The sequence below is a fragment of the Leptonotus elevatus genome, chromosome 6 (genome assembly GCF_054856555.1).
Source record: "Leptonotus elevatus isolate MCC_2025b chromosome 6, RoL_Lele_1.0, whole genome shotgun sequence".
Classification (NCBI taxonomy): domain Eukaryota; kingdom Metazoa; phylum Chordata; class Actinopteri; order Syngnathiformes; family Syngnathidae; genus Leptonotus; species Leptonotus elevatus.
The window spans coordinates 6753377-6825465 of NC_141244.1; the positions used below are offsets into that span (position 1 = coordinate 6753377).

The 72089-nt window shown below is 39.0% G+C and overlaps 3 protein-coding genes across 8 annotated transcripts in view; 1 reads left to right on the forward strand and 2 right to left on the reverse strand.

Moving 5' to 3' along the window:
• Positions 1-38048: 38048 nt before the first annotated feature.
• gdf6a (growth differentiation factor 6a) lies at positions 38049-47140 on the reverse strand. Its single transcript, XM_086078315.1, has 2 exons — positions 43539-47140; positions 38049-40009 (listed from the first exon to the last, which is right to left on the reverse strand). Exons 1-2 carry the CDS (start codon positions 43897-43899, stop codon positions 39057-39059), a joined length of 1314 nt encoding a protein of 437 aa, XP_085934441.1. The 5' UTR covers positions 43900-47140; the 3' UTR covers positions 38049-39056.
• A 5358-nt stretch (positions 47141-52498) lies between these two features.
• On the forward strand, positions 52499-65821 carry sybu (syntabulin (syntaxin-interacting)). 4 transcript variants are annotated; one of them, XM_086079195.1, is made up of 8 exons: positions 52499-53150; positions 57338-57385; positions 57465-57651; positions 59412-59612; positions 61155-61251; positions 61376-61510; positions 62716-62871; positions 64192-65821. In XM_086079195.1, the coding sequence occupies exons 2-8, from the start codon at positions 57362-57364 to the stop codon at positions 65273-65275; spliced, it is 1884 nt and encodes a 627-aa protein (XP_085935321.1). In that variant the 5' UTR covers positions 52499-53150; positions 57338-57361; the 3' UTR covers positions 65276-65821. The 4 variants fall into 4 exon arrangements, with proteins under 4 accessions (XP_085935321.1, XP_085935320.1, XP_085935323.1 ...); XM_086079194.1 differs by having other exon boundaries at positions 52500-53150; positions 61358-61510; XM_086079197.1 differs by having other exon boundaries at positions 52500-53150; positions 59466-59612.
• Positions 65822-67941: 2120 nt separating this feature from the next.
• ebag9 (estrogen receptor binding site associated antigen 9) overlaps positions 67942-72089 on the reverse strand; it is an 8377-nt gene continuing 4229 nt past the window's right edge. For all 3 annotated transcript variants that reach the window (XM_086079514.1, XM_086079515.1, XM_086079517.1), the window contains 2 exons: positions 71464-71555; positions 67942-71266 (listed from right to left, as the gene is read on the reverse strand). In XM_086079514.1, coding sequence (XP_085935640.1) covers positions 71149-71266; positions 71464-71555 — 210 coding nt within the window. In that variant the 3' untranslated portion in view covers positions 67942-71148. The remainder of the gene's footprint in view (positions 71267-71463; positions 71556-72089) is intronic.

The following is a 72089-nucleotide window of genomic DNA, read 5'->3' on the forward strand; positions in this document are numbered from 1 at the left end:
TTAACTAGTGAAGTCATGCGATTAATTATGATTTAAATAAAAATAAAAATAAATAAATAAATAAAAACAATTATGATTTAAAATAATAATTGCCTGACACCCCTAATTTTTACTAATCTTTTCTTTTAAAAAGATGAAAAGAAAAAAGAAAAGAAAAGATTATTTCAAATAAATAAATAAATTTACTTTTTTTTAAAAAAGAGAAAAGATTATTAAAAATTAGGGGCATCAGGCGATTAAAATTTTTCATAATGAATCGCATGATTTCACTATTTAACTCACAATTTCTCACACATGTTATATCTGTTCTAAATGTACAATCATTTTTTTCTGGGTTTTCATACTTTTGTTAATAAAAGTGGAAAAAAGTTAAACTAATAGAAATAGTTAGTTAGTTAGTTAGTTAGTTAGTTAGTTAGTTAGTTAGTTAGTTAGTTGAACTAATAGAAATAGTTCAAATAAATTTTTGACCTCTATAGCTGTCAATGGCAATGTAGATCAAAAGCGAAGCGCGTTTGCCGCTGGCCGTACCCAATGCTTCAAACATCATATGGTAATTTCTCCTAAAGCAATTACTATCTCCTTATTTGAAAACCGACCAAAAAGTTTTGCCACAAACATCCGGGTAGTACGCTATGTGTATTTCTTGTAAATTTCTGAGTTATATTCTGGCAAATAAGCCACTTGATAAACTCACAAGGTTGCAAGTTTTTTTCTCGCAAATTTGCCACATTTGAGACGTTATAAAATGGCAAATGTTTTAGTTTATTTTCAGAATATTAACCCCCCCTCTGAAAAAAAAATATGCATGGCCCTAATACACCGTCGTACTTCTTATACAATCATACTAAAAAAATAAAAATAAAGAATATATACATAATCTTCGAGCATGACTGTTCAATCACAGTTTCTAATGTGCAATATTTGCGGCCAGACAGGGCAGCATAGCTGGAGGGGCTCATCATGCCCCAAAATATATTAAATTGCCACATTAAATGGTTTTGTGCTAATGACAAAGAGCGATTCCACAACACATTTTGAGGACTGGTCTTAGAATTGCCTTCACTCTTCCTGTCACTGTGACTCAAGCAAAGAGGACTTTTTCAATGCTCAAAGTTAATAAAAAACTACTTGAGGTTAAAACTGTGCCAGGAACGTTTAATTAGACTCAGCATCATACACATCAGCATACAGTAGGGGGCACATATCATACAAGGACAACACGCACAACTAAGACTAGAAAGAAACACTTGTGAAAAATGTTAACATAAAGTATATGTTTTTTTGCAGATTATGGCTCAGTTACAAGTGTTTTAGCAGCTCTTTTTGTATTGTAATGAAAGCTGCTTCTGTCCCATTGATCACATAATAATAATATTGACTTCTAAAAACATTAATGAAGTTCATCAATTAATTTTTTTAAAAGCAAAGTAGATGTCTGGTACTATATGAGATGGATATATTTAAATTAGGGGTGTCAGGCGATGAAAATGTGTAATCGTAATTAATCGCATGACTTCAATAGTTAACTCACAATTAATCGCAAATTAGATATCTGTTCTAAATGTACAATAAAATGTACAGGAATTTTTTTTTTTCTAAGTTTCATATTCTTGTTAACATAAAAGTGGAAAAAAATGTAAACTGATAGAAATATAATAATTCATAACATTTAGTTAAAAAGATGTACTGCACTGTAAAAAAATAGTGTGATATAGATTTGTGTTGAGGACATTTTCTTCCACTAGATGGCATATTTGCATTTGTAAGACTTTGCAAGTGCATTTTTCTTTTCCTTATTAAGAGCTATCTAATCTTTAACATGAACTTGTGAAATTCTGCAAATTTTTTAAATTATAAAATACAACTTGACCCTAGTCTCCACAAATATAATCACTATTATTAAATTTATTACTGGTAAATTTTGACGTGGACGTGTCTGCTGCGTTGCGATTGGAATTCCCCCAGTACAGGCTTTCCAAGTAAGAGGTGGTCATTAATTGCGTGTTAAAAATAAATTGGTGGTGTTGAAGAAACTTTAAATTAACTCAAAATGAACGCATGAGCTTTATTTTCCCTCACAATTTCAAGCAGTCAAAAGGTGTCTTTAAAAAATAGGCCTCTGACCATCTTTGGTCAAAACACACAAATGATCAAGAATTACAGTACACTTAACATCCACTTGTAACACTGGATGAAATTACTTTGTTTGGGGAGTCACCTCTGTCTCCCAATGGTGAGTACGGTTTTGTTAGGGCATTGCAAGGGTGTAAAGAAAACGGCAAAAGCCCTTAAAGACGTGAAAAAGCTCACAGAAGATTTACTTGGTTGTTTCGCACTTGGTGGGCGGTCAGTCACTCCAGGGACCCAAATATTTGTAAGCACTTAGTTCAAAACTCAATTTTCAATAATATGTCTTCTTTAAACAAGTGTGGCTGGTTCTAATATGAAAACGAAGCACTAAGATTTTTTTTAATAAACTCCTGAGCCTGTGTACTTCTCACATGAAGAAATGTAAGAGCACATTTTGCAGTTGGCGAGTGTACACGGTGACGGGACAAGCCGGGCAGAAACGTTTCAGTGTATGTTTACACAATCTAATGCACAAGTTCAAAGGTGAAGGGGAAAGGGGATTTTAATGTTTCCGGGTTTATTTATTCAGCCTAGTATATGGCTCAGGACTAATTCCCAACTCCCCCACCTCTCGCTACCCTCACCCCAGCCAACCCAACTTCTTTCTCTCCTGTAGGGGTTCCCACCTCAAATGACATTGGCCAGGATGTGATTGTTGAGGAACACAATGTGGGCTGTGTACAAAAAAAAAAAAGGAGAAAGGAGCTGTAACTTCTATCCACATGTTTTCTGGGACAAGTTAAGTACACACAGTAGTATATAGGGTAATAAATCAGCCAACGGCCTGCCACTAATTTTTGTGCAGAGGAAAAGCATGTTCTGTTATTGATTTCAAATAGCTCATGTAGCATTCTTAGATTACAAAGTTTAATGATAACTTATTTCATTTTGAAATCAATTTAAAAAGGAAGTATGTGCGGCTGCGTTACATATGGTGCCGTATGTTCAAAAATGTATGCTGGTCTCATTCTGAGCAGATGTTCAATACGATTGAATGTACACAAACACACAGACACGCCATAAAATTGCTTTGGGTTGGCAGACACAGCATGCCAAACTTTAATTGTTGTTCCTATGAGGCCAGTGAATCATAAATAGTTGAGCCATTTTATTTGGCCAACTCGCTGTTAGTGGATAGTGTTGGCACTCTGGCCAGAGGCTCATAAAATTGACGTCTGTAAATTCATGAATTTATTGACACAGACGAATGGAGGCAATGCCCCACTCTGCTATTTCCTTCTGAACTGCTCTCTCAACAAGCCAGCTGAACATTTTTCGTACAGGCTTCAGATTCGAAAGGATGTGATGTTATATTTTAAGAGGCAAATTTCAAAATGTCTTTGTGGAATGTTGCATCCAGACTAAACAGAAAGGTCTCCAACGCAGATGCACTGAAGTTGAGTTTGAGTCCAAGGTATGAAGCCAAAATGTCATGACAGTCTGTATATAATGGCTATCAAGGGCCTGCCTCTCTTCTTCAGACAGGAACAAACCATTGCTTCATGCATGAGAGATGATACTATATTTGAAGAGGCCAAGTGAAAGTGAGTGCGGGTACGTTTTATGTGAAGTCTGCAGGTGTTTTGTGTGCTGGACTTGGAACCACTGGGTGCATGCCACTGGAAATTCCCATGTGGTTTATCTGTGTTATTCACCAACAAATGCCAATTACACAAAATTGACAAGTAGTGGCCTGAAATTGGAAATCTTTCTCGCATAAACTTTACATAATCTGGCAAGCCATAAAACACATTTCATATATAAATTACGAATTTGGTGCGCTCAATAGTCGACTTGTGGCTGTTGTGATGGCATGTCGTGGGATTTTATTATTGTAAAAACTTCATTCTATGTCGAGCAAAAAAGTAAAGTGGTCAGATGAATATGTGTGATATGAATAGAATTCCCACGTATAACGGATTGTATGGTGTACAACGGGGTTCAATTCTGGGGCCTCTGCTGTTTTTAATGTATCTATACTGCCCCTGAGTTCCACCTTAAAGCTACCATATTGTTTAACTTTTCCACATGCTAAAATAGTTCTCAAATGTGTAAAAGACATGTCTGTGACATGCATTCGTCAAAACTAACTTTGGATCTTATATTTTTGCTGTCCCTAAATCAACAGAAAAACGCCTTGTTCAAAACAGCCTGTTTTAGGTGCATATCCCTTTTATGTAAATAGCTGCACCAGGCCACGCCTAGGTTATACCATTCTCCCGAGAAGGGGCTGTGATTTGGGCTCCGGTAGCCAATGTGCTAGTCTTGTGAATGGAAACGACTCAGAAGCAGAAGTAGTGTGGTACAACCATGGCAATTTGAGCCAGACAGACATGTTTTTTTTTACACATTTGAGAACTATTTTAATATGTGGAAAAGTGGCATAATCTTTTACCGTAAGAAAAAGTAGCATAACGTTACTACAGACACTATGTTGTAACGTTAGTTTGCGTGACTACTTTGCATAACCGGCAACTCTCCCGCGAGCGTTATTTTGCTGTGAATGTCTCTGATTTGCAGTGAATGCTTGTAGACGTTTACAGGTTGTTATGAATAACACAAATGTGCACATTTAGGCTACTGCGTGGTCGCAACGTATAAGCTGTCTCATCGAGACCACTTAGCAGTCGGTTACCATCACAAAGTCACGTCAACTAGATGGCAAGTTGCCAGTCACGGCAAAATAACCACTGCGTATTGTATCTTGGCAAAACAATACCGAATAATAATAACAAAAGGGGAAGATCTTTGAGATTTCCGCCCCCCGTATCTCCTACCAGAGACATAAACACATCACCGGACTCGGTCCGACGAGAGCTTTCCAACGGTGTCGGTGCTGCCACGACTTTTCGTTCAGGAGGTAGAGGGCCGATAAATGCCCAGATTTTACCCAAGGTACGCTCCAGCGACCATGGGATGCTCGGCCGGTGCTTTATTATCTAACCACCTTCTGTTTTATCATATCTGACCTCTTGTAACCAAACAACCTCCACACGAAAAATGTAGCTCCCATTTTAGACACTAACTATATTCCAAATAAAATGTTAAACTTACATCTTTCACGTTTGCAGTAGTGTTACACACCGCCCGCTGGGACCAATCCATTTTGTTTGCAAATCCAGCTTTGAAAAGGCTTTTCATTAACAAAACAGTCCTTCGGGAAATGCTGCCGTTACATAAAATTAATCCACTGTGTTCTCAAAGACTCGGACGGACCACTTGTTCCTGATAGTTGTTTCTCTATTGCTCTCAGGGCCGGCCCTGGGCATAGGCGAACTAGGCGGTCGCCTAGGGCGCCATCTAGTGGAGTGGGTGTCAAATTGCAGGGCAAAAAAATATATATATTTTTCCCCCTCAGGTTTTCAAAAATAAAATATGTTATAAAGCATATACATTTTATATGATAATTTGTTTTTGGGATTGTTTTGGTGTGGTTTATTGAACATATGAATGCAATACAAAATAAAAGTGAAAGAAAGAAAATAAAAGTTATAAAGGAAAAGGATTATTAGTAAAATCAGAATTTTCATGTTCAAAGGGAGTAGGAAGAAGTACAATAACTAATTTAATCATACCCTCACTAACTTATATAATGTGCAATAAGTTATTATATTTAATAATAAATTATTAAAATAGAAAAGAAAGCAAATGAAGAAGAAGAAAAAACGAATAATGGAAAATAAACAGAACATGCACTTTTCTTAAATGCACAGATATTAGTGTAAGTTATAAACCCTTAACCATTGCTTACACTAAAACAAGTAAAAGATTAAATCAAGCCCTGCATATACAATTAATCTAATCACAATATGATACATTTCCAAAAAATAATTGTTGTACATACATGGGCACATACAATATAACTTTTAGTTCAAATAAATGACTATGAGATCATGACCTGGCATCCTGAACCTGACCCGCTGCTGCTGTTTAGGTGCTGCATTAAGAAAGCGGCGAAAGGAAGAGGAGGGAAAAACAGGCCCAGGGTAGTATGGAGGACCAAAAGAGGCATGTATCATCATTGTCTATAAAAACGGACAGACTTTTTTCACACCTGGTTGGATTGTAAACAGTCCGGGGATGCATATTATTGATAGAAAACCCAAGTGCATTTTCATAACATGGGACCTTTACAGAAAACAGCTGTGTGTGTTTTTTAAAGTGTTCTACAAATATAGAGATGAGTTTAGTGATGGGAGTCAGCGTCCTAACTGCATGATTTGCAATGCCAAGTTGAGCAATTCTAGCCCAGCACAACTAGCTATCTAGCAAAACTAAAGGAACACTTCCTTACGATGTATGGAGATGGGGAATACAAGAACACAACACTTGATGAATTTAAGGTGAAGAGAGCCAATACAAGAACACAACACTTGATGAATTTAAGGTGAAGAGAGCCAGCTTCAATGAAAAGGCTACTCTCCCTATTCATGTTTTTCACCAGTAAACCCTATACCTTTGTCTTGAATTTGTAAAAAAAAAAAAGAAAAAAGAAGAAGTTTTATTTCCCAATAAAGAAGGGTTCGGTAAATGTGCATAGGAAACCGGTAGACTTCAGTACCTCCAACAAGGTTAAAAGCTACTGCCTTAATCAATAGTCAAATATTTTTCTACTGTTTATGCTGATGAAGCCTAACCTAACTTTGGACAAGAGGCGGACTACTCACTGGACTGGTTGCCAGTCAGTTGTGGGCTCTATTCTGTATGCTGCCCTCACAGTCAATTTCAATTTATAAGTAGAAAACACGACTTACTTTACTTTAATAATAGTTCAATAACATTTTTGACAAAAACATAATCGAAGGTAGCAGTAGAATGAAAATGGTATTAAAATACATACCCCAGGAAAAAAATAAGAGACCGCTGTACAATTATCAGTTTGTGCCAAAAAATGTCATTCCATCTTAGTTTTCCTTAAGATGCAAGGAAATAAACTGAAATGTTTTCTGTAGATGTTTATATGAGTGCAACACAAGCACAGCAAACAGTGGCTATTTGCCCCAAAGTCAACATAATTAGTAATCACCATAATGCAATTTGTGTGGGTTTATACTTTTTTTTTGTCACCTCTAATATGTGTCTTTTCCTTATTAACTTTAGATATTCAGAAAGTAAAAGTACTTTGAAGTCATTTGAATCATTAAAAAAGTCAACTGGACTAATACCCAATGACATAATGTACCGACTAAATCTGTAATGAATGTTTGGTTTCAAAAGTCCTTCACTTCTTTTTAAAATTCTGGAAAGTGAAGTGGGAAATATGCTTCACATTTTTCTTTCTGAGTTATGACTGGTTTGTCACTTTGCTTATTATATAGACGGGAAAAGTGAATGTTAGCCGCTTGTGTCCTGATTTCAAATAAAACACGTTGGCTGAGGGCTTGGAAACAAAGTAACTGCTTCCACAATCTCATTTTCTCAATTTCACCCTCACTTGTCTCCCTTTTCCCATTGAAGGAGAAGTGCCAGTCACAGGACACCCTGCTGGCAGCACAGAGCGTTGCCTTGCTTTGACAAATGAAGAACAGGCTTTTGGCTATTTCTTCCTCCCCCTCCCTCCTGCCCTGATGGCTCATGCCAAACTTGATCTATGAAACGGTATATGGCTTACCAATTTAAGAAACAGTTATACAATTTCAGACAGGTAATTGCTATTTCAAATTTGAACTACCTTTACTATCGAATTCAGCAACTTTAAGAGGTGAAGATGTGAACCATAGGAGAGGATGCCATTTAGACGTGGAAAAAGACATACTTACATATGTTATATGTATGTCAGACACATACAGTATGTTACTGTGCTTCAAAACATGACTCACACCCAAAATGTATTTTCCTTATTTGTATCTACATTCTTAACCCTTAATGAACAAGTTTCAAATCAACTCGAATAGGTGACTCATCGAACTTCTGCCAAAAAACATATCATAGTCCTACAAATTCAAAATACAATTTTGTCAAGATGGTAGAATGAGTGCTCAATTACGACGGCGTATTAGGGCCACGTATAAACATAGATTTTTTAGAGGGCGGGGGCAATATTCCGAGACAAAAACTCAGAAACTTACGAGAAATACACGTAGCGTACTACTCTGATGTTTGTGACAATACTTTTCGGTCAAGTTTTAAAATAAGGAGATAGTAATGGCTTTAGCAGAGATTAACCATATCATGGTAAGCATTCGCACTTTGAAGCGTTGGGTACTGCCAGCGACAAAGATGGCTTGCTTTGAGAATCAAGCATTAAAGTTAATTTGTTAAAATAAATATTTACTACGTCCGAAAACTGTGACTGATTGTCACCAAAATGTATGTGCACATCTCTAACCATGCCCAAATCATACATACATACAAAGTTGCAGTACTTTTGATTTTATGGACAATTTTTAGAGTTGTAAATGTACTTTGTGTGCATCGTTGATTTTTGCTATTAGTAGGCTGCCCGTGTCCCTATCACCTGCAAATAGCAGGGGCAGGCACATTGTAGGCTATATAATATATATTGTGGTGAAATTTATTTTTATTTTGTCTTCATGAGCATACTCGGTATTGGATTAATCCAAAAGTAATCCAAAGTAATCAAGTTACATTACTTTAATGTTTGGTACTTGGATTACATTACTAACTAAATTTTTTAGCAGGTAACTTGTAACTGTAACAAAATACATTTTAAAAGTAATACTCCCAACACTGCCCACTAGTCTAAATATGGTATTCTGGTTAATATTGCATTAGTGGAATATGAGTTAAGCAAAATCCAGCCGTATTTATCCATCTCAGCCATTTTGCCACTTGCTGTCAACTGAAGATGACATGAATGTTGCTCCGGTTTTAGGTAACAACCAATCACAGTGCAGCTTCAGAAAACAGGTAAGCCCTGATTGGTTGTTGCCTGAGCCCTGAGCAAAATTCATGTCATCTGGATTTTGCTTCATAACTCATATTCCAATATATATATATATATATATATATATATATATATATATATATATATATATATATATATATATATATATATATATATTATATAAGCTTTTTTTTTTTGCCCTTTTAGAAAAGTTTCACATCAACATTAAAACAATAGCAGTTACCACAGACCTGCAAATATACTGATAGCACAGTAGTATTTGAAGCTAAAGTTTATAAATTGATATTTATTGATGTATTTATATATTTATTTATTTATTTATTTATTATGGCACACAAAATACAATCAGAAGAACTAAATCATACACGACACAAATTTTAACTCTTGATGGGAATGGATGGGAAACAGACGAGAAAATTCATAATTATAGCATTAACACTTTGCATAGTGTTAGCACATTTTTTTATGATATTTGAGTATATATGCTATATCCTAACTGTATATATATTTTATACTATTGTGTAATATAATGACACCATCAAAGGGCTACAAATTCCTTGTGTTTCTGTTTGATGACGCTTTATTGGTTTAATGTGTGGGTTTGGAATTTGTCATTTGTGAGTATTGCAACCCCTTTGGACTAATCATCTGTCTTGTAAATGTACACTTTGCTGGATACCCAAAAATGCCACAACAGCTTGTGTTTGTTGTTTGGATTGTGACATGCAGTACATATTAGTGCACGCCTGAATTGAGCAATTAATATCCATGCGCGTCTTTATTCACAAAGGATGTATGTCATTAAAGACATAAGACCCATAAGACAGCAAATAATTTCCTAGGAAGTGCGATTTGATTTCAGAGAGGAAATGTGGCGGTAAATGTACCTGCTCTGTCCAGCTGGGCTCTGATCGGATGTGATGGTGATGAGCTACATTTCACATGTTTAATAGTTCACAGCAGCTCTGCAGCATCTGTTCAATATCTGTCTAAGGGTGGGAGTACGTTTTCAGGGCCAATATGTGCAGAAGCAATAGGAGCGGAAGCAATACGTTGCCCGAGATTAATCAGATTCAGGGCTATAACCTTGCAATCTTGGATGTCTGAAGAAATTTGGATTCAGAGTTGCACTTCAAACCACCCTGAGGTTGAAAAAAAGAAAGTCATTTGTGAACGCATCTGGATTCATTGGCAAAGTGGTCTAAGTGGTGGAGTCTGTTCCATCAGCAGGCCTTTGCCAAGCCCCTCCGCCCAGACCCTTTTCCTCTTCAACCTCAACCATCGTCTATTTATCATCGGATCTCCAACGCATATTCAGACATCAAAGGATGAGCGCCTGCAAGAGGCTTTTTAGATTTTGTGGAAAAGTGACATTTCTGGAAACATTTAGCCCGTCGTAGCTGCTGCTGCTCTTTAAAGAACGCCAAGAGGAATGGATTAATGTTACTTCTTTAACAAACATTCTTCCGGTATGTCCTCTCTTCCTTCCAAACATGGTGGCTCCCTAAATCTCCTGTGATCACACACAAAGATCACTCACTATAGCACCGCATTAAGTCAGTTAATCAGTTTAAGATGTGTATGAATGTGTATGTATCAACAACATATTCCCCAAAATTGCAGTTTGATAAGTATCAGTGTATGATTAGTTTTTCGATTTTCATTTTTTTTCATTTTAGTGTTTCAGTAAAACTAATTGTACATAAAAACAATGTATAATGATTTTCAGCCTGATTCTCTCCTTTGTCAAATTCCTGACATATCTTGACATATTATCCTGTGATTTATGTTTAATAAGTAAAGGATTCTACTTTCCGCTGGGAATTTTTAACCCCGACTGTCACGACAAGTTTGCTCTATATTATTTATTTTGTTGTTACTAACATAACTATAAGATTATTTTTTTTTAATCATTCCCAGTTTAATACTTGGTAGAAACTTTATTTGGATGTATGCCACCATTGTTATTTACGTCACAACGCATTCAGTGCGTAGCTACGTAGAATGGCGGCTGGTTCTCTGCCGAGCAATGTGAAACGCCTATAAAGAAAGCAAGGTAAGTCTCCGTAGTGTTCCTATAGAAACAACATGCGATCAGGAGAGTCACCGTGAATGACGAGACCACGGCGTGGGGGAGGGTGACTCTCTTGATCGCATGTTGTTTCTTTAGGAACGACTATGAGGCTTACCTTGCTTTCTTTATAGGCGTTTCACATTGCTCGGCAGAGAACCAGCCGCCATTCTACGTCACTACGCACTAAATGCGTTGTGACGTAAATAACAATGGTGGCGTACATCCAAATAAAGTTTCTACAAAATGTATTAAACTGGAAATGATTTTTAAAAAATGAATCTCATAGTTATGTTAGTTGCAACCAAATAAATAATATACAGCAAACTTGTCATGACAGTCGGAATTCCTTTTGATCAAAATCCTGTTGACTGGGATAACATCCAAGCCACAGGCCTGATTGCCACATGAAACAAAACTCTTGCTAACATGAAAAAAACAATAAAGGCAAGTAGCAACTTCGCAAGGCTCAACGTGAGATAAATTTCACAGACAGAACCAACTTACTGAGCTGTGGTTTATGTATCCGACAAGCAAGAAGAGCTGACAAGAAGTTCTCATCACAGTACATTTAGAAAAGAAACTCAAATCTAGTGTAGCTTCTTCTTTTTTGTCAGTGTGGATCATAGACATCAAATATACTGTATAAACACCCCAGATTTTGGTCATTGATTTTTGTTGTTGGAATGGCCTTTTACTAGCCCAGGATAGCCTTTGCATCTGAAATACGGGGACAGATGGAAACCAGAAAAAGTGAGATCTTCACTTTTAAAGGGAAAGTCAAACATTTTCTTTTCTTTACAATAATATGTTGTATGTGCCCCAACTAGCCTAAACACAACATTTTTTTTATCAATAAAGTGTTTGTGGAATATGAATTAAAAAGCCAAATCTACCTGTTTTTATCTATATTAGGGGGTGGCCATTTTGTCACTTGTTGTTGAATGAAAATGTTTCATGCAGTCAGTACATATGACTTTGTGTTACCTAAAGTTACACATTTTTTAGTAACTAAATTAATGTTATACTACACAAAGAGACAACTGTGTTTATTGCCGTGAAAATTATGTTTTGCCATTCATGGTCTGTGTCTATATGGGGATCGCCATTGTCGAGTGAAATGAGATTGCAGTCAGTCAGTGAACTCGGATCTCCGAGTTCAAAGTGGCATTCCCGTGCACACTTCCTCGTGAAGTCAGAAAAGTCTGACTTCCCGCTTTGCAAAAATGCAGCATAAGTACTCCACCAGTGAAAACTAACTAAATAAGGATGCGATCTTTATCAGCTAACACAGACTAACTGGCAAATAAATATAATGTATTAATTCAAATGATTACTGTATATTTATTCAAGTACGTACAGTGACGGGGAACAGACCCTCACCTGAATTTGAAGAGTACAACAACAAAAAATGATTACATCAAACAAATAATGATTATCTAAAAAATTATTTTCAACTTTAGTAAACATGATCTGTGCATTTTATTGATTTTCTATTTTTTTTATCTAACAATGTCCATGATTTCACCATTAAAATGACTGACTTTACATATTTTCGGCTCAAATAAGATTGTGAGCTGCCAGCCTCACCTCAGATCTCACTTTAAGTGAAGAGAGCACATAACAGCACCATCTTTTGGGAAAACGATGGCACTATAACAAAGGAATATATTGGCCGCCTCTCTTTAAGTCTTCAATATAATGTTTTTAGACACTCGTATTGAGCATTCAGATTTTACATTTATAGTTAGGCTAATGTATTTAATTAATATTCTAGTGTAAAATAAGTAGTTTTGCTCATCACATAAAATGAAAGTTACGACTGTAACTGCGGTTCTATTTCGTCCCTCCCGACAGCCAAATGGCGGTGCTTCAAGCACTGAATATTTCCTTCGCGCATGCGCAGTTCGAGTGATGCATACCAAATTAGTCACCTGTGACCCCTGAGTGACCATAAAAGGTTATAAGTTCCGGTGTCACCCGAGGTTCGTTTCCTACGGAATCTTCTCGCGTGAACAGGAGGATTCCGAGTGACAGGACGCACTGGTAGTCGTCCAGGATTCATAGGACCGCAGTTACAGTCGTAACCTTCGTTCTATTTCGTCCCTCCCGACTGCCAGATGGCGGTGCTTCAAGCACTGAATGACTAATACCGGCATAGTCACGAGGAATGCCAGACATAATCTCACTGAGAAGCCCCAGCAGGACCGAAGACCACGCCCAGCGGATGGGGAGAGGCGACATCCACGCTATAAAACCTGGAGAAAGTACTTGGCGCCATCCACGAGGCAGCAGCACAGATGCCCTCCAGAGGAACACCTCTCAGGGCAGCCCAAGAGGTGGCAACGCTCCTGGTGGAGTGACAGCGCACCCCTGGCAGGAAGGGGTGGCCCGACACTAGGTAGGAATGACGAACGGCATCCACGACACAGGGAGACAAGTGCTGCTCAAAAAGCTGAGCAGACGTCCAAATGCCCGCCGTAGCGTCTATGTAGTACTGCAAGTACCTTAAGGAGGTATATTCTGTGCAAGCCGTAGAGGCTGGTTAGAACGAGAGCCAGACAACACCTTGGGAACGAAAGCAGTCGCCACAGAGTGACGCGGGCGCCATCCGGGTGCCATCACAGGCATGCAGAGCTAACCGACAATGCGTGCAGCTCGCCGACACGCTTTGCGGAGGCAATGGCGAGCAAGAGCGCAGTCTTGCGTGACACCCACAGGAGGTCTGCCTCCGCCAGGGGCTCAAAGGGAAGCCTGCATAGGCCGTCCAACACCAAATGCAGATCCCACACCAGAACCCGAGCTGTAGTGCGGGGATGAAGACGCAGAGCCCCTTTAAGGAACAACGACACCAGCTCATGGCTACCCATCGTGCAGCCGTCGACTCTACTGTGATGCAGAAATCGCTGCTACATACATCTTCAGCGTAGATGGAGACCGGCCCTTATCCAGGAGAGACTGCAGGAAATCCAGGGTGGTGGGAACCGAACACGAAACGAGGTCCGCCCCGCGGTCTCCATACCACGCCACAAACAACTTTTACCTGTTGGCATACTGCAGACGAGTGGATCATAATTGTGGTGTCCAAGGTCACCTCAATAAAGTCGTCATCTGAGAGGGGATCAGAGAGGACTTGGACAGATTGACCCTGATGCCCAATCGGGCCACATGCGTCAGGAGATCAGAGGTATCTTGGATCACCTGAGCTTGCAACAGCGCGCAGAGGAGCCAGTCGTCGAGGTATGGCAGCACCTTCATGCCCGTAGACTGTAGGGGCGCAAGAGCAGCCTTCACAAATCGAGTGAAAACCCGTGGGGCGAGGGACAGCCCGAAAGGGAGCATGCGGAGAAACCGACGGTGCCGAGGTGCGATGGGGATGTGGAAGTAGGCGTCCTTCAGGTCTACGGATGTGAACCACTCCCCTTAGGCGACCGTCTGTAAGACGTCGTTCTTTGTCAACATGTGGAATGGCAATACCTTGAGATGTCGGTTGAGCCCCCTCAGGTCCAGTATGGGCCGGTATCCGCCTGTCTTTTTCGGGACAAGAAAGTACGTTGAGTAGATGTCCCCGGGTTGCGCCAGAGGATCCAAGGCCTCGATCGCAACCCTGGCCAGGAGGGTGGAAAGCTCCTGGTCCAGTGCCAAGGCCTTTGCCGAGTCGGCAATGGTGGTCACCCTGACCCAACAGGAAATAGGGGGCCGGCGTCGGAACTGCAGCTTGTACCCGTGGGTCAAGATGGAGACCACCCATGGGTCAGAAGCGTGAGCAGCCCAGTAACTGAGCTGCTGGTGGGAAAAGTGACAGACGGCCGGCCCCAAGGCCTCAGTCCCTGGCCCTACGGCCCCTAGGGGCCCGAGAGGGTTGGTGGGAGGGGCCTGCAGCCCGGGGCTGCCTGGAAGGTAAGTAGGCGGAGAAGCGAAAGTCCACGGCAGGCCTCTGAGATGACCACGGGTAACTCCCGGTAGGCTGAGGCTGTGACAAGGGGCGAAAGCGAGCTAATGTAGGGGGTCTCCCTGTGTCTATTCGGGGAGGGGCAGGCTTCTGCCACCTGCACAGAAGACGCGAGGAGCGGGACACGCACAAAAAGAAGCCAACCAGATAGTCCCAAACGAAAGAGGCATGCTGCAATGGCGTCAAACAAAAATCCAAACAAACACAGCCTTCAGAGGGCAAACCACGCAACTGCGACCAACACGGTCAAAAGGCTACCAGCGGCGAGGTCGAACAGAATACAGTACCTTCAATCTTCAAATTTGTGTTGAATGCAAACGTCACATGAGAAGAAAAGAGGAAACAAACCTCGGGTGACACCGGAACTTATACCCTACTAGGGTCACCCAGAGGGGTCACAGGTGACTAATTTGGTATGCATTACTCGAAATGCGCATGCGCGAAGGAAACATTCAGTGCTTGAAGCACCGCCATTTGGCGGTCGGGAGGGACGAAATAGAACCGCACATAACACATGAGGTGAGGCAAGTAGTATTCTGCCTTCTGACTGTGGCAAATAGCCTCTTTCAGTCCGGTTGTGGCACACAACAGCACACAGGTTCACATGGGTGCTATTCTTCATCTGTGCAGACACCTGGCTAGGTTAAAGTTAAAGTATCACTAATTGTCACACCCACCTATGTGGGGCGAAATTCGTTCTCTGCATTTGACCCATCCCCTGAGGGAGCGGTAAGAAACAGCAGGATAATCATTTGGTGATTCAACCCCCCTCCCGCCAATTCCAACTCTTAATGCTGAGTGTCAAGCAGGGAGGCAAATGGGTCCCATTTTTATAGTCTTTGGTATGACCCGGCTGGGGATTGAACCCACAACCTCCCAGTCTCAGGGCGGACGCCCTACTACTAGGTCACTGAGCTGGTTCTTTGACTTTGCAAGACTAAAGGCTGATCTCATTGGACTGTTTATCTCACAAAGCGGGGAATTAATGAAAAACTACTCGACAGCTATCTTTTTGTCCAGAACAAATTTTATACCAACTGTACCGGAGGTGACAAAGTTATTGAAGCTTGTGCTTAGTGTTTGTGCGGAAAGATCTTTCACTGCATTAACCCTATATCACCAAACGTATCATATTAAATACAAGACATTTTGAACCCTCTATTTCATGAGTATAATATTTGTTTCCCATTAAAACCCTGACGTATATGATCTGACACATGCATTGCACGGATAATCCATTAGAGGGCAGTATCGCCTCGCTGATGGCTTTTCCAGCGACCTTTTAAGATCGCCACATTTGAGAAAGGAGAGACAACATTCATTCAGAATAGATACATTCATTCAAGGATAAGTTGCAATAATCTTTATTGAAAAGGAGGACTTTTACAGGAACATAATACAGATTGTTGTGAGGGAGAGGTGCATGGACTTCATCTGCAAGTGAACTACTTTTGCTGCTAAATGTTCTTGTTTGACAGTTCAACAGCTGTAAACAAACAATACACTAACCAGATAAGGCATCTTTCTCACCCCCTATTCTCAGCCTGCTCCATTTTGGCTCAGTCCTGACCACTCTTGGAAGCTGGCTGTGTTGTTTCCCACCTGGTTCAACAGACCTCAATTATATGAATGCTGCCAATAGTCAATCACCCCTTTTACTGCATTTGTGCATTTCGGCAACAGAGACTCAACGCCTTACATACGTAATTAAATTAATTTGGATAGATTAATGTGTATTCTGTACATTATTGTGAAGCTGTACTATCTTACTTCTCTGCACCACTGGAGTACCACAAGGAACTATCCTGGCTCCATTCCTGTTCAGCCTGTACACAGCGGACTTAAGAAACAGCACCCGAACCTGTGACCTTCAGAGGTTCTCGGACGACTTTGGTCTAATCACTGATGGAGATGACACAGGTCTTGGTGGAATGGTGCCAGAAAAATCGCCTCCATATCAACATTAGAAAAAAAAACAGGAGCTAGTAATGGATTTTAGCAGGCACCGTTACTCTCCACTTGCACTCCTGAACATCCAGGGAACGGAGGTTGAGCGAGTCCTAATTTATAAAGTAAGTACCTGGGCGTCCACATAAACAACAAACTGGACTGGAGCAACAACACGTATGTGCTTTCCAGGAAAGGTCACAAAAGGCCCTCCCTGTTTAGGAGGGTGCGAGTTTTTGGTGTTCAGTGGAAACTGAGGACTGTTATGTCTCTGTGGTCACGCCGGCCTTTTTTTCTGCCATTGTCTGCTCGGCAGGCAAAATATCTACTAGGAACAGGAAGATGATGTCTAATCTGTCAACAATGATGGACAAACCGACTCAACCCCTTTTACACCGTCTTCCTGTTTGCAGCTATAAGAATTTAAGACAAGTATTTTTGATAGTTGGATCGTTTGGAATGGATAGATTGGATTTTTATGTATAGACAATACATTAGGTTTCTATTTTGTGCAATGTGTTTCTCGTTTGAATGTTGTTGTTGTTTTATTTCCTGTATACACTATACTACCTTTATTGCTGCTGAAACTATGCACATTACCCATTGTGGTACTAATAAAGGTTATCGCAATTTATCATAAAGGGTGCCGTAAGTTTCCATACATAGGAAAATTAATAATAAAAACTAACTCACACACACAAACTCACACACACGCACATATGCACACACACACACACACGCACGCAATTACTCACGCACACAAAATCTAAAAATAAAAAAGAGAGAGCAATGATGATGACAAGTTGAATCGGTAAGATTATCGAATAAAAAATACTGAGCTTCCTTTCTCTCCCCAAAAAAAAAAAAGGGAAAATTAATAATGTATTATTTTGTAAATGACGTAGCTGTCATACCATGCCTCATAGCATCGATGTCGATATTCAGACCTTTGATCATTAATTGTGCCGTTGGGTGTTTTATTGTTCACCTCGAGCTGTCTGTAGTAGGAAGATCAATTAAAATAACACAATTACAGTTCTTAATGACAACTGTTAATTAATTGGTTAATTGGTTAGTCAATCAATTGTCAAAGTATTGTAGTCAGTACAAAATAACAGGCAACATTTTTTTTATGACTTTGATGGCTAAAAAGCAGTTCCGATTAAAGCAATGTAAACAGTTGTAAAAAAATATATAATTGCCACACTCAAGCATCCCTTGAGTGTGTCACTAAACAAATAGAAAATTAGTTGTGACATGTCATAAAATGTGGACTGGAAAAAAATGAAGTTTCAGTTCAAACTACAATGTAATAGATTCATTGTTGCAAACATTTCAACATTTACAAACCACACTCTGCAAATTACCAGATGGCTTGAAAGTTGGAAACTGTTCTCCTTCAACTGATTTATTTGGAAACAACCATCTGAACAACAGCTGAATCGCACAACTTTTCCATCACTCGGTCCACAAAAATTCCTTAATGTGATGAGTAAAATAGGCATTGACAGACGTTTTAATAATATTCTCATGTATTTTAAATTTGCTTTTACTACAGTCACTTAAAGCACATTCCACAATAAATGCAACATGTGCGTGAAGAATGAGAGAGACGTGGGACAAACTGAGTGAGGTTTGAATTTAATAGACGCGCTCTTGCATTGTGTTTATTTGGTCCTCTTCACATGTCCATAAAACATGTCATTGTTTTTGTAATTGTCGCACATTTGAGTGTGTTTGCAGCTTGCTGTCACAAGCATTTGGATATGGTAAATGCTATAAAATGAACTTGAATCTGTGTCTAGGTACAATATCTATTCTTAATACTTTATGTATATATGTGTGTATACACATACTGTATGCATTAAATTTAAAGATGATTGAAAATGATCCTATATTGTCACAGTAAAGTGAGGCTAGATTCAACTCTACATGCCTTTTACCTTCATACTTTTATTTACCTTAATACTGGCCTAAGAAAGTGACGGTGCACAGACAGATTTTTCTTTGCACAGTAGAATCTTGAGTTAGAACCAAATTTTCATAGCAAAATTACCACCATTCAAGGACTACTTTCAGTATACGAACGGTCTTGGCGTGGACGAGTTGATGGATCTGTATTGTGCCTCTTGCGCTGCTTAACCATCATTGGCAGCACAAGTAATGCATTGCTGTAGTACAAACTGAAGACTAGTTGTATCCCTCCACGGCGTAAGGTAGAAATCCGCTGCATATGTCATTTGAAGTTCAGCCTCCGCATCATCTGATCACAAATGATGACGTGGTAGCCTATAGAAGTCCAAAATGTATTTTACTTTCGTAAGAAGATACAGTCAGTATATTATTTATTGAATTATAGAGTCTCTTTCATTAAGCAACATTTAATGGCGGTATAAGCACATCAAACTAGCCGCCCATGCATGTTGTCATAAGTTCCACCTATGTACAATGCAGTCACCCAATCGCAGACGCCTGAAGCAGCTGCATCCACTCAATAGAAGTACTGCTTTAAAGTGTTGGTGACAGCGTGAGCAAGACAATCAAAACATTATGACTGAAATGACTGAAAGAAATGTGTGGAAAATTCATCTTTAAATGACAACGTGACATCACATGGTAATACATTTTTGGGGGAGAGAGAAAAAAAAAACACAACTTTCCCTGGACCAATATTCCAAAATCAACCAATGAATTTTAAAAGAAACACTTGAATCAAGTGTTTTATTTCTTTATAATAGTGTGTTTTCACTTTCCTATATTGCATTATATTTACTTTAAACTGCAAAAAAAAAAAAGTATTGTGTATAACTTTGCTTTGGGGCTGGAACAGATTAATTGCATGTCCATTCATTTCAATCGTAAACATTTCCTTGACTACAAACGGGACCATGGAACTAATTAAGTTCATAGCTTCTACTGTAATACTGTATATATTTAATATCTAATTTAGAACAATGGTTGGATTGCCTTTCTAATAGCTGTATGTATTTTAAAACTACAAAGTAATCAATACCAGTGGTCCAAACGTAATGATTTGTCTAATAATCCTTACAAATCTGTCATTGAAGTGAGTCTGCCTGGCAAACATGCCACCTTTCTGTCCGGCATCATGGCGCTATCAGCCCTAACTTTGCCGTTCTAAAAGCGAAGTGAGTATGATTGGCATATGCATATTTTTATTTGACCTATGGACCAGTAACGACCGATGTCTAGCCAGAAGCGACGGTGCAAGCCTGCGACTAAAGCAATTCTGTTGATCTAGATTAGAACAATCATTTTGTAGGCATATTCATGCCCCTTTGCATTTCACCATTCACCGAAGTAAATACTGCAAGCAGACACTCAAGCAGTTGCAACCATACAGAATATTTTGTGTAGGAGGATGTATTTGATGTGCACAGACCCGATGAAGTGCTTTCTCCTCTATAGGCAGATAGTCTGGTAAAGACTGAAACAGGAGACAGAGGGTCAGACAGAGAAAACGGAATGCTGTTTACTCATTGCACTCATCCATAAGAGGCTTCCATCTCAACAGTGAGTCAGCCCAATGTTGAGCCCAACATCCAGCAAAACTCCCCTTTTCTTCTGCCCCAAACCCCCGACCCTTAACCGCCACCACTTACTAACCACAAAAAGATGCGGCATGGCACTTTCCTTTTCACCCTAGCATGCAATCCCCCCCCCACCATCCACCCTACCCAATCTTCACAACACGATTTACCCCCCCCCCCCCCAACCCTTTCCCACCTTTGTATCAGTAGAAAGGCATATGGTTACTGCCATCCAATTCTCCCCCAGCTGAAAGTGCCTTTCACTTTACCGCAGTTCACAAAGAGGTCAAACTACAGCAAACAGAAAAATTGTGTGCAAGCTCAGCTTCTTCTTTTTTTTTTTACAAGATGCGACAAGACAGCTGAAGAGTAAGAAAGTACATGATAAAGTTTCAGCTAGTCAAAAAGCACGTGCATTCATATGTTGTAATGAATGGAGGATCATCAAAGTTAATCGACACAAAATAAAATGATCAAGGATACAGCCATCATTCAGTTAAGGTTGAATTTTGTTGGTGGTGGCAGATTCAATAAAGAGTTGACTATCACAATGAGAAAATCAATCAGATTTGGGCAGGTCAAGATGTGATGTGCAAGGTGTTGGAAGTGTCACAGTGGCCGGTTTGTGTAACATGATTCAAAGCACAAACACAAGGGCCAGCTAGTTTATCTCCTGCTTTCTTTGTGTGGCTGGAATAAATGATTAATAATATGTGTTCCTCAGCTTACCTTGTTTGTAAAAGACTTGTACATGACAAATATACTTTTCCACCAAGGAGCATAGTTTTACAGAATCAATTCAACCATCAATTCAGTTCAGTCTTTTGAAGTGTTGACAAAAGTTGTGCGGAAATGTTGTCCTGTAACTGTTCTGCCAATGTAGGCACCAATTTAAGAATGAAAAAGCTGCCATTTACGACTTGTCCGTATTTTGCTATGGAAATCACTAAATGCTACCTCATTACGCATTACAGTAACTCTGATTGTTCCAAATATCTATTTAAAACAAGGGTCATGTCTCACATTGCTCAAACAGGTTAAAACGAGCAAAAATACTAGGTAGATAATCACGGTGTGTCTTCTTCTGTCAGTGGCTTAGTAAAGTAGGGCATAACTCACTTCTGCGCAGTGGAAGCTAGCAGATGAGTCCAATGTTAGCCGAATGCTAACAACATGAGGCTAACCCCAATTGCTTGTTAATGCTAATAGATTCATGATGCAGCGAGGAACAAGGGCAGTGGTACCAAGTGAAGCTTGTTGCCAGATTGTTCTGGGAAATTATGCGCAGACATCAACTGTGTGCTAACAACAACTTTATTCATCATAGTATGACAAACTCCATGACACAGCACTGTGCCTTTATTGTTATCATACTTGTTGGAGTACACCAAATGGCCACGGATTGTTGAACAGATTGTTCAGTTTACCAGAACTTGTGATAGAAAGTGTCCGCTTTCCCAGTCCTGCTTGTATGTGAAGAGAATGATTTAAAAAATAATAAACATTATAACAGCTATCTCAGTTCGACTACCAGCAACATAGCATCATGACTAATGTGAGATGACTGATTATTTAGAGAGATATAAGCTATAACCAATACAGAAAGGTTAAGAATAAACAGCAATAATTACCCTGGTGTTGGCGTTGATTGTAGAAGGGGCGGCTTTGTATTTTCCGGAGAGGAGTGTGGACGGAAATTGTCACACCCCCATCCATACTGACCAATGAAAGTCACAGCATATTCTAAGATGACCAATGAAAAGGCTTCCAAAATTTGTTCAGCGGAGGACCCGCCCAGAAGACTGGAAAATGATTTGCAACCGCAAAATAGATTCACAACCATAAGTCAGGAGTTACACACAAAACTTTAAAACTTGGAAGCAAAATTTCAGAACTTACAACCAAAACACAAATCTATTGTTTTAGTTTGCAAATATTTTATTATCATTATTATTATTATTATTATTATTATTATTATTATTATTATTAGTAGTAGTAGTAGTAGTAGTAGTAGTAGTAGTAGTATTATTATTATTATTATAAATCCAATGTTTTTATTTCAAATCCCTTTTTTGTTTGATTGAAAATAAAACACAAATTTCACTCCATAGAAACATAGCTAATGTTGATTTATTGTTTACAGTGATATTTTATGTACTGTGTGCATACAACCCTATATATGCATAAAACAGTCTGTCACTGTAATCTTCCTGACATAATTTTTAAAATATGAAACTTCAGATAAATTATTTGGAAGTGAATTTCTATAGGTTGGCAGCTCTGTAATCAATCATTCTTGGCATTGAATCCAATAAACCAATGGTATGATTCCCAAATGCTGCTTGCTCTGTTTCTTATATGGTTACTTTTAGTAGGGTAACATTTGCTGAGAAAGGGTCAGAGTCTGATTATTTTATGCTTGTTTCTACTCCACAGACCAGAGACGTCTTGATGCGGTCTTCCACTAACATGCTTCATATTCCCACATGCAGTGCGCACTGTGGACCGACATGGACCACTGGCTAATTTATTGACCATGAATTAAAACGATAGGCACCAGATCCCACTCACAGTTATGTGCATAATTAAATGAAACATTTAGTGTGTCTGTTTGTGTGTGTGTGCGTGCGCGCAAGCGGGAGTGTGTGTTTGGGTGAGTGTGTCAACACAGCAAAAGTGTTTGTGTATTAGGGAATGCAATACTCCCTGAATGGAGGACTGCCTTGTGCCATAAATTGTCCCTCATTGGGAAGACAAAATGAAAATGGCCCCATCATAAAACATCTGTAATGGCTTCATCTGCCACCAACGTATAATGGGGCAATTACCGAGAAGGGGGTTGTGAGAGCGTGAAGCCTTTACCTCACTCTGGCACTACATTCAATGTGTTCATACAGTTTTGTATTTTATATGCACATGTGCCTGGCATACGTGCCAGTTTGTGTTTTGTTTCATACAATGTTCAACTATAGCAATTTTATTAATTCACTGTGGTTTCTTAAAATCCAGTCCATGGACATGAGCCGTGAAAGAGTGAGAATTCAATTGCTTTATAAATCAATGCGGTTTTACAATATTTCTTGCAAGGCTGCCTATAAAGTGTCTCATCACTTTGGTTGGGATTTGTGATAACCAGCATACTGTATTGGTTTGTGCAGGAAATCTGAAGTATATTTTCAGCACTTTTCAGCATTTTCAAGTTTGGTCTGTGACTGAAAATGCTTTCTGGATCACCAGTAACCGCCCAGCACCAAACACACAACCTGAAAACATGGAAACTGAGTGTTGTTTTGGTTGTTTACGCAAGAGGTGTCCAGAATCCAGCCCATGGGCTACTTCCAGGCTGACATCCGGTTTTTAGCGTCCTCCTATGGAGGTAAATTTGGTGCAAAACTAACTTGTGCAAAAAATTTGTACCTGTAGAAAAAAATCTAAATTTGTATCTGTAAAAGTCGTGATTTGTATCTGTAAAAAAAAATGTGTGCCTGTAAAAAAACAAAATTGTGTCTGTAAAAGAAATTTGTACCTGTAAAAAAAAAATGTGTATGTGTAAAACAAATTTGTATCTGTAAAAACAAATTTGTACCTGTAAAAGTCATGATTTGTATCTGTACAAAAAAAAATTTGTACCTGTACAAAAACTAAATTTGTATCTGTAAAAGTAGTGATTTGTACCTGTAGAAATGACAACTTGTAGTCAAAGAAGTCGCCACTAGGAGTCACAAGTGGGTTTTCTGCTGCTGTTCAGTGACGTGAGTTTTGCCCCATTTGTCGCGCTACAAATGGAGCAAAACTAATTTGTACTTGTAGAGCGCCGTGATTTGTACTCGTAGAAGAAGAGGGCGGGCTCTGGAGGATTTGGGCGGGCTAAAGCTCAACCTCATTGGTTGAGCGAACGACCGTGGGTTGAACTCAAATGACGCCCATAAATCCGCAATTCCAAACAGAGTAGCCACACTAGTTTACGCGTCATTTTGGAAGAAGAGGACGTCCCAGGCGTGAAAATGTGAACATGGTTCAATATACGAACACCGTGTGGAACAGCTTAAACGTTGGTTGACATGCAGAGCACTCCAAGTGGGCAGAAAGAAAGAAGTTTTAGTATGAAGGTAAGATTTATTGTACGAACATAGCTCGTAATCCGGTGCTAGCTACGTAGCTCATCTCATGTTGTTGTCACGAAAACTGAACACATTGAAGTCACGATTTGTATTTCAAGATTTGAAGCCTACCAGTGTAAACATACGATCAATAGCTTGTACCTGTAAAAAAAAAAAGTGGACAGTACTCAGCTACTTGTATTTGACTAACATTATATTCAAGCATCTGTACTCTTACTATCATAATAAAATGAAAACAAAACGTTTTTACTGTGAGTGGATCTTTAAGCCGCTCCAGGTATTTCAACCTCAACCCTTTATCCTCTGTATTTAATCATTTTATTTCAAATATTATAATTTATTGATAAATGTCAGTATTTTGCTCTTACACTCTTAGTTTACTCATCACTCACAGTACTCAAATATTTGTGCAAGTATTTTTTCTGTGCTTTTAATTTCTACTTGAGTTACATTTTCCAATGTAACATTACTCTTATTTAAATATTGGCTATTCTGCTTTTGAAATGCCAGTCTATCTGTATTACTAAGATGTGAGCAGTGTCACTGTCACGCAGCTACTTTAACAAAAGTAACTAGGTCAAATGTTAGTTTATTTATTTTTAATTAAATGAGAATCTCATATATTTCAAAATATTGCTCAAAAGGTGGAGACAACTGCTGGAGACACTGCTGAAGCATCAGTGAAAAGGATGACCACTCCATCAGAAAGCAGCCAAGAGACAGGAGATGACACCTGGGGGTATTCCATCAAACTGGATTATGGAAAATTATTTTGCAGATCTACCTGTGGCAGTGGTCAGTCTTTTTTTCTGGTGGCTACAATAATGGGCAACACCTATTTAGTCTTATTTTTTATATATATATTGTTATAGGCTACTTGCCGACTTGCTGCCATGATCGCTTTTGGCTACTGTTGAGATGTAACAGTGAAGAATGAATATGTAGGTCAATTCGAGGTGCTTTACATTAAATCAATAATTAATAACACGATTAATGTGAAATACACATCTAACATGAAACAATTATAACTTATATATTTAGTCGTTCTGCTTTTTTCTTTCTTTTTTTGCCAATCATATTTCCCTCGTCTTAGTGATAGCAGCAGTATTGCCTTTTTTGGTGAGTCTTGAATTCCTCATACAGCTCCATCAATAACTTTTGTTCTGTTTGTGAGAAGAATACTGTTCTCGTCTTGGATGGATGCAGAAACGGCTCTTCTGGACATCAAATAAAACATTTCAAATGATGCACAATCTTGTTTATTGAATGACACATGTTGTTATTTGATCTGACTATTTCAAATAACTCTCAATATGGATTAAATTGTACTCCTGCAACATTTCAAACTCAAAATTGGAAGACATTTAGAAAGCATAATTTCTTCACTTTCCCAAAGGTGTTTGCAGTGAAATTATCTCAGAACAGTAACCAGTGTATCAAGGATTCTCATTTGTTGGACTTCACAGCCACTTTGAAGCAGGTTTGATGTCACACCATGTGCCACCGTCTAGCGATTGATCAAGAAGTAGCTTTGATTGACTGCATGCTGGCTGGCATCTGTGCGAATAGAATGATTGGGTCAGCATATTCATACAATAAAAAATAATCATAGCTTCCTAGCTGTGTCATCAAAACACAGCCACTGACATTATACGTAATCAGTTAAATGTTTAGCTTTATCTTGTTAGCCAGAAAAAAAACAAAGATTTTGTCACATCTTAATATCAGAAATAGTGGTAATACTGATAGACAAACATTGTTTATAAACATTCCCATTTGCATTATTTTTATTTGGCTTCAGTGTTGAAAGCAAATGTGTATGTTTAAAAGTGTAAGAGCCTTTTATTTTAACTGTTTGCAAAGCATACATTTTCAAAAATACTGACATTTATCAATAAATTATAATATTTGAAATAAAATGATTAAATACAGAGGATAAAGGGTTGAGGTTGAAATACCTGGAGCGGCTTAAAGATCCACTCGCAGTAAAAACGTTTTGTTTTCATTTTATTATGATAGTAAGAGTACAGATGCTTGAATATAATGTTAGTCAAATACAAGTAGCTGAGTACTGTCCACTTTTTTTTTTACAGGTACAAGCTATTGATCGTATGTTTACACTGGTAGGCTTCAAATCTTGAAATACAAATCGTGACTTCAATGTGTTCAGTTTTCGTGACAACAACATGAGATGAGCTACGTAGCTAGCACCGGATTACGAGCTATGTTCGTACAATAAATCTTACCTTCATACTAAAACTTCTTTCTTTCTGCCCACTTGGAGTGCTCTGCATGTCAACCAACGTTTAAGCTGTTCCACACGGTGTTCGTATATTGAACCATGTTCACATTTTCACGCCTGGGACGTCCTCTTCTTCCAAAATGACGCGTAAACTAGTGTGGCTACTCTGTTTGGAATTGCGGATTTATGGGCGTCATTTGAGTTCAACCCACGGTCGTTCGCTCAACCAATGAGGTTGAGCTTTAGCCCGCCCAAATCCTCCAGAGCCCGCCCTCTTCTTCTACGAGTACAAATCACGGCGCTCTACAAGTACAAATTAGTTTTGCTCCATTTGTAGCGCGACAAATGGGGCAAAACTCACGTCACTGAACAGCAGCAGAAAACCCACTTGTGACTCCTAGTGGCGACTTCTTTGACTACAAGTTGTCATTTCTACAGGTACAAATCACTACTTTTACAGATACAAATTTATAGTTTTTGTACAGGTACAAAAAAAATTTTGTACAGATACAAATCATGACTTTTACAGGTACAAATTTGTTTTTACAGATACAAATTTGTTTTACACATACACTTTTTTTTTTTACAGGTACAAATTTATTTTACACACACAATTTTTTTTTTTACAGGCACACATTTTTTTTACAGATACAAATCACGACTTTTACAGATACAAATTTAGACTTTTTTCTACAGGTACAAATTTTTTGCACAAGTTAGTTTTGCACCAAATTTACCTCCATATCCTCCAGCATGCTAAAATTAACAGTTTGCTTTAAAAGATGCCTTAAAAAGTTTGACACTTTTTCAGCTTTGTTGGCCATGTATGTAAAACACACAAGAAATAACAATGACCAACAGAGGGAGACGGAACCAACATGTTTATGCTCACACAAAAATGTCAGTAATGACATTTCCCATAGGAAAACCTTTCTCTGAAAATGACTTTTGTATCTATTATTTTTGTACTCACATCTAATGTTACGTAACAATAGATGGCATGAGCACTACACAGCCTAGCCTCATTTGTGCTACACATGTACACACTGAACACTCCTGTTTTAGGCGCTCCACCAATCACGCATCACTCGCACCAATCAGTGTCATGCCGAGTGTGCCATCACTGACCTTCGAGATTTAGAAACACCAACAGGAACAACAACATCATTAACGGGCCAACATTCTCTGACCCGTGACTGTCACTGCTAATCTTTTGCATTGTGCAGGAGTTGCATGAGCTGAGGGTGTACTTTGTATAAATGACAACAACAAATACAATGTTTTTTAGTTAGAGTATGGTTGTAAATTAATCCAAAATCATAATACTATATACTAGTTAATATGAGTAGTATAAGTAGTAGTAGTAGTAGTAGTAGTGGTAGTAGTAGTAGCAGTAGTGGTAATATGAATGCATTGGTTTTATATTTGAAATGTGAAATAAAAGAGGAAAAATTTGCTTAATAAATTCAAAACAATTGGATGGAAACCCCTCCATAGAGTCATACGATGAAATTCCCATTAAAAGGGAATTTAAAGGATCTTTTGTCGCTGCATCTTCCGGGTGGATCATCTTTATGATTGGTTCTTGATCCCGTCAATCAATCTGCCGTAACGACATCGTGCATGCTCGTTCCTAGCTGCACATGCGCACTTTGAGTCTTTGTAGCACGTAGCCGTTGAGCTTCGGATTCAGCCATTCATCATTGTAGCTCCACCGATCTCACAGCATACTTTGAAAATGGCTGAGAGCCGCAAGAGGACATCCGTCTATGAAGTGAGGCCGGCTGCAGAGACTGATGAAGATGAGCTCACAAGTACTTGAAAAAATCTAGTAAAGTTTTCCTCCTTGTAAAACTTACTTAGAATTTCTGAGTGCATCAACCTTTACTAGGCTTTTTCAAGTAAATATCACTCTCCCTTTTTCAGAATGTAGGCGTTTCCCCTAGACGAGCAGGAGAGCTCGTAGGATAGTCTTCTGCATATACATTTTTCAAAAACTTCTACTTTTCGAGAAGATCCTTGAATACACCTTTAACTGTTAAATTCCTTCCTATTTCCATCCAAATTCACGTTTCCATTCTAATTCACATCTGCATCTCATTGGTAGCTGGCAATAGGCATGGAGTAGATGCCACGGACTTCCGACTTCCGGATTTCACACATCAGTGTCGTTTCCGGCCACTGATGGCACCCTCACCTCTGCGCCCCCCAAACCGGGCAGGGCGTCCAAACTCTCTGAAATGCTTTGGACATCTGAGACAGACACACTACATTCTCGCACCCGTCGACGGGAACGCACAACAGAGGGGCACAAAGCGGAAGCGCAAGTACTGGGACGCGGCCCACATGTCGCAAACAGGAAACGGGGGAAAAAAAGCTGATGTGTGAAAACCAGGAAGTCGGAAGCCCTGCCTCCTCCTTGGCATATACCCCATTGACCGGAACTAGAACTACTTCCTCCTACTTTCCATGGGAAATGTAGTCTTACTATCCACTGCAATTGCCACTCGCCGGTCAGAGAAGAATACGATAGTTCCAATGTTACAATGTGTGACCAGCTCGAGCTAAACGGCACAGCCAAGCTTCCAATAGCTGTCGGGACAGAGTAAAACAGGTTGGCTAATGGTGAGTGCATTCTTGTTTAGCGGAGTTGAACTGTCAACTAATATCGCATTTAACATTTAGCGTTAGAAATTACACCACCCACACGTTGACACGTCGGCCATCTATCGCTCCCTTGACGGAGATTGACTAGCGTTTAATGTTGGTGAAATTTATTGTAGCGTCCCCTTTTTTAATTTTGAAAATCTGGTCACCCCAAACATATCACATGATGCATTTTAAGTAAACATTTCTTCAGAGGAGCTTGGTGCATTTTGCTTTTATTTTGGTTCTGTATGTGGTGGCTCAACGCAGGGCCGGATCTGTCCTAGTGGAATCCTGAGACACTGTGGCTACTTCAACATCCCTTTATATTTGGAACTCTTTGCCATATCAGAAACGACAGATATGAACATTATTTATTCATGTTTAGGCAATTAATAATTAATCAATGATTCCTTAATTATTGCATTTATTTTCAAGATGACGCTTCCCTGGGTGGGCAGCGGTCTTCAAGAGCTCTGCAGTTTTTGTCGTTGTTGTATTTGTCTGTTTTTGTCATGTGGTGTTTGTGGTCTCTCATGTGTTTGGCCTTGACATTCAATGAAGGAGGACATATTGAGGACTGTGTTTTTTTGTTGTGCCTAAATGGGCAGGATTTTCGACACCACATTTACGTGCAGTGGAGATTTTGGTTTTAGACAGTAGCAAAGGACGATGAGTGAGGAGCATCGTCAACATGGAAATATGTGTGAGATGTAGAGAGGAAAGAGATTGGGCAATTGGAAATGAAGGGGATGGAAATGGGACTGGAGAAATAAACCATTCATTCTCTATGCACTGCATGTTTGTTAGTTGCCAACGAACACACGCTGTGATCATGACATCTCTGATCCACTGGTGGAAGGAGACTTCAAAGCTCTCCTCAACCACTTCAAACAAGATTTGGAGAAGATTTGGTTGTTTATTTATGACTGAATTATAGTTTTTTTCTTTATGTCGTATTTTTTAGACTTTTTGTCCTTGAGAATAAAATTTCAACCATCTGTTTTGTACATATTGTGGATTGACAATAAAAGTGCATCATAGTATTACTTTTACCAACACAAACAGATATGTATAGTATGAGTAATGTCTGAGGCTCCTAGTTTATACGTATCTCTTCTTTTATCAAAAGTAACTACATTTTCATCTGTCATTGAAAAACAAGAATTTGTTGTTGTTCTTGATTGTTGTGTAAACATTTCTTGTGTTTTACAGACAGCATTGAAAACAAGAGAAGACTGATCCCTCAATGTGTTTTTGTGGTTTCATCTGTCAGCAGCCTGTACATATTCATGTTTCTTTCAAACTCATGTACACAAATGTATTCAGATGCTTGGTCCTGGATATTTAACACTAAGAAAATATCCAAGTGGTAAGTGCTAGCCAAAACATTACTCTTTCAATTTTGTACAGACACCCACATCCAATCTGAAATTGCATTATTAATGTCCAGTCGTTTGCCTGGCTCAGACCCTTTATCTTCCACACCTCCTAATCAGCCATAATTAAGGTTAACTGTACACAACAGCTGAAACACGAGACAGGTAAACCACAGCCTCTCATGATTAATGTAGTGTGTTAGTGTTCTGGGCTCTGACCTTTTGAGATAGGCCAGGCACCATTTTTAAGTGAAAGCTCTGCCTCTGCTGAGTTGTGGAGTTGTCCATCAAGTCCTCGTGCACCCCTCCACCATCCACCTTCCACCCCGTAGTCATCCGCCTTTCAAGCGCAGATCCTTGTCTTGCTGCCCCTGACCTGTTTGCATGAGTGTCTTACGTTACAAAGAAATAAAACGTTGTTTTTTTAAATCAGCCACGTACTTAGGGATGAAGTATGCACTTAATAGAAAAAGAAGAATAGAAGAGCATCATTATTAAAGAGGTGTACACTCTAAAAACTGTTGGATTAAAAATAACCCAAAATTGGGTCATAGAGAGACCAACTCAACTTTTTGGGTTATTCAAAGTTGGTTCAAATGAATAACCCACCAAACAATCCAAAAATGTGATTTCTATGTGGGTTATTAATAGAATTTTAACCAACTTTTTGCGTCAATCAATTAAAAAAGTTCGGTCGGTTTACGATATACGATACGATATATATATTTTTCACCCTATTCAATTGGGTTATTCAGTTTACCCCAAAAATTGGGTAAAATTAATAATCCACAAAACTACCCAATAAAATTGGTTGTTATGCGGTTTATTATTTAATTTCACCCAACGTTTTGAAATAAATAACTCAAAAAGTTGGGTCGGTTTATTTTTGACCAAATTCAGTTGGCTTATTCAATTAACCCCAAAAATTGGGTTTAACGAATAACCCACAAAACAAGGCAAAAAAAAAGGTTGCTTTGTGAATTATTAAAGGTAGGGTCTTAAGTTTTCACTCAGAAATAAACACTGGATTATACACATTAAATCATTCTCGATCAACACCTCTGTGTGGTGGTGATTTTGTCATCAACCACCACCCCCCAACCTGTATTTTGCCATTTTGTTGTGTTATACCATAAGAGGGACGTTTCTGGGCGGAAAGTCAATGTTTACCCCTCCAGCCAATCACAGGTGGGGGGGTCGCTGAAGGCAGGCGCAATGTTGACGAGAAGAGTGGGGGTTGAGCCATGGGTTGAGCAATGGGAGGAATTTTGAATTGTTTGTTTACCAACACTAACGGTCCAAACTTAAGACCCCACCTTTAGTTTAATTTGTTTAATAACTCAAAAGTTGGGTCGGTCCATTTTTGACCCAGTTTGGGTTATTTTTTACCTAACTGTTTTTTAGGTTGAGCCTCCTCCGTGAGTCATCACCTTATTGTGGTGGAGGGGTTTGGGTGTCCCAATGAGCCTAGGAGCTATGTTGTCTGGGGCTTCATGCCCCTGGTAAGGTCACCCATGGCAAACAGGTCCAAGTTGAGGAACCAAACAAAGCATAGCTTAAAAAGACCTCTATGATGAACAACAATTTTGGATCGCGGTTTCCCTTGCCCGGACGCGTCTGGTGGCCGGGCCTATACCCATGGAGCCCGGCCGAGCACAGCCCAAAAAGGCAACCTGGGTCCCCCTTCCCATGGGCTCACAACCTGTGGTGGGCGGCAGCCAAAGGCGGGGACCTTGGCGATCCGACCCCCGGCTACTGAAGCTAGCTCTGGGGACAAGGAATGTCACCTCTCTGGCAGGGAAGGAACCCAAGCCGGACTTGCCTCCACACACAGCTTGGGTTCTGGTACCAATCCACTCTGGAGTTGCCCACAGTGAGAAGTGCAGAGCAGGTGTGGGCATACTTATTGCCCCCCGGCTAGGCGCCTTTACTTTGGGGTTCATCCCGGTGGACGAGAGGGTAGCCTCCCTCCGCTTTCGGGTGGGGGGGACGGGTCCTGGCTGTTGTTTGTGCTTACACACTGAACAGCAGCTCAGAGTACCCACTCTTTCTGGAGTCCTTGGAGGGTGTGCTGGAGAGCGCTACCTCTGGGGACTCCTTTGTTCAGCTGGGGGACTTCAACGCTCACGAGGGCAATGACAGTGAGACCTGGAGGGGCCGTGAGTGGGAGAACCCCGGATAAGCGGTAGATGGATGGATGTTTTTTGAGTGTAACATTCTAAAACTAAAATTGGCTCAAAAAGGAACTCTAATGAATAACCGGGTTGCTTTTTGGATTATTAATTTATTTTGACCCTATGTTTTGGGTCAAATAACCCAAAAGGTTGGGGCAGTTAATTTTTGACCCCCGGCAATTTAATTGGATTTTTGGGGGGTTTAAAATCCTCAAAAAGTTGTGTCAATCCATTTTCTACCCTTTTTTTTTTTTTTTTTTTTTTTTTAAATAGTGAATGAAAACATGCTGTATTGTGTAGCCGTTTTAATTTATTTGCGCACGTTTCACTCACATTTTAAGTCAATGTAGCACAAAGAAGGCTTTATTTGCCCTCCTACGGGCAGTGTCTGGACCTGAAAATACGGTACCATTGTTGGTTAATGACCTTCCCTCACTGTCCACTCAAGTTGTGGATGTGAATTGGCACTGAGGTCATGTCCTTGCCTTGCTCCCAAACATCAGTATTGTCACACTTAGCAGAGTAAATTTACCTTTGGCTCAAGCTCATTCAGAACCACACACAAGCTCACAGAGACTTCCAAAAACAACAAAAAAGATGCACTGCAAGCTGAACAGAGATTTGCTGGAGAATCTGTAAGTGTACTTGTTAATCAGGGATGACGCGGACAGGGTCACCATCTGTAACGTTGACCAGGAGTAGTAAATTGATGAGGAGAGGTGAAAGGGCACCCTCAACATTCCTTTAGAAAATAAACAGCACCAAAAAAAAAAAAGCATGCTTCTCTGGGCAGGTAAGCCAAGCAACTTGTACCTCTGTTTATAAAGCACAGTTTCCAAGCAATGTGTGCATCCCAATATGGGAGTGACTTTTAACGCAATTAGCAGGTTATCTTTGTCTTGTCTTCTGTTACCATATGGATTATTGTGAGGAGTACAGACATCATTGTGTTCCACAGAAGAAGAGGGAAAAGAGGGGACATGCGTTTCAAAATGGGGGGGGGGGGGGGGGCACTGCTTATCTCACTGGCAGTCTTCCAAGTGTGACCACTTTCTTTTAATTGTCAAATTTTGATTGTTGTGTCCAAATAGTTTTAAAAAATGAGCAAACGTGGCGATTATGGATATTTAGTTGTTGTTAAATGAGTTCATGAGAATAAATGGAAATTGTGGCGGGGGCGGGGGGGGGGGGCAACATGACCTTTGCCATTCAGGCACAAGCAAGTGTATTTAATGTTTAGGGCCGCCCCTGCCTTTGTGTTGGAGCCAGTGGTTCAATGAAAGGCAGCAGGAGGGGTCACTTCAGGCATCTGCTGCTCTGTCGAATCCCTCATCTGTCCATCTGCGTGCACTGCGGCCCTTCTGTCCACTCATAGCACTTAAATAGACACACACACGAGATCGATACATGGGGTGTGAAACGATTCAAGGACAGTTCGAAAATGGAAGGATTTGATTGGTTTAGCTCAGTGGGATTACGATTCAATTCTATATGGAACGGCTCCACTCGAGAGGCTACTTTTTTGTTGTCGTTTTGCATACATTTGAATGAATTTGTCAGCACTGTAAGAGTGCTTCGAAACGTGTCTTGATCAAATTCAAAGTGACTTCATTCCGTTTGGCTCCATGCACTCACATTTTTAAAATCCCAAAAATATTTCCCAGTTCAAACCGGTTTTTGACATAGTAATTTGGCTAATTCTACTCTTCACCTAGACCATATTCTGAACCTTGCATTGACCTGTCAAGAAAAAAAGCATCAAACTGTATCATAAATAGAGCCACGTATCAGCTAACTGTAACAACAAGAAGTACACCACACAAGAGTAGACAGAATCCCTCTGGAGCCAAGAGCCCCTCTAATGAGAAACATCATTACTGAAAATATGCTTGTGCTGGATTTTATCAATATAAAAGTCAGGCCTTGGCCAAGTGTCAGGCTCGTTTTCACTTTTCTTCTAGTAAGTTCTATTTCAACAAATTAAGAGTCTACCAAAGGATGTCATGATGCGCCTTGATTCACAGTTAACATATTTCCACTTGCTTTAGATGTGTTTAGGCTATCAGCAAGATGTACTGTATGTCGATCCTGATGAGAACATGACAATGATAAAGGGAAGGCTAAGAATGAAGAGCATTCACATTCTCAATGAGCCAAGATGAGTTTTATATCTTGGAGAGGCTCCCGAGATTCCCACTCACAGCATCACAATGCCGATCTTCACTTTTTTTTTTCTTTCTTTGGATCTTACCACTGCCCTAAAGAGGAGCCTTCACACACAGATGTGGGGTGTCAAGACTATTTGTGTTATACATTCTCCACATTTCTTATGAAAAGAACCCGACTCGTTGCCAATTTTGGTTTGCTTGGACTAATACACCCAAACCAAGTTTCAAATAAACACAACTCTTTTTCTGCTCTCTCTACTTCAGCAGAGGGACAATACGGCGGTTGTCATGAAGAAGTTTTATTGGAACATTTAACTTAAGGAGAGGGGGATTGAGCGGGTAAACAAAGCATTCCTTTCCCTTTCATCACCATTTAACTGTTCCCTTCACATTCGCTCTCACCTCCCAGCCAGTGCCCACCAAACCAGAAAACTTGTCAAATAAATATAAATCAAAAAGAAAAAGCTTATCCAATAATTTGGTGCTGAGTCGCTTAATCTCTCTTTGTTGCTTCTTCTCATTTCTAACCTTAATGGTGCCAACTATCTCCCAGAATGCTCACAGGAGAAGATAGCAAGTCTCAAGTAGCACCATGGCTGTGACGTTCCAGACATATAGCCTGGAGGGCCATTTGGTTATACTCAAGGGGATGGTTGTTGTGTCAGTCATTTGCCGCGCCTGCTAAAGAGTGCACTTAGCATCCTCTGTTTCCCCCTCACAAGCATGTGAGGAGTGACATGATACTGTACAAGAGTCTGGACAACATATAACATTTCAAAGCAATTTCCTAATTGTTTCCAGGCCAAGGTCGATAGCCTATATGGGAGCAATCCCTTTCTCTGCAACGTTTTCATCCACAGATTGGAAAACATTAAAGTGTTAAGTAAACTTGACCCAGGCGGGCTAATTCATTGGGAAATAGCTGGGCTTTCGTACATTCGCTGCCATATCAGTGACAGTCAGGCTGTGGATCCCCCCCCCAACCCACCCCCCCACCCCTTCGGACGGTCACCATATGTCGATGGCGATGTTCGCTAAATGGCTTTTGTGTAAAGTCGTTTGCAGCCATTTATGGCATTTGTTCTTTGTGGAGATTGACTGTTCCCAAATGACTGGCTCAAATACTTGAGAATTTCTAAGATGCTTCTAATGGCTATTGGTTAGTTCTAAAAAGTGTGTAAATCGTCTAAAATGTTCCCTTCGAGGTCCGCATTTAGAAAAACTGGAGGATGCAAGGACCACTTTGACATTGTCTGACTTTATTAAACACAATTAAACCAATCAATCAGGTAATAATGTACTATAGTTATATTATCGTTTTTATTTGTTTGCTTGTTTTTGCTTACTTTTAAGACTTGTTAAAGGGGAAGTCAACCCAAAAATGTCCTTTACAATAATATGTTGTATCATATGTTCCCCCACTAGTCCAAACACAACATTCGGATTAATTGCATTTGTGCAGTATGATTTAAGCAGCTAATTCCACCCATTTGTATCCATCTCAGGTGGCGGCCATTTTGCAACTTGCTCTAAACCTTGCTCATGGCTCAAGTAATGACCAATCACAGCTCAATTTCAGAAAACAGGTGAGTCGTAAGCAACTGTGATGTAATATTCAGTCAACAACAAGAGGCAAAATGGCCGCCCCCGAGATGGATAAATATGGGTTTTCTGTTTAATTCATATTCCACAAACACAATATTAATCAGAATACAGTGTTTAGTGGGGCTGCATTGAACATGTTATTGTAAAGAACATTTTAGGGTCGACTTCCCCTTAAAAGGTGATGAGGCAGGTTTTTTTTTTGTATAATTTTGGGGTGGCCTACAACCATGTATCCCACTAGAGTAGATCTACACCTGCTCTGACCAGAAATCCACATTCAGAGTCAAAACAAACAACAGCAACAACAAAAAAACAGCAATCACCAACAGAGGGAGACAGCCTGTTGGCACTCGCTAAAAAGCGCCGCAAGATCTTACATAAGAAAGGAAGTCATACTCACAAATTAGATGACTTGCACGTCAACTTTTACTTGCCAGTAAATTCTTTGTCATTTGAGTTTTAAAACTTATAGCGACTACAGCCCACAAAGTTGCAAATATTTGGAATCCACTTAATTGCTCTTCTTTCATAATCCTGTCATTCGTCACAAAACAGAATAAGCAACTGTCTTAAAGCCAATATTATTTAAGTTTTGAATGACCTCGTGAACTATGAGCATCAACAAAGACCTGCTAAGTTTGAAATATGCCATAAATAATGGTTTGATACTGAAGCCAGTTTAGATGTTAATATTAAATAACATTTTGCACTGACCTACATTGCTAACATTGGAAGTATTGTTGAAGAACACAAACTACTGTAAAGACACAAAGTATTTTTCAAAAAGTTTGCTTTTACGCTCATAATTTTAATGGCCTGTCTCTAGTCTTGCACACAAATTTTCAAACCTGAAATGAAATGAGAATGAGGCAAATAATTGAATTTTCTTATTTCACTGCAGTACGGATGTCCAACAACGTTTTATTGGCTTTAATACACAAAACATAATGAGGGTGGAAGTAATCCAAATACAAGACTTGTGGACTTGATTTTGAATTTTATTTGTACAGTAATGGAGTGGAACAGTATCCATTAATATATGAATATAGGTGATCTGATATATGCTGTCAAAGCTCTTTACACTGAATGCACCTCAAAACTGAGGTCCCATATGCAATGATGAGGTAGACACTTAATAATGGTATTTTCCACCCTCTGCAAAAAAAAAAAAATTTTAAAAAAAATTGAATACACCTTAAATTACTCTTATCAATGTAAGAAATATATGATTATCATGAAACTCTGTACATCACAAATAATAACATTATTATAGAATAGAAATTATACCGATTTGAGTGCATTTTGTATATTTACAAAGAAATGCAGTTCTCTCATTTCTTCATTGGGAGCACTTTGTAAAGTTATCGACTATACAAAATATTTACAGCTCAAAAATAATGAACAGCAGTGCATTCAAAGCTAATGTGCATTTAAATATCGCTTCACTTGCGAGTCTCTTGTTTGACATTTTCCTCACCAGAGCAGACAAACTTTCAAACATCTCCTTGGCGCAGTAAGCTGCGGAAGTGCATTTCAAAACGATGCAGACTAAAAGTTCACCTTACGCGTGTGCTTTTAAAAACATCTTTTTACAACAACAGAGGGTCAACAAGTTTGTTTTTGTCCTTTTCTGTCCACAAAAGCACACCATGACCCTCTCACAGCGCCTCACGACTGGTCTGCAGTCAGCCAAAAATCTCTTGAAGGCATTATCTCCTCTTCTCTGACTGTGTGTGCATGTGTGCGTGTGTGACATTCTCATCCCCTTTCATTTCTTTTTTTTTTTTTGTGCATAACATGCACGAGCCTTTAATGACTCCAGCCGGACCGAGGCAATTATGAGCTGGATGCACAGACCCAAAAGAGTCCGCCCTCCAGACAATATTGCACGACAAGAGCTTGCAAGTCCAAACGCTGACAAGGCAAAAAGCCTCACAGCACGAACAGGTGCACGGTGGCACCCGATGGGATTCCATCACACAATGGACACATCTCTGGGAAACAAGGGCCTGTTTGATGACTCGTCGGTTTTGCATGGTTGAGAAATAACACTTTAAGGCAGGGAGTGTGCATTTTTGTGAGCGGTGACTTGGAATAAATAAGCAAATATCGCGAGTCGAGGTATCCTGGAAGGACTTTTCCGCCCATCCCACAGTAACATCGTGGATTTGTATGTCTTTTAAAAGAGTTGAATGGCCGCTACCTGCACCCACATTGCTCCACCACCATGTCCTCGTACTGCTTGTACACCACATTGTTGCCTGAGTCGATGTACAGGATGCTGATTGGGCTGAGTTTGGTGGGGACACAGCAACTGGGAGGGGTGCTGTTGGGGTCCATGGAGTTCATGAGAGTTTGTATGATGGCATGGTTGGTAGGTTCCAGGTGAGATCTGAGCGGGAAGTCGCACACACCTTCGCAGTGGTACGCCTCGTAGTCCAAGGGCGCGATGATCCAGTCGTCCCAGCCCAGCTCTTTAAAATTCACATGTAACGCCTTTTTGCTGCACCTGGATTTGGATTTCTTCCCGTGTCTTTTCCCGTGGCGGTTGCTCAGCGCTGTCCTCCTCCGCCTCCGGGGCCCCTCCCCTCTCACCCCCCTGAAGGGCATCCCGTCCTCCTCCAAATCCTCCTCCTCCTCTGAAGCTCTCACCACCTCTTTCTCCTTGATAGACCTCCGCGACTTGATCTTCTCCTTCATCTCGTTGAACAAGTTCTCCCTTTTCTTGGAGCGGGTGTAGGCTACCAGAATGGCTTTCTCCTGCTGGGACCGCCCGCTCCTGTCCAGGCCCAACAGCCTGAGATCCAACTCGGCGTCGGAATTACCCAGAGTGACTCTGAGCTGAAAGCAGAGCTGGCTCCCTTTATGTTCATGATGATGATGATGTTGTTTATGAGATTTAAACATCTCCCACACGTCCAGAACCTCCCATCTGGACTTGGTAGAGTCCAAAGGGTCCAGCGGTCTGGAGTCCAGCAGCATGTCAGAGCTGCAGGGGTAGAGTTGGATATGGTAGAGGCCTGTCGTCTGTAAGTCTCCCAAAGCTCTCCTAAATATCCTTAATTCGGCCCCAACCAGCTCCTCTTTGTCTGAAAGGGTTGAGACATCAAACAGATACTTTTGTCTTCGCAGAGGAGGGTGCAAAAGATCGTCTGCAAGGATAAAAGAAGAAAATAATTGCAGTCAGATTCACTTAGGGTGTACAGTGTTCAGATGGGGGAGGGAGGGGACTCACAGAGGCCTTCGCTCCCCCACTCTGCCCCACCCACCCCCAAATACCCACGCTAAACCAGCCTTTAAAGAAAAAACAGGTACTCATCATGTTTACTCATGTTGTGCTTTAAAACACATCCTCCGTTCTTACATTGAAATTGTATTCATTGAAAATGTTACGTGTTTTACCATGCTTAAACTGTATTTTATTTATTACAGCTCAGCATTAAAATTTGGTTCTTCACAGAAACATAAAAATATTCAAATTTGAGTCATAACATTGAGACACTTGGAAATTCATGAAAAAGAGCACAACATGCGCGGAGTCATTATTTATTTATTTATTTTGAAGTCATTTTCAATTAATTGTGCGCCTGTTCAGTGTTCAGTAAGATACATTTACACCTGCGTTTGGGGAAAGGCGTATTTATCTATTTACTTATTTATTTATTTATGTATCTATTTTGCATAGCTATAAGCTCCAAACGTTTGGTCTTTCGCGCCATTTAATTTATTTTCCAGGACAGTCAGACGTGCAAATTAAACATGATATTTGATATGCAATTAAAGCACGCAGCGTGCAAGAATATCTGTTCTTCCTTGATGGCATTTGTTTTCTAGTTAATACTGCATTTCTCAAGCATTATAGTCGATTTCATTCACGCTATCTACATTTCGTTTTAATTGACATATCAAAGGATGCTTGCTTGCTTAATCTGTTTTTATGTTGATCATCTAATGAACGTAACTAATTTATTTATTATTAACATAGCCTATTTGGAGGAGTCGTGTCAACTTTTACAACAAAATAAGGACGGGTAAAGTTGGTGCTGCGCGTAACGGGCCAAAGGGAACAACAATACACAATTAATGCATTATACTCTCATGCAGAAGCCGCCGTGGGGGCTTGCATTGGGGCTGCAAATATTCCATCAATGTGAAGCTGTGGTAAGAAAAATACACAATTTGCAAAGCATAATGCAAATATCTGACCTAGAATATGTAATTCGCTCAATATGGATTTATAGCTGGGCAGACTTTCGGTAAACGAAAAGCTAGAGCAAAAGGGGAAATCAAAACTGAGCATACGACAGGTGTTTAAAGAAAAAAGTGGTCTTCAATTTTCAATGAGGTTTTTTTTTTTTTACATATAGCCTACACATTTCATGATGTGAAATTGCATTAAAAGTGTAATCATTACTCTGTTTAAATGCTATGTTTTCGGGTTGTAAAAATGCGGCCGAATGAACGCTTGCCTGGGTTGACCATGCAGCATAATATCAAAATATCAAACTTCTCGGAAAAATAAAAGTGACAAGGCTGCGTGCGCACATTCGTGTGATTTGTACACGCTATTCTAAAGAGATATTTGATTCTACTTGTCAGTTTCCCTCCGTGAACCCTGCCGGGTGAAACAGTAAAAAAACAGATTGAAACCTTGTGCTTATTTCTGTGACTTGCGCGTCTGGTCTGCATTACGTTTCTACCTTTTTTTTTTTTTTTAACAAGACCTTAAGCAAAATTGAATACAAGTTCACCAAATAATTAACAGCCTGAATTCCCATATTTCTCATTAAAGCACTTTTCCTCTTATATTTCATCCCATCTTGCCAACGACAACATTCCCCTTAAAATGCCCCTTGAACGGACTGGGTGAACAGCCTGTTGAAATTACTGACATATTCGTGTTGACAGACAAGAATGTACCAGCTTTTCTTAATATCGAGATTCCGTTAGATGACTCAACGCAATTTTTGGCGCAGGTCAACAAATGCAAATACAATTTAGCAGTAAGCCTATTTCATTGTCAATTTAAAGGCAGGGCTGCGTTAATGAGATATAATTACACCGCTTTATGTCTGTGTGTGTGTGTGTTTTTTTTAAACGTTTGTGATCTTGAATTATACGATCAAGAACCACCTCAAAACTGCATGCATAGTATTTTAATTTTAAAATAGTATAACGGCCACTAAAAATATTATTTATAATCTGCAAATACACACAAAACACGAAGTATAGTTGGTGCGTAAAGGCGCAGCGCATGCATGCTTGTGCATAAAAGCAGGCCTCAATCGGTCATTTTGACTTGAGTTTTATTCCCAGTTGAGTTAAATGCTGCAGGTTACTTCATAAAATGCAACACTTAAGGGATTTTGGGAGGACCATTAAAAGAAAGAGAAGGTGCTGGACGGAAAGAAGTATATTTTCCGTAATAAATTGTAATTGGTGAGAATATATATATAATACAAATCACTTCACAATAGCTGGGGGAAGTGGCTAGTATTTTTGGTTGGTTGGTTTTATTTAGGCTATTTGTTGATGTATCATCGTGGCCGAATGTTCATTACGGAAGACGACAATGTTTGATATGTTATGACATGAACACTCAATTAGATCACTGAGTTCAAATACTCCAATCAGCCGTTCGATGCCATGCGGCTTTCAGAGGGTCCCAGCTCCGGGTCAGAGCCAGTGACACACCACATCACAATCACGGGACAAGAGTGCCGCATTTTTTCCCCTTTCAGTTCACTGCAAAAAGCAGACACAAGTACGAACTCGAAAACTCCTGTTGTTTTGTGTCTTAGGAGCTGGAATCAGTATATAGTTTATTTTTGTTTTTGACTAACAAAACGAGTCAAATAGCCTATTCAACGTGGAGCTGGAATCAGTCACTGTGTCGTTTTAGTTATTTTAATTTTTGACTGCGTGTTTAACCAACTGTAAATAGCCTATTGAACTTTTCGAGCTTGTTGAACCTTTCATATAAAAATGCAAATCACTGGAAAAATCAGAAAGTGCAATTAATTGAATGAACTCATTGGCAGTGTAAGAAGTAAATTAAAAATATGCACTTTCCAGGTTTGAATAAATATAATATGGTGTGTGTATGGTGTATAGGGTAGCCTATTGCATTCCAATTAGGCCTAGATTACACGAGAGACTTGAACTTGCTTTCGCATGAAAGACTCGAACCACTTGCTTCCACACTATTAATGGCTCAAACACCTGCTCCTCACACCAAGTTTTCTCCACTCCACCTATATGTGAAAATGTGCAGTCAATTCATTTCCATCCCAATTTGGGGGTATGTTGGGCAGGCAAACCACAAGTGGTGTGCAGGTAGCTTTACCATATGGAGGAAAGTTTCCTAAATGGAGCTTCTTCTTTTTTTATAAGCCTGTACTGACACTAATTTACAGCCTTCGTTTTGAGAGCGTCTCAATTAGTGTTTTACTGTCGTGTTACCCAGGGGTTAAGTATAGTAGCTACAGCGAAAGGGAAAAGTCACACGTTTTGTGCATATGAGCAAAATATGTATCCGCAGACTGATCCATAAACCCAGTTGAATAATTTGTTTATTTTTCTAAAGTGCGCTATTTCTTCTTTCTTTATGTCAGGTTGTTCCCCCAAAAAGAAAGCTTTGCAAGATTGATGTGACTGAATTGGACGCGGCCCAAAACCAACCTGTTCCTCTGTCCACGAAACTTGTTATGGTGTTGGCAGATTTAGAGGAGCGGAAAAAGCTGGCGTTAAGTCCGAGCTTCTCCGCTGCAGAGTACGTCCTGTAAATGGAGAGCATGTACTCATGCGGCACCACATCGTCCTTCAGCTCCTCTTTGTGCTGGCTCATCATATGATGGGAAGAGGCGAAGATGTCTTTTAGGAGTTTGGTTGACCTTTGTCCGCCCTGATGAGGGAGCCTGGTGCCCCTGTTCCTCTTCGGGGCAGAGGGAGAGATGATAGCAGCTGACTGGAAACATGGTATATTCCAAAGGAAAACAAGGAGCAGGCCCACATAAAGCGTAACAACTCGAAATGCAAACATGGCTGGAGATGTCGAATGTCGAGAGACTCGTGTATGTTTCCTTCCCTGGGATGGAGGGGTCCGCCTGAGCCGGAGATGGTCTGCGCGTCAGGGTGTGAGATTTCTTTGCGCCCTCGAGAAGTGCGTTTTGCGCTCTGGACTCCACACAAGAGCAGAGCCAGTTAGGCCGATTGGAACACGCCCACACGGTCGCCCGGTCGGTGCTTCCCAATTTCATGACATCCACTTGCAAACGCGGAGACAAAGGCCATACTAGCGACCCGGGAATCCATGTGGGAAAGTTTTTGTTGTGGTTTCAATGTTCATCTATTTATTGTCTTCTTGATAGATCTCAGCGGGGAGAGAGAAAAACATGTGTGATGAAAAATACTCGGATGCTCTTGAAATCATTCGTAGTTGATTATTAAAGACCCGTGTTGAGCAAGCATTTATTTTCAAGTTTAGTAAAGTAAAGTCCGAAACGTATAGCAATGAGGGCATGAGATAGGCTAATAGTGCATAATGGTCTTTATCATAAAGTCGTTGGGGACTAAAGCCTCCAAGGACACATCCGATCAGATTAGATAAGATTTTACGTCCAAAATGTTGAAAGCATACTTTATAGTTATCATAAAGTTATGTCAAAATAACCATTCTCGATTATGCAACCATATGGCAAAATATCTTTGCACGTACTTTGCATTTAATTGGTCACATGACATCTGGATGTTATGAAGCGCGATCGAGCACTCCATTAATTACCAGAATTGAATGCACTGATCCTTGCCCAACTCAAACCACCAGAAAGAGACACTACTCTAGGTCAACGGCACAAAGACATTTAGAATGACTTCAGCGACCTCTAGTGTCTGAATGTTAAAAGTTCAACTGAACTACAAACTGGTCAACTCGGCCTCCTGTTTATGTAAACATGTCTCATGCTCCATATGTCCTGTATGATATGTAAAGGTCAATTAAATATATAGTCTACACTAATTATACAGGTTAATTTTAATGCATGAAAATATTGTAGAAAGGGCAACGTGTAATTTTGTGTTACCGTTACTGTACTCACAGTTGTGAACATTGTTATACTTAACAAATACCTTGTGTCCTGCCTGTCATGTTGTGCCATTGATTACCTGCTCCGAGACAAAATGGAAATCATACTTGCAACATTAGTCACATTTGATATATGCTGTATAGGCGATTTAGCTAATAACTTTGTACTTTGTCCTCTCTTGCTGCACACCAGTGTGTTTTGGTGACCTAATAGAAATTAACAATAAAAACTTAGACATTCATATTTAGAAAGGCTGGGATTTACCTGTGTATTAACTAATTACCAATTTGGCTAAAAGGAAATGGGTTGAAATCAGAGAACATATTATATTTATCAATTATGTATAATAATAATTAAAAAATTAATTAAAAAAATAAAAAGTAGTATCCTAAACAGCTGATGTACAAGACATAATTTATTACATAGGCCTACATTTAAAAAAAATAATAAAATAAAATAAAAAGGTAGCAAGCATAAAATAAATAAAAAGCTTACCCTGCCCCCATCCCCCACTCATTTCTAAGATGGCGTAATAGGGCCACGTATAAATATGTTTTTTTAGAGGGGGGGGGGGGAATATTCCGAGAAAAACCGTGCAAATTTGTCACTTTATAAAGAAGCTAATTTGCGACGTAGCGTAGCTATAGTCTAATCATGTGAGGATTCGTTGGTGGTTAATGGGACACTGTTTATAAAATGAAAAGGCAGGATGGAGACGGATGTATTCTTAATTTAAATTTTACTCGTCATACACGAGAGCTAGAGCGACTTCCTGATCCCTTATCAGCTGACTAACACTATCCAATCAGATGATAGCATACCATAGGTAAATGCAAGTGATGGAGAGCAGCAGATTCGACACATCAATTTAGATACTTGAACAAAAAAATACCAAAATGCATGAATGTGTAAATAATAATTCTGGAAAAAAAAATGTACAAGTAAATATACATTTTAACAAATTAACTTAAATGCTTGATCGTCCGGGTGTGGACCTTCGCAAAGTGAGGCGTCTTTGTCGCTGGCCAGTGGCCGTACACAACGGTTCAAAGAGCGAATGCTTAACATGATATGGTTAATCTATGCTAAAGCAATTACTATCTCCTTATTTGGAAACCCGACCGAAAAGTATTGGCACCAACAGTCGAGTAGTACGCTACGTGTATTTTTCGTAAGTTTTTTATTTTTTTTCTCTCGCAAACCTGCCACTATATAAAGTGACAAATTTGCCACTTTAAAAACTCGATAATTTGCCACTTTTTAAGGAAAGAAACTCGTAAATTTGCGAGTTTATAAATTGGCAAATTTGCCACTTTATAAAGTGGCAAATTTGCAAGTTTTTTTCTCGGAATATTGCCCCCGCTCTCTATAGGTGGCCCTAATACGTCGTCGTACATTTCAATTTCAACTAATTTCAGCTGCATGTATCCATGATCTTGTTTTTTCGGTCACAATCCACAGCACGAGACCATAGGTGAGGGTGGGAACATAATGTAGATTGACAGGTCAATAGAGCGCTTTGCCTATTCGTCACAATGAGTTGACAATGAGTTCACATGGCTGCAGATCCTGCACACAATCTGCCTTTCAATCTCCTGCGTCATTCTTCTCTCACACGTGAATAAAATCCCAACATATTTAAATTCTCGCATTTGGGGCAGGAACTCATCCCCAAACCGGAAAGGGAACTCTACCCTTTTCCAAATGAGGACCATGTCCCCAGATTTGCAGATACTAATTCAAATCCCAACCTTTTGACAGTACACATTTTTTAGCAAGAAGGTGATTGCGGCATGGAGCCAACAAAACCACATCACCTGCAAAAAGCAGAGATGTGATACAGAGTTGACCAAACAGTAGTATTGTTGTCAAAACTACCACACCGAGACCAAGACATCAGTGAGACTATAGAGGGGCCCATAACATTTTACGAGTGGCGAGTCTCGGACACAATTTTTGCGGGCATTTAAAATATGAATTGCCGTTGCATGATGTGGCAATGTTGCAAAGTGCAGCCCATTAAGCCCTCTGCCTTGCTTGCTTAAAACCAGGAAATGGGCGTGTGCACTTGAGTTGTTTGCTGCATCGCTGTTGGCCAATCAGATGACAGTGAATACACGGGTGCTCAGCCCCAAACGACAGGCGCTTCAGAACCACGTCCGAGATGGTTCTGAAAAGTGGTTTTATTATAACCGTTCGGTCTGAAAAAGTCTAATGGTCTAAATAATAATGAATAATGCCGTTTCGGTGTAGAAATAGGTGAATGGAAAAACGGCACAAGTCCCCACTTCACAATGGCAAGCACCCTGCACGTACTTTACACAGTTTGATCTCCTGTATGGACTGACTCTAGGAGTCGATTTCTGTGTGACTCTCACACGCTGAATTTAAAGGGAATGAGAGGAGCCTCTTCCATTGGCCATGAAGCTCGTCGAATGTGTTCACACCCACAACACCGCAAATTTCACATTTCTAACTGTGCGTGACTGTGAATATACAAAGTACCAAAAGAAAGAAAATGTCACCCATGCGCACAGTTTTACTGCGGTTTGCGCTCGACTGGACTAGCACTGGGCAGGAATATAGAGCCCGCAGTCTTCCCTGCATGCACTGTCATCACTAAACCCAATCTAGTAGGACGTAGGCACAACACCTGTTCACCTCCCATGCAGGGAGCAATAAGCGAAGTGTGCCGCATTAAGTTTGCGCATGCGTGAAAATCAAAAAACAAAACAAAAAACTATCATACAAAGCCGTCATTTGAATGGCGGCGAATGGAGCGTTGAAAGTGTTTGCGTAACTGCACACCTTAAAGCTGGCAAGCATTGTTTAAACAACTTGCAGCCTTAAGTGACAAAACGACATGTGCACTTGGTGCCATTTTTAACTGTCCTAATGGAGTTTATCAGCAAAAACAAAAACAAAAAAACACCATTGCAAAGTTGGAGAAGACGGAAGTGTACGCTTGTAAACCTCTGTTCACTCTTCCCAATTTCCGGACAGAAAAGAAAGATCCAAACGGACGTATAGAGGCTAAAACATTTTTTTTTTTTTAAACACATTTATTTTGTCAATATCCTTAAAGCGAGGGAGCATACGGAAGCATCACGAAGCTTGCTAGCGGACATACGTAATGGAGTGAGAGTCATTTAAGAACCTGCTTCAACCTTCAGTGAAGAAAGCGTCGACCCGTTTCTTGGTGTTGTGTCCTCGGTCCAACTCTCGGTATAGTGCACACATTCAGTCAAATAATAAGCACTTAAATAGGCTTAACTGTCGTGTCCCGGCAGAGGGCAGTCAGTAACGACATGCTATTCATGATTAAAATAGATTCAATAAAAAATTTAAAAAAAAATTCCAACGTTTGAAATGGTCCAAATCAGCTCTTCCCCCGTTAGACTCCATACGTTTTCAATGACAAGTTGGTAGCAGGCTACCAGCCGACCTACCCATAATGCACCGCGCTGCCGAGATGCGCACTTTGCTTATTCAGGAGACATCCTAACCAGATGGTCAAGCCACCTTCTGGCTCATCTCGATGTTAAAATGGGGCATAAAGGACTGTCTGGAGGGGGAAGGCTATGGAGGTAAATTTGGTGCAAAACTAACTTGTGCAAAAAATTTGTACCTGTAGAAAAAAGTCTAAATTTGTATCTGTAAAAGTCGTGATTTGTATCTGTAAAAAAAATGTGTGCCTGTAAAAAAATTTTTTGTGTCTGTAAAAGAAATTTGTACCTGTAAAAAAAAAATGTGTATGTGTAAAACAAATTTGTATCTGTAAAAACAAATTTGTACCTGTAAAAGTCATGATTTGTATCTGTACAAAAAAAAATTCGTACCTGTATTAAAAGTATAAATTTGTATCTGTAAAAGTTGCGATTTGTACCTGTAGAAATGACAACTTGTAGTCAAAGAAGTCGCCACTAGGAGTCACAAGTGGGTTTTCTGCTGCTGTACTGTGACGTGAGTTTTGCCCCAATTGTTGCGCTACAAATGTAGCAAAACTAATTTGTACTTGTAGAGCGCCTGATTTGTACTTGTAAAGAAGGGGGCGGGCTCTGGTGCAATGAAGGGTTGTTTTGACCAATCAAGTGAGAAGGATTTGAGCGGGCGGGACTCGCGGAAGGATACAAGCAGGACACATCGTCGCCAACCAACATACATATTAAGAATACTTCAGTCGACTGAAGTATTCTTCCTCAACATACATATTAAGAATACTGAAGTATTCTTCCTCAACATACATATTAAGAAGTATTCTTAATATGTATGTTGGTTGGCGACGATGTGTCCTGCTTGTATCCTTCCGCGAGTCCCGCCACCGTCGTTCGCTAAACCAATGAGGTTGCGCTCCAATCCGCTCAAATCCTTCTCACTTGATTGGTCAAAACAACCCTTCATTGCACCAGAGCCCGCCCCCTTCTTTACAAGTACAAATCAGGCGCTCTACAAGTACAAATTAGTTTTGCTACATTTGTAGCGCAACAATTGGGGCAAAACTCACGTCACAGTACAGCAGCAGAAAACCCACTTGTGACTCCTAGTGGCGACTTCTTTGACTACAAGTTGTCATTTCTACAGGTACAAATCGCAACTTTTACAGATACAAATTTATACTTTTAATACAGGTACGAATTTTTTTTTGTACAGATACAAATCATGACTTTTACAGGTACAAATTTGTTTTTACAGATACAAATTTGTTTTACACATACACATTTTTTTTTTACAGGTACAAATTTCTTTTACAGACACAAAAAATTTTTTTACAGGCACACATTTTTTTTACAGATACAAATCACGACTTTTACAGATACAAATTTAGACTTTTTTCTACAGGTACAAATTTTTTGCACAAGTTAGTTTTGCACCAAATTTACCTCCATAGAAGGCAAATATAAAAAAGAAGGGGAAGCAGAGAAAATGAGGACAATTTCGCAGGTTCGAGTCCCACCGTGGGTGTCATTTGATTTTCAGGAACTTTCTTTCTGGAGTTTGCATGTTGTTGCTGCAAAGATGAATACATTATTTCTATCAGATGTTGGGGGGTTCGCCACATGAGTTATGTTTTTGTTGCAACAGCCACTTGACTGAAGGTTTTTTTATCTTTAGTATTGGTTTTAACAACAACTCCAGTATGTACTCCAGTGTAAACGGAGTATATAAATAAACACAAATAACGTTAAAATAACTAAGTAAAGGTACTTACCGCAAATAAACATAAACAGCTATTTAAAAAAATAAAATCAACTATTTAAAAAAAAAATTGTGATAAAAACTATCAAAAACTATCAACAATCAGTAAATACAAACTTCTATATAAAAAACATACAAAATATAAATCACTCGTCCAAACCAACACAAGCATTGAACCATAGACGGACAATTAACTCAACTCAACTTAACTTTATTTATAAAGCACCTTAAAACTATCATTGTTGTATACAAAGTGCTGTACATGGAACATAAATCAGTAAAGATAAGTAAAACAAGAACAACAAAGCAAACATTACAAGTAAATAAAGTTGACATCAATAAATTCATAACAAGAAGTGTGTAAGTGAATAAATCAATAAATACACAAATAAATAAATACATAAACATCAAATTCATAATACACTGAGACAATGCTAAGTCTAATGGTGAGCCAAAAGACAAAGAATATAGATAGGTTTCGATTGCCTAATATTTTGCGGAAGGTTGTTCTAAAGGGAGGGACCGGCAATTGCAAAGGCTCGATCCAATCTAAGCTTTCGCTTTGTCCTCGAAACCTCCAGTTGTGTCTAGTCTGCTGACCTGAGGCACCGTGCAGGTGCGTAGGGGTGCAAAAGCTCACTGAGGTAAGATGGGGCAAGACCATGTAGAGATTTAAAAACAAGTAAAATCATCTTAAAATGGACTCTAAATTGCACGGGCAGCCAGTGAAGAGAAGCCAGGATAGGGGTTATGTGCTCCCTATTTCGGGCACCAGTTTTTCAGCATTTTATACCACTTGGAGATGATTGGGGGAGATTTGACTGATTCTAAGATGCAGTGCATTACAATAATCCATCCGAGATGTAACAAAGGCATGGATTACCGTTTCTAAGTGCTGCTGAGATAGAGTCTTTACCTTAGCCAGCTGCCTAAAATGGAAAAAGCTGGATTTGACAACTGTTGGCCATAGAGACCATAACTTCAGTTTTCTTCTCGTTATATTATTTATTTATTATTATTATTATTAATAATATTATTATTACAAAGAGCTTTTCCACTCCTCAAGACCCTGCCCAGATGCAGCGCAATATACCACTTGCCCTGCAGGTGTGAGTGTCAAGTTGTTTTACTTTTTGATTGATCATGCAGTCTGCCGAGTAATAATAATAAAAAGCACAAGAAAGTAAATATTTTTCAAAGTGTTATTTGCTTAGACTTTTATCTTTGCAAGAAGAAAAAAATACTTCCTTGTATTAAACTAGTTCATATTTTGTATACAGAGTCTTATAAAATCTTCAGTCTGATCTGTAGGCTGTGTGGTTGTTGTCTTCTTCAGTAACATAGATATCAGATCTTACTCTTAAAAAAAAGTTTCCGTAATTAAATATCACACGCATTATGATAACTTAACACTTACCAAAACGCTTGTAAGTCAATTAAAAATGATTTGTGTTAGTCACCAATAGAACCTTTTCCAAGTCTTCTAAAGTATTAAAGTACAGTATGCGTTGTCTGGCTAGTTACACAGGCACACCCAACCTGTACGACATATTTTCCCAGAAATGTCGAATCATTAACAAAATACACACATTCGATCACTATTATCATTGTTTAAGAGTGTTTTTTTAAGTATTTTGATTGTATTTGTATTTTACATTGAGTTTTAGTGTGTGGGTTGGTTCCTGTGTGCGTCATGATTTCAAGGCAAAGATGTTTAAAATCCAGTGCAGTCATGCTTTTCGCCAGGAGAGGGCGCTATCATTGAAACGTCAAGAACTGAACACATTTTAGATTAATTTAGCCATCCATCACTATGATATACTAATTAAAATTTAAATAATTGATTTAATGGTTAAGTCTTGTAAAATGATACTGTTTGTTTTTGTGTGTATGCCTTCACGAAAAATACAACAAGAAAGTTCAATTTGCAACATAGTTATTTAAACAAATGATTTAAAATAGTATAATAATTTTAGTAAGTACTCTGCATCAGCATCGGTATCGGGTACTTACTTACTATACTTGGGGGTTCTCTGTACTACACTGTCTTCTTTTTTAATTTTCTGGCACCATCTCTGTGTGGCATCATCTTAGTGCAACACCAGACGCATTCATGGGTTGCGGCAGGAGAACGGTAGGCTAAATACATAATTGTGTGTGGTGTGCTGCCTATGTGCTGCCTATGTCTGGAAACGTCACTAAACAAAAATGCCAGAAAAAGTTTATCCATTATTTTATATCTTCTGCCATCTGGTGGAAGAGCATTAAATCATCATCATTACATGTTATTTCCGGCAGAGGACATCAGTGACGACAAACCTTGTTTATTTGGTCACGTGCTGACATTTCCGTCGGTTCCACCCAGATTCGTCCAGACTCCAGTACCTAATGGCGGTCCACTTTGTCACGCAAATGATGAGCAAGCACACGCACACGACAGGTTAGATGAGATAGAAGGGCTAAGAATAACAATTTTAGATGTTTTGTATAAACTTTAAAACGGGGTTCTGAACATTTGTCATCACTTTAAATTTAACTTTAGCATCATTCCCGAATTTAAAATAATAGGTTATATAAATATCACGATAAATAGGAGGCAAATATCAACAGCTAAGCACTCCCCGTCATTCAGTACCATGGAGAGTCATCGTGCATTCTGCAAACAAATTATTTACGTAGGCTATTTAACTTAAAACGTTGACGCCATCATTATTTTGTTGATGCTCGATGGTGACCCCGATCCCATAGGACGGATTACATGTACCGTTCCATATTGCTCATTTTCGCCCCTCTGCATCTTAAACGTTGGGCGACTCAAGAGTTAATGCGTTATGTAACACCCAGAGGATGGTCGTCATAATGTGCGCGCACTGTCAGAGGTCCAATGGGGTGTTTGTCATCACTCTGGGTCCATCTGTAGCCTACAGTAGAACACAACCTGGTATACCAGCAACTGGACGTGAATTTGTGCTCCGCAGACTTAGCCGCAACCTTCCCTACAAATAAACATCAGGTGAGGATAATTTTGCTGGTGACATTTGTATCATTGCAATTAAACAATATCGTGATGTAAATGCTTCAAACAAATTAACTGCGCACATAAGAACATGGGTGTGTGTCTATGGGAATTATTTGTTATGACGACGCAAACAATGTTACTCTTCTTGACTGAAATAAATCCGACAACGCATGTGTTTATTTCAAGGGGGGGGGGTGTTGGGGGGGGGGGGGGGTCGTTGTAGGTGAGGCACCAAGTGCAACAGATTGAATGACTAGTTAGTTATGCAATGTGTACAATTTGTACAAATCATTTGAAGTCGAGTTCCAGTCATTCCAAATAATTACCAAAGTACAAAAACACGTTGATATTGTTCTGCCAAGATGATAGATAGATAGATAGATAGATAGATAGATAGATAGATAGATAGATAGATAGATAGATAGATAGATAGATAGATAGATAGATAGATAGATAGATAGATAGATAGATAGATAGATAGATAGATAGATAGATAGATAGATAGTGTTTTGTTTCAAGGGATGACTCAAAAGCCTTATTCAGTATGACAGCACAGCATGTTGTGATGAGTGCATCTATTTAAAGGTCCACAGTCTCAGATTTGCATATGTGGGGGAAAAAAAGGAGTGATTGATTTATGTATTATTGTATTGTATGCATACCATGGCATGTAATATTTAAAAATATTGAGCTACATGTAAATTCACATTTTACTAGGTAAGCATTATCTGATGTCAAAATACGAGGGATTCAACCCGGGGGACTGACTGCATTAATGGAATAAAGTCATAAACAGCTTGAGATCAGTCCATGTGTGGATCAACATTAGAAAGCAGTTGGACTGGAGCGGATTAAGAGATTTTAAATCTATACGGTACTGTTTAAAACGTAGACCATCTGGTTGTAGTATGAGAACAAGCATTTAGACTTGGTCAGTTGTGCAAATATTTTCTGTGCATTCCAACTGACATTTCGTCTTTCTTTTTTTTTCTTTTTTAAACATGACACTAAAGATGATTTTTGCTGAGTTTCTTCAAAGGAGTGTAGATCAATTGGTCTGGATGGTACTCATTGTGTGTGTTTACCATTAAGATGTGATGTTTAACAACGTAGATATGGTGTCTGGGTTCGAGCTGGTGATGATGCAATTGGGGAACCAAATCATCTTTAGAGGCTAAATAACTAGAGCTGTCAAACGATTAACATTTTTGATCAGATTAATCACATCTTAGAATTTTGATTAATCACGATTAATCGCTTAATTAAAAAGGCTTTTTTTGCCTGCCAAATTTAAAGAGCACCTGTTATGTGCTATTTTTTTCGACATTTAATGTTATGAGGACGTCTTAAAAAAAATTGATACACTGCACACACTCATCCTCCTCTTTTTCTAATTACTTGCATAATTTAAAATGAAAAAAAATCACTAATAGTTTGATTGATTGATTCTGAATGTCATGCGCAAACATTTATTAAATGCTTTACTTTAATGCATGTAGTTATGTTTATTGCTCAAATACTGTGCTACCTTTAACATAACCATCCGCTGTCAGCTAAAGGATCATTTACAGTCAAAATGAATAGTGTGATTAATCTGCGTTAATACATGATTAACTCATTCACTGCCATTGACGGCTATAGACGTCAAAAATTAATTTGAACTATTTCTAGTTAGTTTTATTTTTTTTCCACTTTTGTTAACAAGATTATGAAAACCTATAATTTTTTTATTGTACATTTAGAACAGATATGAAATTTATGATTAATCGCGAGTTAACTATTGAAGTCATGCGATTAGCTAAAATAAAAAAATTAAAATAAAATCGTCTGACGCCCCTAATTAAAAATTATTAGGGCGATTAATTTTTTTAATTTTAATTAATCACATGACTTCACTAGTTAACTCCCAATTAATCACAAATTCAATGTCTGTTCTAAATGTACAATAAAAAAATTCTAGGTTTTCATACTCTTGTTAACAAAAGAACAAAAGTAAAACTAATAGAGATAGTCCAAATTAATTTTTGACGTCTATAGCCGTCAATGGCAGTGACTGAGTTAATGCGATAATTTTTTTGTGATTAATTATTAGTTAACGCTTTAACTATGACACCACTAATAATAACAGACATTAGGGCAGTTGCGAATACTCTCCTCCAAATGTTTCTTTTCATTATCTCACATATAGACCAAAGAAGCCATGTAATGAAATGTATAGTGCACAACTTGATATTGCATCTTGTTGCAGCAGTTTCATTAATAGACAATTGGACCAAATCAGTGTGCACATACAAATCATTTCGTACACACAGAATCAAGGGCATAATATTCATGCAGAACGTGAAAGCCTTCCTATCCCGTCAACTGGTAACACCCACACATAACATTTCAACATTGTTAATGAAGGACAGAGTATTAGGATGAGCTGCAGAAGCTGACAAACAAAAAAATGCACCCTTCTTCAGCATTCTCCTCGTTGCTAAGACTATTGCTAGGGCACTGGGGTGGATGCTTATTGATGTGTAATCAGATGCTGTTGTGCCAGCCCACTAGACATCTGCTGATGTAAGCACGGCACTTGAGTTTGTGAGGATATTGAATCTAAAAGATACAATGGAGGCCACCTAGATCTTGGTTCTATTTTAGAATCTGACAAATGAAAAATGGAGTTTCAATCCCATGGCACTCTGCTCTATTTTTGCCATCCTTTGTGGTTTGAAGAAAGAGGATGTCATAATCTGGAGCTGCACATACAAAATAATCAGATTTCCTTTTGGCCACTAAATGGTTGATAATAGTCTCATCCCAATATGTGTAAATGCAGATCAAGGATAAGAATATAGGCCTGACATCGTAGAAAAGCGGAACGAAAAGCTTAATGTCAATTACGTCATTAAAGCACTCAAAGAGGCACACCACGTCTGCACTTATGCAACTGACCCATTAAGGGAAGCTGCTGAAAGGCAGTGCAGCTAACAAACCAGAAGAAGTGATGAGACTGACTGTACAAGCATGAGAAGAAATTCTGCATTATTTACTTGCAAAACATTAATAAAAAATGTTTGTTCTTTGTTAAACTGTGTGTGTGTGTTTCTTCCATGTACACCACAGAAATATTTCGAGCATAATTTAAGATTTATGTATTTTTTTTTACATGACAAATTCCCATTTACTTTTTTAAAAATAATTTTAACACAAACCTACCAAATAAATTTTATATGATACATATTCATTAATCTAATAAAGCCGATTTATTTGAAATGCATAATCCTCAGGTTTATGTATTTAGTGTTAATAAAATATAATTACTTTTTATTATTTTTACATTTTGGGGATGTGTGGATTCAGTTTCATCCCCAAAACATAAAAATGTAAAAAATGAATAAAAAAAATGAACATGTGTTTTTCATATAGCACTATATTTATCGTGTATAGACAACCTGATTATTATGCAATTCAATACTTTATGTATTTTAAATACTCTCATAATTATTAAGTTAGAGTAATTATACTTTATTAACATGGGGATTATACATTTCAAATAAATAGGCTTTATTAGACTAATAAATATGTATCAATGTTTATTTAGTAAGTATCTGTTATAATTATCTAAAAAGAGTAAATTGGAATTTGTCATGAAAAAAATGACATACATTTTAAGTTAGTTTCAACAGGGCAAACGAAGAAATAAAATATACATCCATTTTTTATACTATGTATCATGTTCACAGAGAGTTGGACTGGTCAATCACGCCACAGTAAAAATCACAAAGCACACACAGCCAATTATTACTTATTGCGCCACCTTTAAATAGGTCAGGTTTTTGTCAACTTTTATATATGTACACTTTAAAATTGTGATTTAAACTGTTGTCCTTGTTAAACGTTGTCATCAAAAATAATAATAATAAAATAACTTTGTGATAATGTGAAATGTAATAAAGATATCCTTCACATTTGGAAATTATAGTGTCAATAATCTGTTGGTTTCATAAAGTGTGGTAAGATTAGAACATGTTGGCCGTGTAATTCTTGTACCATCTGTACCAGGCTGCATGTGGACTATGTGTGTATGCATGTGCGTTAATGTAGCGGGTGGGTTTGGTGATGTAACCAAAAGAGGGTCTTTGTTCTTTGTTTACTGTTTGTCGCCTAATGCTTCTTTTTGTATGGTTGATCAGTGAGAATATACTACATGAAACACAATGGGACCATTCCAAGAGTATGAGGTTAGTCTTTTTATTGAAACTACAGTACATCATACGGCTTTGGAACCTACACATGATTTAATATGTTCCCGCCAAACAGGAAAAGAAGTCACCACAGAAAGGAAGCCCTCGGAGTCGCATCCCACGTTTGGTCCTCCATCCCTTCCAGCCAAAGGGCAATGGCTCGCCTCTTTCTGACTCTCCTTTCTCAGAAGAGGAGGGCAAAGAGTGTGACGTCAGCTCCAATCACTCCAAGAGGACCATCAGCACAAACTGTTTTTACTCGGGTAAGAACTTCCAAATGACATCACACACATTAGAAATGCCGTATGAAATAGAAACCTTTTTGATACCCGGTATCGGTATCGAGCTTAAAAATCAGGCCTTTTTTCAAGGTATCAGTACTCACGATATATATATACAGTATATATACAGTGCTGCTCAAAACTTTGTGAACCCTGCAGGCATGGTCAATTTTTTTGTATAAAATATTAAAATAACCTTATTAATAACCCAATCTACAATGCTGACATTGAAAATAATGAACTTGAAAAAAAAGAATGATAATATTGTCATTCATTATTGAGCAAAGGTTGTTGATTTAAGAAAAACTCAGATTTCATGGGTGCAAACGTATGTGAACCTCTCACTTAATCGGACATTGCACTTCCTTTTGCAATGAGAACTTCATCCAAACACTTTCTTTAGTGACTTATCAGTCTTTCACATCTACTTTGGGAGATTTTCGCCAGCCATTCCTTAGTTGTATTGCTGGAATGCTTTGGATTATTGTCATGTTGCATGATCCATCTTCTACCAGGCTGTAACTTCACAAAGAACGGCTTCAAGTTATGATCCAGGATTTCACAATATTCCTCTGAATTCATGATTCTCTGGATTATGTGGAGTTGTCCAGGTCCTGAGGATGAAAAACCAGCCTAGAACTTAACGTTCTCACCGCCCTGCTTCACTGTAGAGAGAAGGTCCGTTTGCTGGTATGCCGTGTTGACTTTTCACCAAACATGACTGTTTTAGTTGTGACCAAACAGTTCAATTTGGGACTCATCTGTCCATAGAAGGGACTTCCAAAAAGCTTCAGGTTTGTCCAGGTACTCTCTGGCAAAGTTGAGATGGGCAGCTTTGATTTTTTTTTTGTGACCAGGGGCTTCTATCTAGCAAGCCTTCCATGAAAGCCTTGTCGATTGACTTTTCTTCTGATTGTTGAAGCATGCACATGTGTCCCAGATGCAGCAAAAGAGGTCTGCAAATCCCTCGATGTGATGCGCAGGTTGGCTTTCACCTGAATTATCATTTGTCTTGTGGTTCTTGCTGATATTTTAGAAGGTTGTCCACTTCTAGGCTGGATTGTAGTAATTTTCAGTGTTCTCTAGTTGCAGATGATCTGCTTCACAGTGGAATGATGAAGCTCAATTTTTTTTAGATGACTTTATAGCTTTCCCCAGACAGATGTGCTGTCACTACCCACTTCCTGGGGTCCCCTGAGATTTCTCTTCCTCTCAGCATGACTGACCTGTTTCAGTCAGTGATGCAATTTTTTTTCGCTAAACCTCTCCTTTCATTGGTCCATTTCAGTGGTTAGTTTAGCTACCAATTTGTCCTACCTGATCCTACTTAACTGCTTGTTTTAAGCAATGCAGCTCAGGGTTCACTTACTTTTGCACCTACATGAATTGACCAAAAACTCTTTTTAATTTAGTTTTGACTACACAATTAATTTTGACTACCCAACAATGCATTGAAATGCTAAACCTACATCTGTTATTTCATATCAAATGTAATGGTTCAGATTGAACAACAAAATCAGGTTGAAACAATTGGAAAGTCCAAATTGCTCAAGATCTTCACAAACTTTTGAGTAGCACTGTATGTATATGTATGCATATGTATGTGTGTGCGTGTGTGCGTGTGTGTGTGTGTGTGTGTGTGTGTGTGTGTGTGTGTGTGTGTGTGTGTGTGTGTTTAAGGTCGAGGTCTCGTGTGTCTGGTTTTGGTTATTACTGTGTGTGTGTGCCTATCTACAATATAGATGACACCGGCTGCCCAACTAGTCAGTCTGTCTCCCCCTCCAAAACTCCGTCAGGCTCAGAGGAGAGTGCCCACAGCTCGCCAACACTTCCTGAGCGCAAGGTCAAAGTGAAGAGGGTACGAGTTATAGCAGAGGGCAGTCGAGAACCACGGAGCGCGCCGAAGCACAAGAAGGAGCTGAGGTCGGCCATGAAAGCCAGAGGTAAGAGCTCAACACTAACTTTTGCACCGGTAGCACTGGTGCAACCAACTTTTGAAAGGGATACTTGACTCATTGAGTACAAAATTTCTATTTTGTCCAAATTAATTTAATAACTCACTTAAATTCATGTACAATTAATACATTAAAAAAACAAGTTTTTCCACATTTTCTACTGAAAATGGCTGAATGAGTCAAGTATCCCTTTAAGTTAAAGAAGAAGGATTTGGTCGCACTCGTTTATGGGGAGGTGCAGCATGATCATATTTGCTGGCATATTTTTTTTCACATGATGTAAATAAAATTGACAGTGACTCAAGATAAGACATTTGGGAAATATTTTGCAGCAACAGGAAGTTTGTCTGCAACAAGCAGAGGCTAACGGAACAGGTCCAATATTTTATATAATTTTAAAAGAAGACAAAAAACTGCAAAGGCTTTGCTTTTATTAAATTGTTTCTTAATTTGTAACTGTATTTTTTATCTTTGTATGTTTTATTTTTTGGTTTTGTTTTGCTTGTTCTTAAGAGTGGACCCTGAGTCTGGAATAAAAAAAAAAAAAAAAAATTCCAGATCCATAAATACATCTATGTAAAAGTCCTTGTAAAATCCCAGCAGTTTTTTGCCTTCTAGCATACTTTTAACTTGCAAATGAATGTGACAAATACACAGCCAGTAAGCAGCAAGACTGCAAGCCAGTATCCTCCAGAATGGTGGATGATGATGTCGTGATAATGTGGTCTTGACGTCATACACCACCATGATGGAGGTTGACACATTGTTTTGTTTCTGTCTTTATTGAGCATTTGAATAGATCTAAACCACCAACATGGCCAACAAACAAATACTGATCATGTGATCGAAAACTATCTACATATGAAATTGGACATGTGTTAGCAGCTCACAAAAACTGCTCTAAAAGAGAGAATCATTACTTAATTCCGTGTTTGACCTTGGGGGCAGGGAAATGTCCTTGTTCCAGAATTAAACTTCCTCCGCCTTAAATCTGCAAATACCTTTTGGAACACAAAACTCCATGAGGCAATATGCGGAGTAAATTGATTGGTTAAGGGAAAAGGTTTGGGGCTTAGCCAATTAGGCTGATTAGTGGGAGGTTATTTAAGTGGGTAAATGTGCACACCTTTAGCCGACTCACAAAGTGGTGCAGAAAAAAGTTTTTGCATAATGAGTTTGCCACATTCATCACTGGACACAGTACTATGGTTTTGTTTGATGGCAAGAGCTGCCTCTCAGGTAGGGATTCAAGAGATGTCTATTAAGATTAATTTTGCGTCAATCTGCCAATATTTTACCCATGGCAGAGCAGGTAGGACACCTTCAGTGTATATCACATTGTTGATTGATAGTTGTATTTTTAATGGAGGTGTTTTCTTGATGCACAATGCAGACTTTTTTCCACATTTACTTTGCAGTTACACTTCCAAAATCTTTTTTTATGCGATGTTTTTAATAGCTGACATTCTGACATGACAAATGAACCAAAACAAGCATTATTTGATTAACATGCAATTCCTCCTCATGCAGGAAGTGAAGCAGATTTTAGCTCCTCCAGCAGTACAGGGAGCTTAAAAACCAAGGAGAGACTCGCCAAATCGTCTGGAAAGAAGGCTTCCTCTCGCAGGTAACCTGATTTTAGCATTATTTTGCAATCCCAAGCTTTTCAATTGTTAGATGTGAAGTAATGGTTCTTGTTTTGCATTGCGTCAATTTGCTTCATTATAATGAAGTCGCATTACCCACATCAGCATGGTCCCAGTCTTCAAACCAGCAGGCAGCTCATCCTCCAACCGGGATGCCGAGCTGTATGCTCCCTACAGGACTCCGCCCAGAGCTGCAACCTCAACCATGAGTAGCAGCTCCAACTCCAGCCCGACATCCAGGTGCAGATTTTTATTATGTCAATCAGTTTTTTGTTGTTGTGACTGGATTGATTTTGACGATGTGACGTACACGCGCTAAATCATATGGACTATATGCCACGGAGGAGGCGGGACTTCCGACTTCCACGCAATAAAGAACATTTGTTTCAATAAATTTGATTTTTAATGACAAGTTTCTGTTGTACTCAGCCTACATTAGATCAGTGGTCACCAACATGGTAGCCCCAAAGGACCACATGAGTCGCCCATGGCTCAGTTCTAAAAAAAACAAAAACAACAAATAGCTCACCAGTGATGGGACGATTGTGAGTTTCCCTAGAAATTTTGTAGTATTATGTAAATCTAAACACTCTCAGATATTTACAGAAATAAAATGTTGCATATTGGTAATTATCATAATTTCCCAATTATATTATTCTAGTTTCCTAATTATGAGAATTCATTAACATGATCATCAGTGTCTTCATGTAAATACATACTAACTTCAAATTGTAACTTTCAATAAGTGGGACCTGACTGATATATATTTTGTTGAGCCTGATGCTGGTTCTGATATTTGCCAAAATAAAATTCTAATAACTGATTACAGCAATCAGTGGCATGAATAAAATGAAATAAAAATAAATCTCATGAATAAAATACTGTAACTTATTTTTTTGCTCCGTTAATGCTTGATCACAAAAATAGGAATTGCAGATAAAACGGACTGTTTTACAATACTTTGTCCTTTTAGACTTTTACCTTACCTAAGTATTGGTCATTTTCCACTTATTCTGCGAGGGATGTTTGAATGTCATATTTGTCTTATGTTGCAATTTGTTTGTGTAACAAGCTAAACAAAATAAAAAATATTGTGTTTTTTTTTTTGTTTTGTTTTGGTTCAGTACTTTAAAAGCTAATATCGCCTTAAATTAAATCAGTCAGGCCCTAATAATAGTACAATTAGTTTTGAAGGTTTTTACCAGTAGGAAGGTGATTTCTGCCCTAATATATTAAGCATGTATTTAGATGAACTAGTATCCTGTCTCTTGTCTGCATGCCAGTAATCCAGCATCAGACAGTAATTCTCTGGCCCTAGCGAACATCTGCCGCATTGTCTATTGCTTGCAGTAATTTTAGTGTTGAATTATAATGTCTGGTTGGGGTGTGAGTTGTTAAATTTTCGTTTGTTGTGTTTTGATAAACTGAATTTCTCTGCCCAACAGGAGAGCGAATTTGAGCCGCTACCATTCATGTGGCGATAACCATGGAATCAGACCCCCCAACCCTGAGCAATACCTCACCCCTCTGCAGCAGAAAGAAGTGACCATCAGACACCTGAAAACAAAGCTGCTGGAATCTGACAACAGGGTGCATGACAGGTCAGTTAGCATCTAACTTGTTCAACTGTAATTTTAACTTTTTTAGTGTTTGGTTTTAAAGGTGAACTCAAGCCCAAAATGTTCTTTACAATAATATGAGTAGCCCCGCTAAGCTAAACACAGTATTCTGATTAATGTAGTTTGTGTTATACGATTTCAACAGCAAAATCCATTTGAAAATGACATCGCAGTTGCTCAAGGCTCAGCTCAGCGAAGTTCGGCTGAACAACTGTGATGACGTTTCAGTTGAAAGCAAGTGGCAAAATGGCCGTCCCCGAAGATGGATTAAAACGAGAGAATTTTGTTAACTCGTGTTCCACAAATGTAATATTAAGTATAATACAATTTAGACTAGTGAGAGCACATACAACATATTATTGTAATGACAATTTGGGGGGTTACTTCACTTTTAAAGCATGAGTGGTTAGGGGCAATAGATGGTGTCGGGCCTAAACCTTGTAAGTCACAATTTGGCAAATGTAATATTTTTTCAAAAATTTATAGTTTTGCTCAATCCACATTGTGGTGTCATTTTGACAACTCTAAAGTGTTGAAAATGGCTTACTCTTTTTGATGATGCAATGTTAATGGTTGATAAAACATGTCGTTTTTGGGGGTCTTCTGAAAACTGACCATTTTAGAGGTCCAAAGTTTTAGTCAGATGCCAGTGATATGTGATGTAATAGCCACATCCTGAAGCTCTGCTCAACTGACATCCACTCTGTAATTACATAAGACACACACACACACGCAAAATGACATGCCAAAGCTGGAGTTTGGTCTTGCATGGAACTTTCTTCCAGATTCAGCTTTAGTATGAATATTTCAGTGCTCGTTTTGGCTAGTGCGATCTAGTTGGCGGTCTTTCTAAGAAAGTGTTGAAGTGACTCCTTCAATAACTTGAACAATAAGGATGTAACGATAACAGCAATATCCTGATTTGCGATATTAAAACTACTTCAATATCGCCGTCGTCATGTCACGATATTAAAAGCATTACATCTGTTCAGATGAAGGGGAACGTAATATGCCTGTGAAGTGTGAACCGAGTCAATATGTGGAGGAACTCAATGTGTGCATGCATTAGCACGTAAGTGCCTCAATACAAAGTGTTATTAGAGATTGTAGGTTGTTTATATGCATTGCTGTACAAAAGTGCTTTTTGTGCTTTTTTTCCCCCCCCGTCTGAGCTTTTTTATTTTTTAACAATATTCTGACCTTTTTTAATATCTCGAACCTCCCCACAATATTGTGATAATTATCGTATCGTTTGGATATTGTTACATCCCTATTGAACAATGAACATTTTCTGTTTTTCAGAGAGGCAGAAATTGATGACCTCAAGGGTCAGCTGAGCAGAATGAGAGAAGACTGGATTGAGGAGGAGTGTCACCGGGTTGAGGCCCAACTGTCCCTCAAAGAAGCCCGGAAGGAAATCAAACAGCTGCGCCAGGTTGTGGAGACCATGAAGAGCAGTCTGATGGAAAAAGATAAAGGAATACAGAAGTACTTCATCGACATAAACATCCAAAACAGGAAGCTGGAGTCTCTGTTGCAAAGCATGGAACTTGCTCAGAGCGGTACCAGCCTTCCAGAAGAAAACGCACGAGAATTCATCTTCCAGAGCCCCGAAAGGAGTGCGAAGAAGATGGTTGGGGATGAAGAAGGTGGGATGGAACTGGCAGATCAAGCGGTAGAGGCTCTGGCTGATAGCGGGCTGCTAATAAATGACGAGATGGCCAACACAGCTGACATTTTGGAGCAGGTCTTCATGTCCACTATGATGGATTTCAATTTGGACCCCAACAAGCCAAAGCCTGGAATTGAGTCAGGCCTTGGAATGTCCATGTTATCGGAAATATCCAGTCCACCTCCGCTAGCTACTGTTACCAGCTGCATCTCACACTCCCTTAAGGAGACTGAAGATAAAGGTGTTCAGACAGATATCATGCTTTTGTCACAAGACCTTCAAGTTCTTCTTTACCAGCTTCTCGGCCTTGAAGGGAGAAGAGAGCAGACGTTGTCCATCCTGCCCGCCTCCACTGTCACTTCTGCACATTCCCCTGCACCCCTTGACAACACAGTCATCGCCGCTGACACCGGCTTGCACTGCTCAGAACTGTCCGAGAAGCCGCGGTTCATGGATGAGCTGGATTTTGACGTGAGCGCAGAAAAACCTCGTCCCTCACCAGGACTGGGTGTGATCAGCAAGCAGTACTGGAGCAAGAGTTTCCTGGTTGATCTGGTTGCCGTGGCAGCACCCGTGCTACCCACAGTGGCCTGGCTGTACTCGCGACACGGTGTGGAGAAAAGCACTCCAGCCAACATCACTGCTCTCATCAGGGGCTGTTGCATCATGGGATTGCACTCTCTTCGTCACATTGCTCACAGGCCAAACGTGTAATGGCTTTCAACATGTTAGCACACGGCTCACTTTCAATTAGAAGCACTTAAGCATTTTTGAGTATTTGTTTCATTTTCCTCAAGCCACCATTTGAAGTCTAGCACTGTATGTTTAACAGGAGTTGAAGCCAAATGGTATTAAATGGAAGGGAGTATTTATTATGGTTGTATAATTTATTTATAGTTACTGTATAAAATGATCATCTGGGTAGATGATTATTCCCATTGCTGTATTGAAGATAATGTCCCGAGTTGTCCTTGCTACTTGTTCAGTTGAGTTTTTGGAGATCAAGGATTGAATGTCGGAGGTTTTGAGTTGTTCTTCAAGAAAGAAACTTTTATCCTTCAGCCAAAGCTTTAATGTAAAATACTGTTCAGTTTTTTTTTAAGTGTGTATTTCTCCCCCCAGTCTGCAGAGCTTTAAATTGACCCTTTTGTATTAACACAAAGTTGATGCTTCACAGCATATGACAGTTATGTGCCTGAGCTATGTGCAATACCTGTGGTTTGCATCAGATATTTATGAATAAAGCATGATAATACAGTACCTGCACTCCTGGCTTTATTTCTAAACATAAAGTGGTGCCTTGTGAGTTTCTTGAGATACGAGCTGAGATTTTTTTTTCTTCCATTAGGCCTACTAAATTTGAGGTACAAGTGTTGTATGGTGGGTGACAATGAACTTAACTCTCTTCACAAGAAGCAGTTTACCATGGTGAACAATTCTCAAGAGAGGCTTTAAAGGGGAAATACCCACCCCCCCTCCCCAATTATTTTTAGTTCGACAGTAAACTTCATTTGTGAAATATTTGTTTTTGAAATATGAGTTAAAAAGCATTATTCACCTTTTTAAAAAAAAATAAAATCTATCAAGGGGTGGCTATTTTGCCACTATTATATATTCATGGGCGGAGCCAAGACACGCTTAGGACTGCCCCTTCATTTGAATAACATTTCGACCTGACAGAGCATCTGCATCATGAAATAAATGTCAGAGCAGAGCATTTTTATTTATTGATTGATATTTAATTATATCTATACATTTAGCTTTGTATTTATTTTGACATTTTTAATTTTTGAATCTCAATTTTTATTTATTTTTTACATATATATATATATATATATATATATACAATTTTAATTTTTATATCTGTTTTAATTTTCACTTTCATTTATTTTTTAATTTTGGCAGTTTTGGTCTTCCATATATACCTACTTCAAGCAACAAATTTTTCTCCATAGGTTTGGCGTATTTCTTGAAAGTGAGATGACATTTTCAAAACTGCAAGCTCATTTGGCCAAACAGACTTACATTTGTGCACAACCTATCAGTTCATTAGCAAAAGCACATATCTATCCCAAAACTGCTCACACATGCTCCACTCCAAGTTCCTTTCCCAAACAAAGAGTCGGTAGAGTCGCAACTACAAAGATCCTACTCAATTGCTTTGGCTCATCTGCATTCACTTAGTTCTTTTGCCAAAAAGAACTTGGATGATTTTGCACAACTCTTTGGATCATCTGCAAAAGCTCATATCTCTCCCAAAACAGCTCACCTATGTGTCAAAATCAAATTTCTATGTCTATTCAGTGCCCCCAAAATGCATTGTCCCTTTGGCATTCTGTGAGCACCACAAGTCAAAATCATTAGATGTTTTCTCACAACAGCTAACAAAATACAATTATATATAAAACTGAGGGGGAAAAGGGATTTTACAAGAGCAGTATTCAAAGTTTGCAGTTTGACATACTCACAGTCAAGGAAATTGCAACAGTTTTTATTCACAAAAAGTTACTTACACATGAGTAGTTCTGTATATTTATGAAAAACTAATAACTAAAATCATATCTCGCACACAGCGTAAATGAAGAACCACCAACTGTAACACTTTTACTAGCCTTCCCCCTCTTGGCCATCATCCTCATTCTCTTGGGCATCCATACGCTGCTCTCTGTTTGACCAAAGGTTTTCATCTACATCGCAGCTAATATTTTCCCTTGCAAAGCAGCAAGGAAAAAAACGGCGTTAATGTCTCAACCATCCTCTACACAGATCCCCTGTGATATGCTGGACTAATTTTGACAATTGAACAGATGATTTTGCATATTATGATTTACATTACATTGTGCTAACTGTAGGCTAAATGTACACAACCATTAGCACAGATCCACTGAGGCAATTGAGACATGTTCTAAGACATTGGCAATTTGATGAAAGCAATGAGAAATGCCATTCAGTTGAGACCAATTGTAAGGTAGTTTAGGGATTTGTCCATGGTATTTTGAAAATGTCATCTCAGTTTCAAGAAATGTGCCAAACCTATGGAGAAAAACTGTAACCCCATGTATATCTGATGTCTATATTATATTGCCCCCAGGTGGCCAAGGAACACAGCCACACACACACACTAGAAAGAAGCAGACCAATGTCTAGTGAATTGAAAGCAAAAATGGTGGTAAAATTGCTTTTCTTTAGGTTCTAATTACACATCGTTACTGTATGTTTTTATAAAGTACAGTATTTTTCTAATTAAGGCGTTCACTACAAATGTTGGGGCTGGACTGGATTAATGGGATTTCTATTAATTTCATCAGGGAAACATGATTTGAGATATGAGTGTTCTTAGTCACGACTTCATGAAACATGAAACAAACAGAACAAGTATCTCAAGGCACCACTGTGGGTAACTTTTATATAAGAGGCCTGTTAAAGTTGGCAAAGATCGTCATTTATTTAAGATGTTCACATGAATAAATGAAGAAGAGACTTCACCCAAACAGCGTTAATTCCCATGACTGCTTATCCTGGATAAAAGCTTTCTCAGTCTGTGTTTTTCACATCCTTTGGGTTGAAAGAGTCAACAGACTAAAGTGCATTTAATCCACTCAGTGGTTGACTCTGGAGCTGTAAATCTGCAAACAAATTGGGTTATTGCCACTGCAGATACCATTCCTTTCTACCCACGCTTTTGTTTTCAGTTATGATGTAACGGCAATTCAAATTTACTCAAGAAAAATGTGATAAAGGAACTGACACTAAATGTAATCCCCATGACGTCATTGCACTCTGCAATATCGTGGTGGAGTGCAATCCATGTTACATAATCAAAACACTTTAATTCAGTAGGCATCAAAAGCCTGAGGCATAGGATGCTCTTACGCCCTCAATGGCAGGCTTGCGTTAAGAGAATGTGGGCTGCAATATTACCCTCTTACGCCCTCAATGGCAGGCTTGCGTTAAGAGAATGTGGGCTGCAATATTACCCTTCAGGATATAGTAAATATTGTGTTTACCCTTCAAATTCCAAATTGCTTGCACAATGCACAGTTTGTAAAACAACTTCAAAAATTATTTTTCATTATATATTCACCTTTTTTCTTGGAGGAATACATGTAAAGTATTTTTTACAGCCATCTCTTATAACCAAAATTTTGCCATTTATTTGCGCCATTGGATAGTAAGTAAGCCATTAAAACGCCTCTCCTGTAAACTAAGAATATCTAATGAAATTGCTTCCTTGTCCAAAAATCGAGAAATGTCAAAAATACAAACAAAATGTTGTGTTGAGTCTAGAATGAACCCCATCTTATCCAAATCATACAACTAAAAGTCATTTTCATTAGTTTAAATTTGCCGTAAAATTGCCTGATCACTTTAAGCACTGATATAAAGCGGAAAATGTAAAAGTCAGACAAAAAAAAACATCCTTATGAAGTTTCACAGCAGTTGCATTATCACAGCTGTTTTTTTTTTAACTAAGTACAAATGGCCAGAACACCACCCAGAGGGTTAAGTGTGATGTTTACACAAAATGTCACTTAATTCTTGTGGATAAGCTCTTGATCAAAGAAGTTACCGTTGGCCAGGGCTGGACTGGAACAACAAAAAGTCGGCCCTGGCAATTTGACTAATGCCACCAGACCCGACCACCCCCAGGTTAACACGTAGCTTTGCGACTAATGTTGATTGGCTTCAGGTTGCGATCCATATTGTAAATGGATTAATTGCTTCCTATAAATTGTGGGCTGGTCTCTTGGGGTAAAATAGAAGAAAATAAATAGCACCGCATATGCCCCAAAAGATACTGGCCCACCGGGCATCTGTCCTGTATGCCAGATGGCCAAATCGTATGCTTCAGATTTGGGGTTCACTCAATTCTGGTGAGAAAGCACATTATTCACCTGAATCATAAAAGTTTATTCAAAAAGCTGTGAGGGCATACTTGATGATTTCACTGACAGTCCTGTTATTTTACCATAAGCAAATTAAAACAAAACAATGTACTATACATCAGAAATACATAAAGCATAATTCCATTTCTGAATAGACACACAAGTACCATGCAAACTGTTGGTGAAACAGGGAGCTCTTATTGCTGAAGAATCTCAATTCACTAAAATACCTGCTTGCTTTCTTTAAGCCTGTTCATGGTCTTATCACTAAAGCTGTAGAACAATTAGCAGTGTGCTTAAGCGACCCCAGATTTGGCATCCATCTTTCATACAAAGTCCAGAAACGCACATTTCACTTCACAAAGGCTGCCAGTGAAAATGTAATGACAAATGGGGGCTACAATAAGTGATGTCACTAGTGAAAACGATCCATAACTCATGAATCGCGTCAACAAACCCCAATTCCAATGAAATTGGGACGGTGGGTATATGTTAACAAAAACTGAATACAACAATGATATTCAATTTCCTTAACCTCATTTGAATATACTACAAAGATAGAAATAAGATATTGAATGTTCAAACTGATTGTTTTAGGCTAATATTCACTCATGTGCAATTTGATGTCTGCAACATGTTCCAAAAAAGATGGAAAAGGTGCACATTCATCATTGTGTTACATCATACTTCCTTTTAACAACACTCAAGTGTCTGGGAAGTGAGAACATTAAATTGCTAAAGCTTTGTGGGTGGAATTCGCTCCCATTCTTGCTTGATGTAGGCTACACCTTGAGCTGCTCAACAGACAGGGTTATGCTGTCATATTTTGCGTTTCGTAATGTGCCCCACATTTTCAATGGTTGACTGGTCAAGGACTGCTGGCGAGCCCATCGATTACTTGCTCTCAATTAATGCGAAGCCAAGCTGATGTAACGTGTTCAGAATGTGGCTTGGCATCATATTGCTGAACGTCCCAACGTCATTGGAATTGGTATTTGCAGTTATCCAAGACCAATTTCTCCAACTAAAATAGTAAAGAGACACTGAGTGACTGCATATTTTTCCATCACAGTCTGAAGCTCATGTTGGTAGCCATGATGTTACCATAGGAACCCACGGTTTAAAATTACAGGCTGGATTATGCTATTGTCTTTAAATACTAATTTTATACAATGCAAGTAATCGTTTCTTGGAGGGTGGGGGGGATTCCTTTTAAACAATGAAACTAATACAAAAACAATTATGAAGCAGACCAATGTCACTGGTAAACAGTGAGCCTTAAAAATAAATATGCCTCTTTGTCCTTTGCGGTTAGAAATAAGACAAAGAAAATCAATAGTGCACCTTTTATGTAAAGGTTGCACAGCACAGATTAGATTTTATTTACACACCTTGAATAGGGCCTGTGCTAATTAGCACATACACCTACTAATATACTGGGGTCGGAGACATACGAATTCTTAAAGAACAAATTGAACTGGAAACAGGGTGGAAAAATGGGGTTTGTAAGCAAGCCCAAGAAGGGTTCACTGCCGCTCACAAATTGACAGGAACGGCTGCTGGATGAGGACCACTTACTGAAAATGGAGCAGTGCAGCATGAGAAATTTGGATGGGTTGATGATTCTAAAGATAAATTCACGACTGATTCAGTGTCTTTCCCTTGAGATCCTCTGGCTCAAAACTGAGCATTACCAAAATGTTACGAAAGCTTAACAGCCATCTTTTGCTCTTTCTTCATCATCCTCTGGGCGTCTTTCTCCATCTTCTTCCTCTGCTGTTCCATGGACCGCTTTTCTCTCTCAGCAAGTTTCTGTTGCCTGGTACAAGGATGACGGATTGTAAAATATGTTATTATAGATCATGAATGCATCCTAATCTGAGCGTGATGACAATGAACGCCACCTGTCTCTCATTGGAATACACAATAGTGGTGAACGCTACCATCTGCTGGTCAAAGAGTGAACCTACATGCCTATCAGCTGTCTGACGGTAGGTACAGTAATAGATGCATTACCTGAGCACCTCTTCTGCTTCCCAGGTAGCGTCAGACTCATCCTCCCAGGCGTTGGTGTCCCCCTGCCAGTTGTCCATTTCGCCAAGCTCTGCCTGTACAAAGTTATACAACAGCACCAATGAGGATTTGACAGCAAATCTGTTGGCACAATAATATGTTTACACTAACAAGCACGACCAGTTCTGGAAGAAAATAGAGGTGGAATTTTGACACTAAACTAATTATAAATATTAGAAATATTACATATGGTGCTTTTAAAGGGAGCCCTAGGTTTTAACAGCAAATAATAATAATAATAATAAAAAAATAATAAAATAAAATAATTCATGCACTGCTTAAATGTAAGTCTACAGTAGGTTACACATAACCTACTATTTACCAAGTGTTACTTCCCATTTTTTGTTTAATATTAAATATTGAAACAAATTTGAATGTGATTGAATTTGTACAATCTTGAATTCTGAAAAAATTAATTAGGAAAATATGCCTTTGAAAGTAAAGCAGTGGCGTTCAAATCACTATGATGTGTGATGACATTTATTCCATTATTAGTCATTGTTTAAAAAAATTTTTTTTAGCAAAGCAAAGCATGGCTTTACTTTGATGATGTTAAGTGTGATGTGTGA

Bases quoted from the DNA above. Each gene is read 5' to 3' on its own strand.
- gdf6a (XM_086078315.1), bottom strand. From the start codon at position 43,899: ATGTTTGCATTTCGAGTTGTTACGCTTTATGTGGGCCTGCTCCTTGTT. The intron at 40,010-43,538 runs GTTGGTTTTGGG...TTATCCTTGCAG, and splicing joins TTTCGTGGACAGAGGAACAG to ACGATCTTTTGCACCCTCCT.
- sybu (XM_086079194.1), top strand. From the start codon at position 57,362: ATGGGACCATTCCAAGAGTATGAG. The intron at 57,386-57,464 runs GTTAGTCTTTTT...CCCGCCAAACAG, and splicing joins GACCATTCCAAGAGTATGAG to GAAAAGAAGTCACCACAGAA. The intron at 59,613-61,154 runs GTAAGAGCTCAA...CTCCTCATGCAG, and splicing joins GTCGGCCATGAAAGCCAGAG to GAAGTGAAGCAGATTTTAGC.